Genomic DNA, 72,089 nt, shown 5'->3' with positions numbered 1-72,089 from the left:
GGATATTTTGTCCAAGTGCAATATTGTTTATCATCTAATCTTATCTTATTTTAATCAAAACAAGTATTCAATATGAGCTGTTCTACAGGGAACACAGCATTTCACAAAGAAAAACATACAATAAAGGCATAACAACAAAGAAAAGAAAGAAAAAAGAGAGAAAAAAACAATCTAATGACCAATGACTTCAGCAAAATCTCATCAGGACAAGAACATTGTACTGTAGACCACAAATTTATGTCAACCTTTAAAAGGTAATACCATAGAAGCAAACAGACAGTTTTAAATTGTCAAAGTTTGCAAACATTTTTTCAAAATATTTTGTCAACACCTAAATAGCAATAAGTTTAAAAAATGTTATGAATGTTATTTAAACATTTCAAACCCTTTATATAACCCAACATTTACTCTCTAAATTAGAAAGACTTAAAATTTAAATCTTAGTTGATCGAGACTTGAAAATTTTTAAGTCTTTAAGATTTATTTTACGTAAGGTTTGATTTAAATTTTCTTTGGGATCGGGAAAAAGAAATTCTATTTTTAAATCTTTCGAAAGACTTAAACAGTAAACCAATCACAACGCGATGGTGCGTAACGTGATCAAATCGAAACGCTTTCTTGTACTGCTCAGCCGCCATCTTTCTTTTGCGATTTCGTGTGGTGGCGAGCTTAATGAATGAAGTGATATGGACGAATTTGTTTTGTAGAATGGCATCCCAGATGCTGTAATTGCCAATGTCAGTGACTATAACTTCCATGAGAAAGCTTACATTGTTGTGCATGTGCACGAAGGGCAAATGTGAACATTATCTTCAATCGACGAGGTAGTAGTCTGTGCTTCTGCTGTATAAGCTTACCTATGCATTATACACCTAGGATTCAATTCCTGCATTTGACACATATCACAATTACTAGTATTATGATATTATGTTTGGATGTCATTCAATGTGTTTATTATGGAGCTGCAATAAAAGAAATCAATGTTTGCCTGAATAAATTGCACATTTTGAGTCTGTGTTGTTGTTTTTTCTGCATCCCAACTCCTTTGCAAATTTTAAATCTCAAGAAGATTTATTTATAAGTAAATCTTGAAAAGATTTAAAGGTAAAACTGAAAAGATTTAAATTTCAAGTCTAAGAGATTTATATTTTAAGTCTTTTGTGGTTTTAAAATTTTAAGTCTTAACAAAGACTTAATTTAAATCCCAAAGGGTTTGTCACTAATAACAGTCTCTGTTAGATTTAAAAGTAAGTCTTTTAGATTTTAAAATAAGACTTTGTAATTTAGAGAGTAAATGCTTTCTGGCAACTTTTCAAACCTTGTGCAAATGTTTTTGAAAATGATGTTTGCTGGGATTATCAAAAACAAAAACATTGTTGTGAAAATTTTGTCACCACAAATAAATATGTTTATCCCCGGACACGTGCATGTCAGGAGGCAAAATATCTCATTTCCGGTATTAACCCTGCGCCTCCAACCAGCACTCCATTCCATTTGACGACAAGGTGTTTTGGAGTCAGGACTATGGCCCCTGGTTAAGCTTCAAGCATTCTAGCGTAATTTTTTGTGACAAGTTTTAGCTCTTGGCAGGTATGGTCATGGTGTTAGAGCAGCAAATGTTCACAAATTGACATTTCTTTGAAAAACATACATGATTATCAGATAATAAGATGGAATTAGTGAAGAAAAACCCAAACAAACCAAAAACATTAATTTATTTTTTGCCTGCGGAAATTACCATGGTTACACCACACCTGTGTGCTATAGGCTACAAAACAAAATATTTATTATGTTTGCTTAAAATTGTAAAAGAACATTATTTGCAAGATCCACTTACAAAATTGGGTTTGTCTCATTTGAAACTTTCCTGTAAATTTCAAATGTGACACAATCTGGTCCATGGAGGCCAAAGGAGATATTTTTGAAAATTGAGTTACTATAATTATTATTACTTTATACAAACATTAAGCTGTGAAGTTTTGTGATGTCTATTTTGTGATGTATTTTATTGGTTTTTTACTCTACATTTTTGCCTTTATACCTGAATTTCAAAATTGCCACATTTGGTCTCTCTGTGGACCAGATCATGTCACAAACGTAAAACGAAATAGACACTTTTGTTGTTGTTGACTGGCATGATGACCATCTTCAGAGTAAACAGTAGGTAGTGGAAGGATTTTGCCTGGTTGGTGTATTTTAATACACCAACCAGACAAAAAAGTTTTGAGGAAAAGGTCTTGAAGGAAAATTTAAAAAAAATTTTATCGACTGGTGAACATCTGCACAGTAGTTATTTAGTACAACGGGTGTTCAGTGGGAGGATTATTGGTTGGTTGGCGTAATTTTGTTGCTCAAAGCTGTATAGTTGCAGGCATAGGAAGTTAACAGGACTAATCTGACAGCAGGTTAGGCTTGGAAAATTCACTATAAGGTGAACTTGAATGACTTCTAAATCTATATAAATTGGTGTGTTTTGATTAGATTGCAAACTTCTCTAGGATTTGTTTTACCATAGGGGTCTTGTAGATTTGCAATACATTGAGAGGTAATTTTTCATTTAGTTTTGTAGGTCATTGTCAATATACTCCGCCCTAATTTGTGTGTAACTATACTTGAAGGAAAACCTTGGTTCCCACCTAGCATTGCACCTATGCTATACCACCCATATCAAAAGGCAAAGGGAGCAACACAAAAATCATGTATTTCATTCATTTATTTGTAAGTCAATTGTTTGTTCCTTTTTTCCTTTTCATGTTCATATCATTTCATTCCATTCATCAATCAATCAATTAGTCAATCAATCAATAAATCAATCAATCAATTCATTCAGAATTCAGGATTCATTAATTCATTCTTTTGTTCTAATTTATTCATTCATTTAAAAAAAGTTCTCATTCATTTATTCATTCATTCATTCATTCTCATTCATTCTCATTCATTCTCAATTTCATTCTTTCATTCTCATTCATTCATTCCCATTCTAAAATTCGTTCATTTATTCATTCATTCATTCATTCATTTACATTCATCATTAATTTACAATAATTCATTAATTTTCATTCATCATTGATTTTCATTTATCATTAATTTTCATTCATTCATTTATTTTCATTAATTCATTTATTCTAGACTAGAACTGGGTCCTATATCATTCCAGTTCCTCGCGCCCTCAGAGGGGGAGTGCGTGGCCACGAAGCGCCTTCGAGCGCACTAGTGCGAGAGAGGACTGGTGGATTTTGTAATGTCAGAGAGGCCCTGTCGCGGTCACCTTTCACACTGAACAAGTGCTATTCTAGACAATAGATTATTATATACCGGGAGATATAGCTTTGACAATTGTTAACATATCCGGGCTGCTGTCCATCAAACACATAACATGTCAAAATAATCCAAGTTCACAAAATGTAAGAATTCTGTTTGTGAAATTAACAAGTTAAGTGTTATAAATGTGAAGAAACTAGAAAGGCCATATTATATGGTTGATCAGCTTTGTAAAGATGTTTTTCCCTTGCAAGGAAACTCCATTCTCACGTGAATGAATAATGCATGTAAATAATGTATGCTGAAAAACATGCACAATAGGTTTTAGATTCACTTGGAGTAGAAAATAAATTCTTTGAATACTTTCAAGGTTCTGATTTTAGTAGAAAAATTTGAGTTTGATTTTGAAATTGTTCAACTAAAAGCAGAAATTTTCATTTTATGAGTTTTCATGTTATTAAAAATTAAGCATGCATGGTAAGTGTTGGGCAAAAAGTACTGCGCCAAGAAAGTATCCTTACACTTGGAAAAATAATCACAATTTCAAAACTGAACCATAATTGGGGTAAATTTGTTTTGGTAAAAAGATGCACTATCTAATCCTGCACATTATGACACCACATTGAATCCAAAATGACCTCAAGAAATAAAGTTACAAGCAATTGAATAGACGTCATGAAGGTCCAGTTTTAAAAGTGACAAATTGGCCTATACAAGGCGCAAAAAGATTCCAACAAGTGCAACAAAGAGACTACACAGTTTCTTCAATGATGCCTTATTTAAAGCAGTATTTATTTCAGTTTTACTTCTCTGTACTTTTCAGTAACTTGCATTTTATTTGTCAGCTCTTTTGTTTCAGTTTTCTTTTGTTCCTTTTGTTTTAAATTAAAGGCACACACAAATTAGCCATTTACCACTCCCAAACCAGATGTCTAGTCTGTGGAGTTTTGAATAGACCAGCGTGTCACTTTTAAAACTGGACCTTCGTCTAATCAAATGCTTGTAACTTTGCTTCTTGAAGTCACATTGGATTCAACAGGGTGTCAAAATGTGCCGGATTAGATAGTGCATCTATTAAAAAAAACAAAGTTACCCCAATATAGTTCAGTTTTGAGATTGTGATTGTTTTTCCAAGTGTAAGGATACTTTCTTGGAGCAGTATAATTTGGTTTAAGGTAAAACAATATGTGAAACGATCAAGGGGAATGAGTCGGATGTCGCTATTATTGATTTTGAGATATTGGCAAAGAAAGTGTTGAAATTCTTTTGTTTTATATTGTTTTCAGCAATTGATAAATTGATGTAACTTCGCAAAGAAAAGTTGTATCATTATGGGTTTTTTTGTTTCTGCAAGCTCTAAATGTCCTCTTTAGAAACGTGTGTAAGACCAGGGTCGACATTTGACTCATTCCCCTTGATCATGTCACATATTTCAAATTTTCAACACAAAGACAATAAGCGCTAATTGTTCTGTTTTGCCATAATTGGGTTTGGTTACTAGCCTATTCATTGATTTGCTCCCGACAGGCATTAAACACAAATGACCATACAGGTATGTTCCCCCGGAAAGGCCCCCTTTTTGGATTTCATAGGTCCGAAACCCCCCCATAAATTTGACCAAAATAGAGCTCCGAAAGACCCTGATTTTTATAGAGGGGGCACATGAATTAATTGACCAATTCAGCATCGATTTTGCGACCTCTCCCAGTGATGAAAATCATAATTTTAGAGTGCTTCGTGCGCATTTCAGTACAAAATCAATTTAACACCGATATTTAACTTCATTATAACCGAAATTAATGAGTGATAGGCCCTATTTGTGCAAATTGTTGCGCGCATCAAACGATTGGGGAGTGGCGCCATTTATGTATTGTTAGCCCTAGGCGCCACAACCCCTAGCTACGCCACTGACTTTTGGGCAATATTTATATTGAATTTTAATCTGTTTACAGTTTTGCTGGGATCACTGAATACGCCTTTAATTTGCCCTGGTAATTTGCATGTTAATGATGTTATTGTTTATCCATTTGTTAGGTAATAAGCTGGATGACAGACTCATCAATGAATCCAGAATTAACCACAGTCTAGACATTACCTCAGGATTCAATTATTGTTCATACTGTTTAATAGCTGCTTTGCGTACAAATAGGGTTTATGGTTACAAGCATTAGCGCCAATCCTGCTTGAAATGTGTGTGGGGGTGTGTGTGTGTGGGGGGGGGGGACAATCGGCTTGAATTGTCAAAAAGTGGCTGAAAAGAACTAAAATGGGTAATTTTGCCGAAAGGTAGAGGGACACATCCCCCGCCCATCAGATTAACTACCATAGCAATAGATGAATACAATTTTTGACTATATCGCCCTGCACTACAACGTTCACATGGTACCTATCATTGAACCATACCATGCTGATCACTCGCACCTGTAAGATTAGTATCTTTGAAAAGAGCGGTATTGTATTCAATCTATGATTGCAGACATACACAACCTGCTTGTAGTGCAGGGTGATATAGTCAAAATTGTATTCATCTATAATTGCTATGATGGTAGATAATCGATAATCTGATCTATTATGTCCCTTCTACAGCAAATAGTCCTAAGGTTCGCTAGTGGCGTAACCAGGACTTTTTCAGAGGGAGCAAAGTGGGCAGGGGGGAGGCAAGGCAACTTTCAAGGGGGGAAATTTGATGGGCTAAAATTGGGCTAAAAAGTACAATCTCGTAGGGGGAGACTTCTCACAGGGCAAGAGATGCTACCTTTACCCCCCGGGGGGTCATTGACATACCAAAGTGGTACGCATGCTCGTCCCCAAAAATGTTGAAAAAAGGGTCAATTTTTGGCGTTGTGGCGTTGTTGACGTTAAAAAAAAAGGGTGCTTTTCAGGTAAAGTTTTGACGTTGAGGGTATCTTTTTTCAACTTCAGTGGGTTTGTTTTACAGTTTACGCCATTTAGGGGTTTATTTTAGTTTCTTACGCCGAATTACGTCATATTTTAGGGCTAAGATTTACAGAGCCTTACGCCAGGGGTGAAATTTTTCTACACTGATAATGCCATTTAGGGTCCATTTTTGAGGTGCTGGGACGAGCATGCATACCACTTTGATATGCGAGCGGCCCCCCAGGCTTTACCCCCCTTGGCTATCTGCGGCCCACAGAGGATCGCTAGTCCAAAAAGAAGGTTTGCTAGTCAAAAAAAAGTTTTGCTGAAAAATAAAAAGGGTTTGTTATAGTCTGAAAGAGGTACAAGTGAGTTTTATGCTTTAATATGCATAGTAATGGTTTGGCTCTAAAGTCATTTATTACAGTGGTGTATTAGCTGAGTGGGGGGTAGGGGGGCAATGGGTGATCTACCGGGTAGAAAGGTGGCAGTGAGGGATCTTCCTTGGACTGATTGATTTTAAGCATATTAAAAAAAATTTTTTAATGTTTTGCTGTAAGGCACTTGAAACTTGATTCCGAGTTTAGCGTCCACCGCCCGCGTTATGAATTTTGTGCCGCGTTTGAGATGTAAAATCTGAAAATAATTCATTATTTTGCAAATTACTACTAAACCAGAAAGAAAATTTGTTTTGCAAAATTTTTAAACCCCTTTTTTTGTATTTGAACCCTTCAAAAACTATAGAAAGCCTTGAGAACTATTAGATGAATCCATCTAAATATTTTAGCATAAAAATATACAGGTTTTTGACCCTTGCTCTATCCAATTATTTCAATTATACCTTTGGGATACCAGGGTAGAAGATAAATCAACCTAGCCAAAATGTTTTTACCAGATGGACATTGTTGATGTTGTAAATAATTTAACTATGAAAGACCTAGTTTTGACAAATTGGTGCAAACAATTTATTTCATAATGTTCTGCATGATTGTTATTTTTGTATTAATGAGTCAATCCCCCCCATTTCCCCATATCCTCAAATGTATACGGAGAGGTTAGTACAAATTGGAGTGAAGAAGGCCAGCATGGTAAACTTCAGAATACATTTAGTTTGTTTTAAAACTTGAAAAACAAAAAGCAAGATAATTATACTTTTATAAATGCAAATGTTTATGTGTGTTTGTGACATTATATTGCGACTGGCGATACCCAATTAGAATGAACAAAAGCGCATAAGCATTGGTAAAAGGCCGCTGATAATGACACCTTGAAAATAATGAATAATGAATAATGAAATAGTTGCCTCATTATGAGCTGAAAAAATTGGGACGCTAAACTCAACATCAAGTTTCAATAGCCTAATGCGGTGCCGAAGCAAGGTTGAAAATGTGGCCATCAAAATGTGGGGCCTCAAAAATACAAATATGTGCCAAAATTGGAATAAAGCTATAAAGAAAAACATAACAAATTTCAAAAAGTGGGGTGGCCATGGAGCGCCTCCCCAGCCACCCTGCTTCAAGGCAGCTTTGTGCAGAAGAACAGTTTGCTGTTGTAGGGTCTGTGTTGGGAAGGTCTAGAGTCTAGGATCCACAACATGCTCATCTACCAGGGTTAAGTTCTTTAACCCCAATACATTTGTACATTCATTGAATGACCTTTGAAATTTTGGGTACAAAAACTCATACTCGGCAACTTGAGGTCAAATTTTGCACTATGATTATGTAATTGAGGTTTTTTGGACTATGCCATTGGGATGAGGCTATTGTGGTTCATAGTGGTAGGGTTTATATTGGGAAGGTCTAAAGTCTAGACAGGAGACACAAAATAAGATGCAAACAAAAAAGGCTGGCCAGGCACCCAGGCCAGGCACTGATGACACTGGGTTCTGACATTGCTGTCTGTGAAAGCACAGTGATCAGGCTACATCGTGCTGGGAACTTGTGTCCTCCGTAAATTAAAACCTTGGTGGTTTCTTACCAATGAAAATGAAGAAGATACATTAAAATTTATAGAAAGGAAGTCATATGCATATCCCTATGCTGGAAATGTCAATGGAAATGAGTATTTTAAAGAAAGGCACTCCCGATTCCCAATACTTCCATGCTCTGTGGGCGGGGCATCCAAGTTTCTTTATTTTGTCTTTGTAGAGCTATTAGGTCCAAATACCTGATGTAGTTTCTTCATCCCAAAGATTTTCTTAATCTGTGATCAAAGTATTCTAGCCATACTTTGCTAGCTTTTGCTGTGATGGTTCACATAGACACTTAAATTACTAATAAGCAAAAAAAAATATATACCTGCCATTTTGGGTACATACATGCCCCCCTCATAAACCAAAAAAACCAATTCTTTGCCTCTGTCATACTACCTATGAATCATATTGATGGGTCTACTAGTAATTTTAGCTAAAACATAACCGAATGAGTATAAAGGTTGTAAGTTTTTAGATCAGGCAAATAGGGCCCCGGGATATGGCCTACCCATTTTGTAACAAAACCCAAAAAAAACAAAACAAAAAACCTACACATTTGTGACATGATCAAGGGAATGAGTCACATGTCGGCCCTGGTCAAAAATGAGTTTTACGCATGTTTCTAAAGAGGACATTCAGAGCTTTCAGAAACTGAAAACCCCATGTTGATACGGCTTTTCTTTGTGAAGTTACATCAATTTATCAATCGCTGAAAACAATATAAAACAAAAGAATTTTGACACTTTCTGTGCTAATATCTCAAAATCAATATTAGCGACATCCGATTCATTTCTCTTGATCGTGTCACATTTGCACTTGCAAAAAGATTTACTCAAAGTCAACATTAACCCCCCCCCCAAAAAAAAACCTGTCCCAATACTAGCTTTAATTAATAAAAGAAAATCCACAATTTGTTAATTGCAAATCCTCACCCACCCTCGCCTGGTCATATTCTATATAAAGACAAACATGGTGAAATTGGCATCATACTTTATAAGAAAAAACATAAGAATCCCGGCCGTGGCCTACCCACTTGATATGGCGCTGTAAAGGACTGAAATTGTGAAAAAAAGCCCAGAACAGTTTAAAAACAGTGTTCACATGGTTACACATCATAGGACTTACAAACAAATTTCTTGTACCTGTTTCACATGGTTACCGAAAAACATACAACTTGCAAACAAGTTCCTTCTACCAAATGACATGTTTTTCATTACAGTGACCACGCTGATATCGCAGCGCTAATATATGGACTCCCTACCAGATAAGCGGAAGTATTATTATGTCACCATAGACGTCAATCAATGTCTATCATTAGTGAAATCAAGCGGTGTGCAGCGCTCCTGACCTGGTCTACGTTGACATCATGTTCCGCCTGCCTGCTGAAGTCCAGCTGAGATCGCAGACCAGTGACTGAGCTGAGAAATCTTGTGAAATCCTTGTTAGAAAAATCTTGTTTACAACTGGACGGTATATAAATGATTTGAGCTGGTGAAGTTGGACCAATTGGACAGAAATGTCGTTGTTTACCCCTTTTTATGTATATTTTTTGTCTTGCCTGTATTGTGATACAGAGAGTATATTTGTATTGGTATTCTTGCAACAATGATAGGAGCTTGATCATTGCCAACTAACTATTTTAGCTATTTTATCAACCTGAAGAAATTGTTTCATGCTCGACTACTTCTTTTGGGCAAGGTTGATAAAATTTTGTTTTTTTATTCTTCAGAAATCATAATAAAAAGCCTAATTAGCATGTAACAAAAATTTCTGTTGCATAAATGGATTCATGTTTTATATTCATTAACTTTTTTGGACAAAAACTCATTTAGCTACATTTTGAGACCTTAGGTTTCCCAATCTTTAATAATGTTCTGCGTGCTAGCCATAGGCTTCAACATAAAAAGTTCCAAGTTTTGAGATGTTTTCTCAAAATATCAAGAGTTAATACCGGTATTTCAAGGACCTCTGAACAAATATGCTTGGTTGTGCTCATTTTAATGTATTTTTCCAAATCTGGTCATGAAAAATTTGCCAATTATGAAATTTTTGAATTGAAAAAAAAGAGAAACTTGTCGTCTGCAGCCGACACCGCATGGAGTGAGTTAAGGTTTCCCCAAGTATAGTAAAATCTTTACTCTACTTCAGTACAGTAAAACTTGTTCTTATTTTTCAAAAATTGGGTCAAACACAAACAGATGAGGCCAAGCAAACTTTTTATATCAGGGGCAGATCCAGGAATTTTCAATAGAGGGGGCGCCGAGCCGTCGCTCTGCAAAAATACATAAAGTCAGATGCCGCTCTGCAAAAATTAGAGGGGGCGCACGCCGGGCGTGCCCCCTCTAAATCCGCCCCTGTATATTCTCATTTCAAACATGGACTATGATGTTTCACTTTGGTTTTTCACACAAAATATTGCACATTATGTGCTTTTTGGTTGCATTTTATCCAGGGATGGTGCATCATCCAGAGAAACATTTTCATCCCATGCACATGGTATGGCAGTCACCTAGGGAAAATCACTGGGTAGTAGATTTGATCACTAAGTGCTTATTTTGACAGATTGCAACTCATGGTTGATTGGTAATGACCTTACAAATGTCACACCTGCATTGCACTTGTACCATAGCCTGTAAACAAGAATAGTCTTTTAAAAACCCATGGTGGGATGCTAAAGGTTTCATATGATTTTTATATTAGTTTTTGGTAAGAGTTAGTCCCATGTGCAAATGACTACCCTAACCCTGTAACCCGATTTGGTTTTGAGCCAGTACATTAACATTAAAAGGGGCATTTTGCCATCCACAACCTCACCCCTGCCCCACTTTTCTAAAAAAAGTTGAGATTTTTATACCACTGGAAACCTCTGGCTACATAATGTTTATATACAAAAAAATTCTTGCAGATTAATTCATTTAGCAAAAATATAGTGAAATTTGAATTACGTTCTGCGGTTCTGGTACACCAGAACAAAATTACAACAAAGTGGCCTATGGAATAGTTTAATACACATAATCACATAATCATGCATAACTCAAAAACGCAAAATCAGAATCAGCTGAAATTTTGGGAATAAGCTTTTTTCAATAAAATATCTACTGAAAAATAACATAAAAAGAATTTTTGGTAAGGGCTTTACCAAAAATTGATTGAAATAAAAAGTGTGAGAGTGTGCAATGGAAAAATGTCTTGACCAATTACACATGGAATATATGCCTACACATCATTTTATCTAATGGTCTGAATTGGTGGGAAAACTTGAGAATATCCCCCCTTTGGAATTTTGTTGACCTCGTATGCCCCTTTATTATCAGTCAATCACTGGGAATCTACATGTATAATAATGCATACATTAGGATCCACAATATGTTCATCTATCAGGGCACAGTTCTTTAACGCCAATACACAATGTACATTCATTGAATGACCTTTGAAAATTCGGGTACCAAAACTCATACTCTGCAACTTGAGGTCAAATTTTGCACTACAAGTGTTTAATTGAGGTTATTGAACTATGCCATTGGGATGAGGCCATTGTGGTGCATGTATGTCATGAAGGCTGGTCTGAAGTGTGAAAGTTATTACAGGATGTGTTTGTTTATGGGTGAGTGGAACTGGACAGAGTTGATGAAGTGCCACTCAAACTTAATGGGCACCATTGCTTTCAAAGTTTGTGTAAAATGTGTGACCAAAATTTATTATTAAATTTGGATTGAAAATGTGTAGAAAATATGTTTGCAAAAAATCTTCAGATCTATTTCAAGTTTGTCAGATTTTGGTGAAATTTTAGGGTAATTTTAGCCTCCCGAAAAAAACAAAACAAAAAAAGGTCTGTTCACCCGTAGAACAGGATTTTTTCATTGCCTTAATGTATTTTGTTAAACTATAAAACTGTGCCATGGTATCTATACACCCTTTTCATCTTGGTTTTGACACAGTTTCTGCTGACAACAACTATTTTGGACATTTGTTTTTTGCAAATTTGGCTAAGAAAACAATGAAAAATGATGACATCCCACTGATTAAATATGATGCTCAATGTCCAACAGTAGAGGCGCGTAGTGCCGACTTCGAGGCGCGCAGCGCCGAGGTGTGAAGAGGCGTGTTGCGCCGACATCGAGGGCTGCCCAGTCAAAACTCAGATTGCTTGGTCATGGTATAGTCAGACCTCATAATTACCGGTACTTGTGCTATTGGGCATTGGCAGAGGCTCTAAACTAGAGCTAATGCAACTCATGCTCACATAAACACTCTTTAAATATTTTGATAAGTGGGAAGTGATCCATGCATCATCCATGCTTGTGTGTCGGTTTCTAACCAAATTAACCTCATATTTGGCCGTTTCAGCCTAAAAATTTTTGCTAATTTTTGTGAATTTGTTCCACTTTTACATTAGATTTCTCACACAAGCATTTGTACCATAAACTTATTCTGATGCCAAAAGGTGCTGGATTCACTATACACTTCAAGAAAATTTTACCGACTCCATCCCCCATGTCAAAAAGAAATCTACACCACTGAGTAGGCTCTTCATTGAACTATACAAAAGTAAAAAATAGGAAACTACCTTGAAATATATTGAACTAAATGTTCAATTTCAATGGAGTTTTCTGCAAAATGTAGATTTGCATAATTTTTATGCTTTATACAATCATGTAAAAAACTGAAAATTGAATATACCTGAGTGACTTAAGACTTATTTTGCTTCATCACACCACATACTGTACTGATGAAGTGTAATTTGATATTTATTTTTTTTAGTTAAGAGTCTCATTCATGAAGCAACATAAAAGCTCGGGTGGTAAGTAACTTTGCGTTTGAATACTGTCACTTGCAGCACAGTGATCCCAGCTACATAACAAATTTATATGTAGTAAGAATATTTCTTAAAAAGAAAAGATAGAAAAAACATGTTCGGTAAAATTATAAAAATGGGATTGACGGCACAAAAATAAGAGCACAAGCACGATTCCAACTGAATATTCCAGAACATTATGACCTTTTTCTCTTCTTTAAGAAGACATCACGTCCCACACAGCCTTGGATCCCATATAAGAGGATGTTATGGTTGTCATCAAGGCTTCTCTAACTTCTATTGAATTGAGGACATCATTAACCAGTTAGGAATCTTTTATGCATTATCTTCACTTCATTAGATGAGAAAGCCTGTAAGGCCAGTACTCATAATCACTGCATAGATCAACAGCTTGCCTATGTTATGTTATCTTTTATTAGTGCCATCAATGGAGCAGGATGCTAGCAAGTTAAATATAATGTCCTTTTGTGAAAGAAAATAAATTTCACATCCTGTATTGAAAATTAAAAGAAAAGGTGACCTTCTGGTATAGAGTACTATATGGCTTAGCTAAATGGGTCCTTGGGAGCCCCACCCCCCCCCCAATTGTCCAGTTTGCAGTTGATCAAAGTTCTGTGACTAATCTTTCTGACAGTATTCAAAATTGCACCCAGTGGCATAGCATCATTGAGGCATGGGGGAGGTGCATACCCCCCCCCCCCATCAATTGAGAAAATCCTACAGTAAAATTGCAGAAAAATGGCTTGTGCCCTCCCCTAACCTGTGCTTGATTCATTTTATTTGAAACCAATCCTCTTGCATCCCATGCAGTACCATTTTACACCTCTCCCACTGCAATATACATGTATATTCCTTGCATGTGTTCTTTGTTTACTATATGCTAATGTTACGATTGTTTTGTTTTTGATTTTTGAGTAAATGTTATCCAAACAGTTACATTTCAAACTGTTTCAGCACATCACATCAAAGCTCATTGGGCACCCCATTTCTTTTTAAAGGCATTTTTGTTATTTCATAAATTGGAATTGTCAACTCTTGGACAATGTGTTGAACCACTTTGGTTAACTTTAGTGGATGCTACGTTGTTGGTGGAAAAATAGGGAAAAAAATCTGATTTAAATTGATTTGAATCAAATTAATCTGATTTCGTTATTTTTTGAAAAAAAATCAGCAACCGTGGTGCATAAGTCTCTTATCACGCTTGTTGAACACTTTTAACAGAGCGGTACATTTACTGCATGTGCAAATGCATGAGATTCGATTTGCCAACATTTTATTTCAAGGATTAGATAAATATTTCAAGAAGTTATGAATAGAACTGTCTTTTATTAATCTTTATTCATTTGATCGCCTTCCACCAGCATTGAAACCCTTCATTGCTTTATTTCATTCAAGGATTTCTCTGTTTGATCAAATTGTTTGATCAAATTGATCAAATGTTGCATGAAGTTATAAAACTTAAATAAAGGTTTCTTTAAAACCTTGCTTGGTATTCTTATTGCTTTATAATGTCTGAGCATTGTTGTGATTGTATCCAAGTTCAATTACCTCAAACTTGCAACTCGGCATTAAGTCATAATCTATCATACTTGAACTAGTCTATAAAACTTGGACTAGATCAACACCCACGTGTCACTAACCTATATGTCTTATATTTTGTTGAAGTAAACACTTTTATGTAATAAAGATGCATTCTAGCTATGACCACCGCACAATATGGATTGGCGTATAAACTCTAAGATATAATACTGAAGTTTATAACATGGTGTCTTGAATTGGGATTCAAATAGCTTCAAATGGCTGAAGCACTGCAAGCAACGCAGTTGAGAACCCCGGATGCATTCGATGTGGGAAAACCAGCACTGTGGAAGAAATGGCGACAAGATTTTGATATATATCGAAAGGCTATAGAACTAGAGAAGAAGAGCAAAGTGGTACAAAGCTCTACATTCCTATATGTAATTGGAAGTGAATGCCGTGATATATATCAGACATTCGTGTTTGCAAATGGAGAGGACAAAGAAGACATTGAATTGCTAATCAAAAAGTTCAAGGAACATTTCACACCAAAAGAAAATGTTACAGTTGAACGATACAACTTTCAACGTCGCAACCAAGAAAGTGGTGAAACCGTCGAGCAGTATATCACAGACTTAAGGACTAAAGCCAAAACGTGTGAATTTGGAGATTTACACGACAGTCTAATAAAGGACAAGATAGTGATAGGCATCAGATCAGATAAAGTAAGAGCTAAATTGTTACGAACAAAAGATCTTACTCTGCAAAGCGCAACAGACATTTGCAAAGCGGCGGAGTTGACAGAAAGTCAGCTTGGACAAATAAATGGTGAAAACAAGCATATCAATGACTTGCGACAAGAAAACACCAGAAAGTGTACTCGCTGTGGAACAAGACATAAACCACGGAGTTGTCCCGCCTATGGTCAAAATTGCAGGAAATGCAACAAAAAGAACCACTTCGAAAGACAGTGTACCAGTAGTAGTACCAATGCAGAAAAAGATGCGGACTCAAAACCAAAATGGACAAAAAACGCGTATGGAAAACGCAAACAAAAGAAAAAGCGTTATACTGGCTCACGGAAGGTATATGACGTACAGCTATCCAGTGATGATTTATCCAGTCCGACTGATGATGATGACGAGGAGTTTTTCGTAGATGCTCTGAATTTGATGAAGGAACATCCTGAACCTCGAGTTGATGCAGATGATATTGACTTGTTTGTGGATGCAAATGATTTCTTTCTGGATACAGACGAGACGATCATTGAAGAGCACAATGAATGGTATGTAAAACTACCTTTAACAAACTCACATCAGAAAGCAAATGCGAAGCTCAAAGTAGATACTGGCTCACAATGTAACGTGCTAACGTATGCAGCGTACAAAAAGTTAGGAAAGCCAAAAATGAAAAGATCCAAAAACAAGCTCGTTTCCTATTCTGGTCATAAGATAAAGCCCATAGGCAAGTGTACTTTGTTAACTGAGAGAAAAGGGAAATTTTATGATATACAATTTCAAGTAGTGAACAAAAATGTACCGCTAGTATTAGGGCTACCAGACTGCAAGAAATTAGGGCTTGTAACAATAGTTGATGAAATCAAAGACCAACCAAAGGGACAGCAAAATTCAAAAGATCAAGATCTGTTGAGCAAGTACAAGGATGTTTTTGAGGGAGTAGGATGTTTAGAAGAAGAACAACATATCACTATAAATGAAGATGTATCCCCAGTAATTCATCCTCCCAGAAGAGTACCGGTTGCTCTCAGGCCTTTGGTACGGAAAGAATTAAAACGCATGAAAGACTTAGGCGTAATATCAAAACAAACAGAACCAACAAAGTGGGTTAGTTCAATGGTGACAGTGGCAAAAAAGGGAAAAAATGCGGTAAGAATTTGCATGGACCCGAAGGATTTAAACAAAGCTATAAAAAGACCACATTTCCCCATGAAGACCATTGAAGATATAGTTGACAATTTGACTGAAGCAAAGTATTTTAGTACTTTAGACTGCAATTCAGGATTTTGGCAAATACCCTTGACGAGGAGAGCGAAATTATTAACCTTCAATACCCCAGAGGGTAGGTATCGCTTTAATCGATTACCATTTGGCACATCATGTAGTAGCGAAATGTTCCAATCGATTATGTCGGATATATTTGGGGATCTGGAGGGTGTAGAAATATTGGTAGACGATATTTTGATATGGGCGCCGAACAAGGAAATACATGACAAAAGGCTTAAAAGTGTACTAAAAAGGTGTCAAGAAAAAAACCTAACACTCAAGAAAGAGAAATGCCAAATATTCCAAACCGAAGTCAAATACATGGGTCATATTTTGACAGATGCAGGTTTAAAACCCGATCCTGAAAAAATAGAGGCTATATTGAAGATGAGCAAACCCACAAATATGAAGTCAGTACAAGAATTCTTAGGGTGCGTGAATTACCTAGGAAAATACATAAAGAATCTATCGGATACGACAGCACCTCTACGACAATTAACAGAAAAGAAAGCTGTTTGGAAATGGTCACATGAACATGATGAAAGCTTTGAGAAACTAAAACAGATGATCACTGAAGCCCCAATACTTAAGTACTATGATGCAAAGAAGCCCTTAGTATTAAGTGTGGACAGCTCACTGAAAGGTACAGGTGGTGTATTATTACAACCCGGAGAGTCTAACTCACAAATGTACCCGATCGCATATGCATCAAAGGCTTTCACAGAAACACAGCAAAGATGGGCTCAAATAGAAAAAGAACTTGCTGCAATTGTTTTCGGCTGTGAAAAGTTTCATACCTATATATTTGGTAGAACGGTGCAAGTCCAAACTGATCACAAGCCCCTAGAAACTATATTCAAAAAACCTTTGCACCAAACGCCCATGAGACTGCAAAAAATGTTACTAAAATTGCAAAAGTATGAACTGGAAGTAGGTTACATACAGGGCAGCAAACTTTTTGTAGCAGATTGTTTGAGTAGAAACTATTTGGATACTTCAGAGGATGATTGTGATGCTACGACTATACCAATTAGTATGATATCATGTCTACCTATTTCAGATAGTAGGCTTGAAGAGTTGAAGCAAAAAACAGCAACAGACTCTGAACTAAACAAACTTAAGGAAACCATACAAAACGGTTGGCCCACAAAAAGAGATGATGTACATGTCAGTATTAGACAATATTGGAATTACAGAGATGAACTGACCATAGAAAATGAGTTAATATTTAAGACAAACCAGATTGTTATTCCACAATCAATGAGAAAACTGATGCTGACAAAAATACACCAAAGTCACCAAGGGATTGAGAAATCTAAAAGGTTGGGACGAGATATAATGTTTTGGCCTGGTATGACAGCACAAATCAAAGAGACAATAGAAAAATGCCCAACTTGTGCTGAATACAGTTCAAGAAATCAGAAAGAACCACTAATCAACCACCATATACCCAATAGACCATGGCAAAAAGTTGGTACTGACCTATTTGAACTAGATGGTCAACAGTACTTTCTCATAGTTGATTACTACTCAAATTTCTTTGAGATAAAGCCAATCAGATCTGCCACAAGCAAAACTATAGTCAACTTATGCAAGGAACAATTCGCCCGTTATGGAATTCCGGATGAAGTTATTAGCGACTCAGGACCTTGTTATGTTGGACGCGAATTCAAAGAATTTAGTGACCAATGGGAATTTAAACACGTAAGGGTCTCAGCTCGTTATAGCCAAAGTAACGGTAAAAGCGAAAAAGCAGTACACATTGCAAAGCAATTAATCAAAAAAGCAAAGAAAGACAATAGAGATATACAACTTGTTCTATTAGACTATAGAAACACACCACTAGAAAGCACAGGAAAATCACCCTGTCAAATGCTTTTCAGCAAGAGAACAAAAACTTTACTACCAACCTCAGACCGTTTACTACAACCTGAAGTTAGTCCAGACCTTAGTAAAAAGATAAAACAGAATCAAGCAAAACAAAAACAAACTTATGACAAAGGTGCAAAAGAGTTGCCACCACTTCACAAAGGTCAAAGTATTTGGATAAGAACTGAAAAGAGATGGGAAGCAGGCAAAGTAATAGATATCGGAAATATTCCCAGATCTTACAAAGTAGCTAAAGGAGATGGACAAACGTATATCAGAAACAGGAGAGATTTGAAAGTTAACAGAACTAGCTTTAACCCCTTTGATTATGATGATGAAGACACAACACAAAATGACAATCCACAAGAAACTCATGAAACTGACCAAAACACAGCACAAAGGACAAACGATAATCATGATAATACCAACAGCAGTCATGGTAACCATGGTAATATTAGCAGTACAACTCAGCAATATAAAACCAAATCTGGCAGAGTTGTATCGCCACCAAAATACTATGGGTATAATACAAACTAAAGTTAAACACACATTAGTGTGTGAAGGGTATAGGTAAAAAAACGGAAATGGAAACGACTATGATTATGTTTATGACAATGATTTTTATTTTTAATTTTTATCATTACAATGCTGTAATTGATTTTTAGAATTATGCTTTTAGAATGCAACCTGCATAGTTAGTGCATAATGCGAAATAGCCAGTTTCATAGTTCATAAATATGTGAGTTTATGTTAAATGTGTTTTACTACTATTGAACATGTTGACGCACATTCAGTACATTACAGAGATTTTCAAACTGAATTATATCATTTAAATAATAATGAATGATATCAGAATGCATAATGGATTTAATAAATGATTTCTTTAATGCATGTAGAAATCTACATATGCTTTATGGACAAAATGGACATAACTGGACGCTTTAAGCTAAATGCTATAATTGCTTAATAGACTATTGTACTTCCGCAACGCAAGCCTATCCTGAACATTTATATTTGACTTTGCATGAATATATGCCAACAACTTTAATATTTTAATGACAGTGCACTACGAGTTGTGTTATTTTTAAAGTGACAATCACATTTCGTTTAAAAATCATATTTACTGTTTTTAACATTACACGTCATGATCTCGATATTTCAAAATTTAAATATGAATGCTTATCTCATTAATTATGTTGATATTTTGAAATCCACCAAAATTTATATTATCTTGACATGTCTCTTTCTAAGAAGAAACAAATCATTTTAAGAGAAGGGATGTTGTGATTGTATCCAAGTTCAATTACCTCAAACTTGCAACTCGGCATTAAGTCATAATCTATCATACTTGAACTAGTCTATAAAACTTGGACTAGATCAACACCCACGTGTCACTAACCTATATGTCTTATATTTTGTTGAAGTAAACACTTTTATGTAATAAAGATGCATTCTAGCTATGACCACCGCACAATATGGATTGGCGTATAAACTCTAAGATATAATACTGAAGTTTATAACAAGCATAATTATTCATGGTTTCTTATTCAAGATGACCATGAAAGGTCTTTGTTGCTGAAGACAATGGATATGATGAAGGCAGTGGAGATAAAAGAAGATGTCCCTCAAACCATGCTCAAACAAATGTGTAATAATAATTAACACATCAAACTTGTCAATGTGCCAATGTGAGTGTCAGAGACCAGATCTTGTTTGAGCTCTTTATCATATTTTGATCAAATATTTTGTCAAAAAGTTGCTACAAAGCAAAGTTTCAAGGTTTCAAAAAATCCCTTCAAAACTAAAAAACTAAAAGCAACAAGGCAGGGGGAGTAAATTGTGAGAAACCCATTTAGAATTACACACGAGAAACCATTTGAATGGATGTACATCAGTGATGTAGCCAAGAGTTTTGGGGATGGGGTGGAGGAGGTGAGCAAAGGGTGAAAATTTGACAAAAATTGTAAAAAATTGGCAAAAAGGGTTTACAGCTACAACATTTAGGGCAGTAGTAACATAGGAGATATGAACACATGAAGATGTGTGGTGGGGTGCTGCACTCATCCCCACCTTTGTCTATACCTTCACTGGTGTACAACCCCCAACCTCCCTCCTGGCAAAAGAAGCAGTGGCGGCACCAGGAATTTTTTTCGGGGAGGGGAGGTGGAATCCACAAATTGTGCGACAAATTGCTGCAAAAAGTGGAAATTTACTGAATTTTGGGGGTTTTGCCTCAAAAGTGTAGGGGCAAACTGGGGGGAGGGCAAGAAAATATTTGGGGATTTTGGTGGAAATGCCCTTGCCCCCCCCCCCTTTGTAGTGCCGCCACTGAAAAGAAGTTGTACATCTTGACAGGACAGGTATAACCTGTTAAGTCATAGTGTGTTAACAAAAACAAATTAAATCTCCACTTTCCTTATTTTCCTCGGATCGCTATGTCCTAACAGCGAGTGCATTTGTGCGAGCAGAGGTGTGAAGCGCTGATACCGACTGACCACCACCTCTCTGCTCACCACCTCACAGTAGATTGCTTGTGGATGTGCAGTCTCAGCAGAGGTTCTTTGCTAGAGCTGTAGACCACAATGGCCTCATCCCAATGGCATAGTTCAATAACCTCAATTACATAATCATAGAGCAAAATTTGACATTAAGTTGCAGAGTATGAGTTTTTGTACCCAAATTTCACAAACGAATTGGGGGTTATATACTGCACCAAGAAAGTATCCGTACACTTGGAAAAATAATCACAATTTCAAAACTGAACCATATTGGGGTAAATTTGTTTTTGTAATAGATGACACCACGTTGAATCCAATGTAACCTCAAGAAGTAAAGTCACAAGCAATTGAATAGACGAAGGTCCAGTTTTAAAAGTGACAAATTGGCCTATACATACAAGGCGTAAAAAGATTCCAACAAGCGCAACAAAGAGACTACACAATTTCTTAAATGAAACTTTATTTAAAGCAGTATTTATTTCAGTTTTTACTTCTCTGTACTTTTCATAACTTGCATTTTATTTGTCAGCTCTTTTGTTTCAGTTTTCTTTTATTCCTTTTGTTTTAAATTGAAGGCACACACAAATTAGCCATTTACCACTCTCAAACCAAATGTCTAGTCCGTGGAGTTTTGAATAGGCCAGTGTGTCACTTTTAAAACTGGACCTTCGTCTAATCAAATGCTTGTAACTTTGCTTCTTGAAGTCACATTGGATTCAATAGTTGGCAGAAAATGGGACATGAGAGAGTTTGAAGTTGGGAGGTGTTTCAACTTGCACTCTAATAAATTTATGAAAATGACGACTTTTTCACAAGAGCCAAAAATGTTAAATTTTTCAAAAGAGCCAACATTTGATGGAATCCTTGATAAAATATAAAACAATTGTTTTTCTCTTTCAGCTAAATCCAACTCTAAAACCGGGCCACAATATACCGTTGCTGATGTGACTGGCACCCTCTGATACGAGATGGATTCAGTCCGATTATCTCAAAATGTCCTTCCACTGCAACTCATCAAGAACACAGTATGAAGCCTTGTGAGCCAATACTTCATTGCTCAATCAGTGAGCGGAAACTTTTTATTTTGAATAATAATAGCAAACAAGTTAGAGAGGATATGTGAACAGTAATGGTATAGACAACCTTGTAAGAACAAAGGGGATTAGGAGAAATTACCTGACAAAAGCTTATACAGGTGAGCTGTATTCTATTGAGGCCTTGAGTTGCACTTTATGGTTACCAATGCATTAGGATTATAACAACAACATGAGAAAAAAGTAAGGAAATCGGGTGAAAACAACATAAAACGTGACTAAGGGTGCTGGTGTCTATTGTCAGATGGGGAAACAAATGGAATCTTACCCAAATTGTCACGTTCTGTGTAGTTTCTGAATAATTGTGTGATGGGCCCTGGTGATGGGGAGGAAGGGCTGCACACTCTCCAAACAAAAAATTATAAAACAATTATGTTCTCTGGAATATTGAAGCCTCGATGGTTCTGTAATGAACCAAAAGGTAAATGGTTCTACAAAGGGATAAATAACACTTTTTAAGAACCTAAAGTGTTCTTTCAAGTTTCAGTTTAAAGAAACCTACTTTCTTGAGGTATCCATATGTGACTGAGAGGAAAAAAGGTTCTTTAAAGGCCCATTCAGTGATTTGCTCATCCGAATGATCGTAAAAATCATCAAAATTCAGATTTTGGTACCTTTGTCATTGTCATCAGATGTGCTAACATAGCCTGTTAGTGGTTAACCCGATAGCTGTGTATTGAAGACAAAATAAGGCATTAAGAAGGCATATAGGAAAAACATGCATATAGCTTAACCCTAACCCTACCCGTGGTTTTTGTGCTATCGGAAGGGAAAGAAGGAACGAAAAAGGAGAGAAGATGAAGAAGAAAGTCACTTGGCACCCCCTGGATTCGAGCCTCGGACCCCTCGCATGCCACGCAGAAGATCCCCAGCATGTAGCTACACAGGTGACGTTGGCCCGCCAACAATTCCCTGGGTATATATGACTTCGTCTGATTGCGTCATCAAGTCCCGTGGAATCCGTGCACGCAGAGCGGTTTTAATAGTGAGCTTTAGTGAGTCCTAGTTGGGTTAGGGTTAAATACATGGATCTGTCATTAATTTATATACTGACAGTATATAAGTTAGCTACATGTATTTCAATGGGACTTCAACTTTGTAATGCTGTCCCTTGTTTTTCTGCCCAAACTTTTCATTTCAGAAATACCTTAGAACAAAATTAGATGATCTATGATTTTAACAACTTATCCTTCACTTTTAAGGAATTTATACAAAATTTTAAATTGTTTATACTTTCGGTGGGATCACTGAATGGGACTTTTAAGGCCTTTTTTTCTTTCTTAGAGTGCAGGGTGATACTGAACATGTTCAAAGATGTACAGCCACATCCCTTTTTTAGGCCTTTTAAAATAATTATTCTTGTTATTTTTCAAAAGTTAATAAAATTTCTTTTGCCAAAATTGTTGACAAATTGGAACAATCTTGTCTCCTTATTTTATGTTTTTGTGCTGGTAATGTTATGATAAATATTTGCATCTGACTTACAGGTTTCTCACCAGCCCGGCCCCCAACTCAACACAAAAGTTGCCAACCATGAGAGTTACCAAATATTTCAAAGACCCCTTTGCAATGATTTTTCATCAAAATTACCCCCCTTTTTCATGCAAAATCAAGGACAAAATATAGCCAAAAACAACCCTTTTTTGTGGTTTTCAATTACTAGAATTTCAAACACCCCTTTTCAATGACTAGAATTTCAAACACCCCTTTTCAATGACACTAAATATTGACATAAAATTACCGGATTTTCTCAAGTATCCCTTTTATCAAAATTTTGCAGACAGTGCAAATTAAATACCCCCTATTTTGCTGTTTTCACGGTCAAATTTCGCGGATTGTCCAAATGAAATACCCCCTATTTTGCCAATTTCGCGATCCTTGCTACTGGTAAAAAAATTACCACTTTTCTGTGCTATTTGGTAACTCTCATGGTTGCCAATTTTGGGTTGAGTTGGGGGGCCAGGCTCACCAGGCATGAGTTTCTGGTAAATGTTGCATGGTGCATGATTGATGCTGGACTTGCACCAGAAGTGGCATGAAGCCTTCCATGAAGAAAAGGGGAAAAGGTTTTCAGTCTAATTTAGCCATTTATGACACAATCTGCTCCAGGGGGGAGGGGATGTTTATTTTTTATGTATTTTATTGTTCTTTCACTCCATGATTTTTGCCTTTTATCTGTTTATCTCAATTTCAAATGTGATGTCTCTGGACCCCATGGACCATATTGAATCACATATAAATAGCCCAAATTGGCAGGACAGCAAAATCCTTTTAGAGAGAACAGTCACAGGGTTTCTCACCAAAAGACAGACTCCCATTTTTTGTATGTCAATCTTTCACCAAAAGACCCCTGAAAAATCATCAGTATTATGAGGATAGTGTAGCCTTGCTATTGCATGATATACATAGTCACTCATCGAAGGAGATCTCTTACCCTTCCCAGAATCCTTTCCAACATGATACATCATCTAATTTCATCAAATGACACCGGGAAATGACACTCCTATTACTTTGTATTCCCGTTGTTTTCATGTTGAGAATAGATTGACAAAACATTGGTCGATAGTCAATAATTTAACAATATATTTTAAAATCTGGATGTGCTCTGTTTATTGAGGTACTTGTACTTTTTGTCACTTTTGACCCATAAATCAGTACAGAAAAGTGAACTGAAAGAAATGCATTGTGGGAAGTGTGAGATATCGTCTCTGGTCATTCATCATGTAAAGACCCATTCATGTATCTTGACATCATTCATTATAAATGGCTAACTTGTTGTAAGGTTTGCAGTGACAAATGAGTGACCCTGTCATTCAGTCAATTTCACTGACATGACATGGTGACAAATGACCGTTATTGGTAGGAGGTGATGTGAAGACAGACACTGGCATTTATTAGTTATGCTCCATCACCATCAGAGTTCCATCAGAATAAAGAGTACTAAGATTTTCTCAAGAGGATGCGATCAGTTTTCTCAAAACTGTGATTTTCACATTTATATTGTAATGTACTTAGCTATAAAATATCCTGCAAAGGATAACTTAATTAAGGGTAGACGAGGCATTGTTGGTCGAAGGAGCCAAAAAATTGATTTTCATTATCTAAATCAATATATTATTGAAATATAACACTTCGATGCTTTGCAAAAGTTCATTTTACAAATCATACTTTGAAAACTTGCTTGATTTATTGTTGTTAATGAGTTGTGTACATCTTACAAAATTGTTGTTTCAGCCCTATTTCAGAGATGCCACTTTTCCTGATTTATCAGGAATTCCTGATTTTTGCCATTTTTAGCCAAGAATTCAGGAGTTTTTTTGGCAATGAATGAGTGGCTACGCTTTACAACTTCCTGATTTTTTTCAACAAGCAAGTGGCATCTCTGCTCTTTACAACATAACTCAAGAACCACAGGACCTACAAAAGTATATCTGACATTTGAATAACACACTCGCTATGAATTGATCAATGCAGTTTTTGCCAAAGCTCACTACCACTCGCAAGATGCTGTGAACCACCAAATCGCAACATGTTGAAATTTTTTATAGAAACTTTCTCCGCCAAATTTTGAAAGCAAACAAACTGACTGTAAACTGCATTTTGTATGGTGAGGTGGGTAGATATAAAGTTTCTAGTTTAATCCACAACAGAATGATAAATTTTGGAGTAAACTTGTAACAGGAAACAATCAAAATTCTCTTTCAGGTTATATAGTTTAATAAAGTGTTTGCATGAATCCGATTCAAACTTATTTTCATCCAAATGGATCTGTAAGCTTAGTCAAAGGAATTCTAGATCTTTGTGGTTTTAGTTATATTTGGACTGCACAGAGTCACCATAGCTCAGTGTGGCTTAAACATTCTTTATCTCGTAGAATTAAAGACACTGACTCTCAAAGCTGGTCAGATGAAGTTGATAACAATCGTTTTTGTAGCAATTATAAATGTTTTAAATCAGATCTTTCATTTGAATTTTATTTAAAAGAATTAGATTTTAATTGTAGACTTTTACTTTCTAAACTCAGGTGCTTGGGAATATTAAATTCCCTAATAATATCCATAATTTCAAATCAGTCAACGTTAACAAAAACTGCAAACTTTGTGATGAAGATTTGATTGGAGATGAATATCATTACTTGTTTATATGTAATTTCTTCAATTCTCATAGAACTAAATACTTGCATCCAAACATACTCATTCAATCAAACAACCACAAAATGTTTGACCTATTCAACTCAACTGATGTAATGGTGCTCATAAATCTTTGTAAATTTGTAAAGATTATATCCTCAAAATTTACTTAACCAGTGTGCTTATGTTTTATTTCATCATTCCAATGTTTTAAAGGAGTATTTCGTGATCCTAGCATCCTCTTTTTCTGACATTTTTCAGTACATATACACTAAAAAAGCATATTCCCAAAATTTCAGTTGATTCCGATATTGCGTTTTATGAGTTATGCATGATTATGTGTATTACACTGCTCCATAGACAATGCGTTGTAATTTCGTTCTGGTGCACCAGAACGAAATTCAAATTTCACGATATCTTTGCTAAACGAATTAATCTGCAAGAAATATTTTGTACATAAACATTATGTAGCCAGAGGTTTCCAGTGATATAAAAATTTGAGAAAAGTGGGGGGATGAGGCTGTGGATCACGAAATGCCCTTTTAATTGGTATGTTTACTTCTTCATTGTATAGGGCTATATCATATTCATGTGTTTTTGAAAACTCTTGTACAGTACCATCTTATCTTATTTTGTTATTCTATTATGTTATTACTTTTGCCATCTTTTATTATTCATGTAATCTTGTTTGATCTCTCATACCCGGAAGGGTCGATAGAGAAATAAAAGTCCATCATTGGATGGACGCCTAACTAACTAACAGTCTAAAAATTTTGCAAACCTTAAGTTGCTGTATATTAAGCCATATTGTAACATTTGCTGAGGAGGATCCGGATGTCCTATGATATTTTTCAAAATTCTGTTTTTACACGATTGTAATGTACTTTATTAAACTAACATACCCTACTTTAGGTGCTGTAGTTTTGTCAAAATCCGAGATTTTGAATAAAGCGTTAGTACTGTTGTTTAATTATTATGATGGAAATATTAGTCGAACCCGTACGTGATGTTCACAACAAAGGGATCATGCCGTAGCCCGACTGACGGAGTGACAAGCATTGGCGACATCAGCGCTGGTAGCAAATTCCAATTTTCTTTGCCTTACCTCAGTTGTTCAGGTCAAAATTAAAGGGGACATATCCGGGGGATCACTCGCGATACCAAAGTGGTATGCATGCTCGCCCCAGCACCTCAAAAATGGACCCTAAATGGTGTAATCAGTGTGGAAAAATTTTACCCCTTTTTGGCGTAAGGCACAGGGGGGGCAAGGGGGGCAATTGCCCCCCCTATGATTTTCAAAAAAGAGGTAAAAGGAAGGAGAAAGAGAAGAAGGCGGGGGAGAGAAAATGGAGGGGAGAAAAAGAGAGAAGGAAGAAGAAGAAAAGGAGCCATTCCCCTCCCTGGCCATATAGAAGGAGGAAATTCCCCCTAATTCGGACATCTTGCCCCTTGTGGAATGCTGACCCACGCGGTTTTAAAGTTGTAGGTTTTTATATTTTGGGCCCATTTTCGCAAATCCCCCATAAAAGTCACATGGCCCTCTTGCCTTCTCCCAATTACTTTCGCGCTACACTCGCATGAATGGGCAAATTTTGTCCTTTTCTGACCGAAAAAGCATAAAAAACTGGGTTTTTTCGCTCACTATGCTCATAAAGTGGACCTTTTCGCTTAGTAGTGATCATAGTGCTTTTAGTGATCGACTAACTCCCGCCTATGCTCTTGATTGCGGCTTTCAATTTGAAATATTTCCAACCTCAAGACACCCCCATTTATATCATTTTATCGTGCCAATTTATAAAAAAAACAAAAACGGCATATCATACACAATGCAACTGATTTACCATACACCGCGTTGAGACAAGAGGCGTAGATCTGACCCGGGGTGTGGGTATAAAGCCCCCCAATATTTTGATAGGGTAGATGGTCCATACAATCATTCCCCAATGTTGACACCTGTATGTGGGTTTCTGACCAAAGTAACCTCATATTTGGCCATTTTAGCCTTAAAAAGTGCCAAATTTTTTCGTGCTTCTGGCGACTTTATTTATAATTTCCACCATATTTCACTTCGTGCACATTTGTACCATGAACTTATTTTGCTGCCAAAAGGTGCTGGATTTACTATTGAGTATGTCCATGCCTAAAACCAGCGGGCTCATGAAAGTGAATGAAATCCATAAAAATATGCGGTTGGAAAATAAATAAATAACCCTAAAAAGGGTGAAAATGGTGCATCAAATGGCTTCATTTGTGCTTTCATTTTGAAAATTTTCTAAATTCTGAGGGGGGCACATCCCCCTCAGACATTTCTCGTCGGCATAAGCGCTGACGGGCACCGCTGTCGCGCTGCATAAAAATTTCAAACATTGTTTTGCCCCCCTATCAAAATACCCTGGCGCGCCCCTGCCCCTAAAATATGGCGAATTCGGCATAAGAAACTAAAATGGACCCCTAAATGGCGTAAATTCTTAAACAATCCCACTGAAAATGAAAAAATATACCCTAAACGTCAAAACTTTACCTGAAAAGCACCCTTTTTTCTAAAAACGTCGACGCCGCCACAAGGCCAAAAATCATCCCTTTTTTGACGTTTTTGGGGACGAGCATGCGTACCACTTTGGTATGCGAGTGACCCCCCGGGGGACATATCTGAGAGTAAAAATTAACTTTTTATGGAAAAGAAATATTAATCTATTTTTCATGGATATGTTACAATATGGCTTTAGTGTTAAAATCTGATTTTTGCAAAACTCACTGACAAGTTTGGCAAAAATCCATTTTTCTTGTCTTGACAGGTGTCTAAATACCTAGTTTATATCATAATATCGATCAGATGTAAATCTTGTGATGTTATTATTCTAAATCCTTGTTTAACAAATCCTGGGATCCACTGTGCATGCTTCATGAAATACAGTTATTTTACTATGCACAAATGGAACATAATCTGATAGTGAAACTAATCTTGTTTTATCATTTGTTAATAAGTAAAAGCTCAAATTTGTTTGAAATTTTATCTGCGATTTGAGCAGGGTTTGAGCATAGATTGTAAAAAGACATGAGTAACTTGGATTTGCATGACTTACAACACAGACCCTACCCTAAAAAAAATGCTAGGGTCTGTGCTTACAACAAGTGGTGAAGTGGTAAAGAGGATTTCCATTTGAAATAAATTACTAGAGGGCGCTATTACACACAACTCACCAGTTCTTTCAATAGTCACAAATGCTGTTAAGTATAATCTTAGAGGGCGCTATTGCATGCCAAGGAGTGGATGTTTCTCATGTTCGGTGGGTACTGGTAACCATTTGCAGTCTTTTTTGGATTGAGGGAAATATGTTAAAATCATTATGCTTTTTTATTGAAAGATTTAATTTTATTGCATAAATTTTTGAGCAGTGGTGGCACCAGGAATTTTCTTGCAGGGATGTGGGGGGGGTCAAAGTGAAATTCAGGGGAAGAATCAACAAATTGTCCACAAAATTGGGTTTTTACAGGGAGGCAAGATTTCTGACCGCCACTGAGTGATGTAATAACAATTTTAGTTACATGTGTATGTCGGCAAAATTAACTTATGAACAAACCAACATGTTTTGTATTTAGTGTCGAGGAATTCTGGCAAAAAAGTGAAGAACACATATGAAATTATGATTAAAAAATGGTTTGGACACTCAATTTTGTTAAATTATGCAATGCAGTACACCCTGGCCCCCAACTCAACACAAAAATTGATAACCATTAGAGTTACTAAATAGTGCGGAAAAGGGGTAATTTTTTTGCCAGTAGCGAGGACCGGGAAATTGGAAAAATAGGGGGTATTTAATTTGGACAGTCCGCAAAATTTGACCGTGAAATCAGCAAAATAGGGGGTATTTAATTTGCACTGTCCGCGAAATTTGGATCAAAGGGATACTTGGGAAAATCCGGTAATTTTATGTCAATATTTAGTGTCACTGAAAAGGGGTGTTTGAAATTCTAGTCATTGAAAAGGGGTATTGGAAATTCTAGTCATTGAAAACCACAAAAAAGGGGTTGTTTTTGGCCAAATTTGAAAAATCATTGCAAAGGGGGTCTTTGAAAGATTTGGTAACTCTCATGGTTGCCAACTTTTGTGTTGTGTTGGGGGGGCTGGGAGTACACCATGCATAGGTCATAGGCTAATGAAAGTTAATAAAGTTTCCCATCACACATTTTTTTGTCAAGTGAGGAGGTGACTCTGTCATTATTCATTATTTGACCATATGTGACACGATCAAGGGAAATGAGTCGCATGTCGCTAATATTGATTTTGAGATATTGGCAAAGAAAATGTTAAAATTCTTTTGTTTTATATTGTTTTCAGTGATTGATAAATTGATGTAACTTCGCAAACAAAAGTCGTATCAACATGGGGTTTTCAATTTCTGAAAGCTCTAAACGTCCTCTTTAGAAATGTATGTACAACTCATTTTTGACCAGGGTCGACATGCGACTCATTCCCCTTGATCACGTCACATATGTGACTGTACACGACGAATGAGCCGTAAATTCCTCCCCCGGTCAATTTTGTTTTATTTTGTGTTTAGAAAATATGTGACATACGTGTCATGTCAAAAGGAGACACTTTTGGGCAGGTTATCAATTTTGAGGTTTTTACATATCTTAAATAAAGAGATATTTTGCTTCACAACACCGTTTTCCCCAATGAAATCGGACATTCCTAAGCGAAGATGTTGAGTTCGCAACTTATGGTATTATAAAATTGGAAATTGATATCGCCCTTTAAAAATGTTATTGACAATGTTGAGAGTAGGAATTACCTTGAAAAATGTCTCAAAAAATACAAGATGCCAGTTATATTCCGGTCTGAAACTATCAGACAATATTTTTAACATTAATAACATCACAAATTCAAAATAAAACCCAAATTGTGAAAAAATCACCCCGGCAGATTTTTGGCCATTTCTCTATTTACGATCCTGCCCAAAAGTGTCTCCTTTTGACATGACATGTTACATATACATCATAAGCTTTAAAATGGTATATAAGCGGGGTTATGGTTTGTTGAACTTTGCTCCTTCAACAAAATGGTAGCTTTTTTCTTTTCTACATGTGTCTCTTTTTCCACATTGGTGGCAATAAATATCAAACAGTCATAATTGGCGGTCATTTCAAATCATCCCCAAGTCTATGTACACATAGAGCTGTACATACGGGAACTTGATTGATCTCAGTCAGCTGGCGAGCGATGCAATCTCGCCCGGGTCAAAATTGCTCATGAATATGAAGTAGCCGTCTCGCCGATCGACCAATTAAAGGAGTATTTCATGATCCTAGCATCCTCTTTTTATGACATTTTTCAGTACATATCCACGAAAAAAGCATATTCCCAAAATTTTAGTTTATTCCGATTTTGTGTTTTGCGAGTTATGCATGATTATGTGTATTACACTGCTCCATAGACAATACGTTGTAATTTCGTTCTGGTGCACCAGAACGAAATTCAAACCCTGCGATATCTTTGCTAAACTAATTAATCTGCAAGAAATATTTTGTACATAAACATTATGTAGCCAGAGTATTCCAGTGATATAAAAATCTCAACTTTTTTTGAGAAAAGTGGGGGATGAGGCTGTGGATCACGAAATGCCCTTTTAAAAGCCTTGTTTGAAGTCAAGCTGGATGACGTCGTCAGAAAACCGTTAGCCAATCAAAAAGGACCAGTTCGTTATCATTGGCAGACTGTTTGTGTGGAGGGAGCGGAACCAAACTGGCTGCTTTGGAGACTAATTGATACATGCAGTGAATTGAGATATGGTTTAGTATCTTCTCAATCAGCCAAGTAAGCTCAATCTTAGCAGCCAAGTTAGCTTAATCAAGGCATTTGACTATGGTGTGCGTAGATCAAACTCTGGTGGCGGTTAGTATGCGCTTTATATTGAAAATTGAGTTTATTTGGCTTGACAATGAACTTGCTGCTAATTGTCTTGTTGTACTAGTATGTAACCCATACGAAAATCGGAAGCTGATCCAGGCAGCGAAGGTCATTTGTGGAATATCCAGGGTGCATGCTTCTTAGCTGCATGTCCCTGTGTTGTTTAATAGTTTTTGGGGCCGTAGTGGTCAGTGACAACCTGTGAACAGGCATGAGAATTTTCCTGCCAAATCAGGGTCGATCCTTCATGTAATTATTTTGTGTAAGCTAATCCTAACCCTAACACTAACCCTAATTTCTTGTAGAATTACATGAAGGAGTAACCCAAATCAGGAGTTCCTGCTTTTTTTGTTGCATGTTGTCCAAATTTCCGCATTTTTAGCTTGTTTTGGAAAATATTTGCTACATTTTTCGCTCATTTTCCTGCTTTTTCTGTTTTCTCATGGAAATCAATTCTCATGCCTGTGTAAAGTGTGTTGAGGCTTGTGGGTCAACATCTAGGCATTGTGCCTGTGTGTAACACGCTACAAATCACCGTGCACTTTTTTTCTCTCTCCGTTGCAACATGACAACATAAGAAATGAAGCAAAACTCATTGCATCTAGTCACATGGTTTATTTCTAACCGGTACTTTGACATTAATTTGCATCTCCCATATGGAGGAGTCTGGAGTAAGATAACAATTTACAGTTCCAAATTGGTAAATAAATTACAATAACAGTAAATGTATAATGGGTAATTATATATTTACTGTTATTGTAAATTTATTTTACCCTTTTAGAAATCAGATTTTTTGTGCATTTCATTTATTTGTTTTATACAGTAAAAGCCATCTTAGAAGTGATCTAATAATAATATGATTTTCTTTTTCACCTAAACATGCTTACAGTATTCACTGCCAACGCTAATCTGTAATCAAGGTTGTTTCTTTTAAAAACAATTCTTGTTTTAGGTTCAGTATGTAATTCAGCAAATCGAAAATTGCCGATTCATTCAGACAATATTCCGATTTGCTTAATTGTCATTCAACCCATAACAAGAATTGCTTTTAAAAGAAACAACATTAAGGGCTCGGTCACTCACTCTGATGTACTCTCAGGTCCCACAAAAGTACTCATTATACTGTGCTCAGGTGGGTGACTGAGCCAATGACAAAGTGTTTATAAATATGGTAAGGAATCAAAATATAAAAGTTGTACTTCTTTCATTCCAACATATGTGGCAATAAAAAAAGAATTTCCTCAGCAAAATCCTTCTTGCTTTCTATATTTAGCTGGTTCCATAGTACCGTACTGACGCGAGTATAGTCCCACCCCGTTTTTGGGTGAACATTTGTCAAAATTGGGGGTGGGACTATACTCAATTTCAAAAAAAAAAAAAAAAAAAAAATTTTTAAAGTTTTTTATTTTTTCGGTTTTGAAGTGTCCCTAGACCTAGACCTGAATGCTAGGATCATTCATGGTTGACCTAAAAAAAAAAAAAAAAAAAGATATTTTGTATTTTTAATATGAAAATTGATAATTTGTATTCATGTCATAGTCTATTAATGATTTCAAAATGCATTGAATTTGAATGCATTTTGAAATCATTAATAGATTATGACATGAATAACAAGTATCAATTTTAATATTAATAATAAAAAATATCTTGAATTTTTTTTTTTTTTTTTTTTTTAGGTCAACCATGAATGATCCTAGCATTTAGGTGTAGGTCCTGGGACACTCCAAAGCCGAAAAAATAAATAACTTACAAAAAAAAAAAAAAAAATTTAAATTTCTGAAATTTTTCAAAAATTTGGAGGTGGGACTTTACTCGCGTCAGTACGGTATTTATAATTGAAATCCATCTATGAAAGATGACCCTAATCTCTCACACAGGGAGTGTGAATTTCAAATGGGGATACCTGCAATGGGTGACTCCATTTGAAATCTACACCCTCCATATTGGAGGTCATGTCTTAATGTATGGATTTCAACTGGAATAGCCTAACCCATTACTGTCAGTTTGGTGGTGTCAGCACACAGAAAGTTGGAGCTCACAAACCAACTTTTGAAAAAGTTTTTTTGTGTTCAATTCCAAGCAACATCATCGATTCAAAACCCGATTTACAATTGGTCAAAAATAATCTTTTTAAATGCAACATTTGAGTAACAGCTTTTCTTTGATGTGAGCAAGATCCCCTCCCTGTGAGAGTAAATGCCCTTTAAATGCACCAAATGTGACAATTATATTCTGCAGTTGCACAGAATAATTTACTATTAATAATAATTACAATAGACATTCAAATACTATATACGCTGTTATTTTCATGAGGGTTTCATTTTCGCGAATTTCGTGAATGGACGTGCAGGCGCAAAAATAACAATGCACGAAAACATAGTTTGCACTTATATAAATTTCGCAAAATAAACAACTCATATTTCTAAAAAATCCCAAAATCGTGAAAAATTCTGTACACAAAAATAACAGCATATAAAATAATTACTTTTACAGTGCCAGTGCAAATATAGAAACACCGAGAATTGTGAATTAAAAACACCAGATTATCACCACCAGATAATTACAAAACTTACTGTTCATATAGAAATAAAAAAAAAGAATAGGGATGATCCCCAGAGGCTACTTGTCACTGACAAGGGGGAAATATTGATAAAAGCACCACATACTAGATGACTGATATGAAAATGCAACCCGAAGCAAGTATGGCAAAAGCCATTTCTGTACTAAAACGAGCACTGGCATTATCTTGCTTCCTAAGCAAGTAAATTACCCATTTTCTTGACTCTAAACTCTGCATTATACCAGATTGGGTGTGATTAATATCCTTTTTCTCAAATTTCGGTACCCTTTTCATGTTGAAAATGACCAAAATGAACTCTGCATTTTCTTTATCATAAAAATAATATACCCCTTACAAACCAATTATTAACAGATAATACCAGCATATTTCAATCAATCCAACCATTATCAATGTTCATCAGAGGTTTTTTTTTCTTCACTGGCCTCTTTAATGCACTTCAAAAGATCAATGGTCAAACTCTGCAAGGTTGTGAATTAGATTTCCTAGAAATTTTAATTCATTTCATCCGTCTTCTCAACCCTAATTAAAGTTATACTGTACACGCTTTTAAAAATGTATTTCATTATTTTTATATTTTTCATTATTTCTTCAAAGCTGATTTATTTTTGGCATATATTTTGTAGTGTTCGCGAATGTTCCTTAAATTAGCCAAATTCACCGTGTTTGTAGGAAATCGCAATTTTGTATTTACAAAATTAAAATTTAACATAATTCGAATATTTTGGCTTTAATGTTAACTTGGTTTGAATGTATATCAAAAGACTGGGCATTTTACTATATACAGAAAGGTTAGTGCCACTAAGTGGGCACCAAAAGCATGATTAACTGGAGAATAAATATTGTGTTCGTACTTTTGACAACATGTGCGATAACAGCAAATTTCTTAAAAATTAATTAATTTACATTTTTACTCCATGAAAACTGTACAGTGGGATATTTTCGCTGAGTTAATTTTTCACGATTATAACAATTCTGGACCATTTAGTGGGTGTTTAATTTGTGTTTCCAAATATATTCACAGTACTATGTGTAATAAATATTTTTGCAGGGTTAAAAAATCGTGGCCACCTGTTCGACTACGAAAAGCGCGAAAATTAAAGCTCAGCGAAAATTTCCCTCAATACAGTAGTTCTGCATCTTCACTTGGTTTGATAACCATAACCACTTTTGAACATTCTGGTATACATTATAATTATAATATTACTGATTTATATTACAAATTTGTACAAAGACTTGCTGTATGATCACAGGGAGGATATCTACACTTCCCATAATGCATTTCTTCCTTGTACTGATTTGCCATTTAGTGTAACATTTGGTTGATAGTGACAAGAAATACCTCAATGGCAAGGTCTGTAATGAGCTCGATTAATTCAGATATTTTTTGTTGCTATCGACCCATCAGATATATTGCTGATAACAATCATTAGGCAAACATGATGCATGCTGGGAACGAAAAAGGGCTCAAAAGATATCGAATTCATCACCCGCGACGGCCAATTTGAGCCCTTTTCATTCCCAGCATGCATCACTTTTGCGTATCAATTTGCTATCAGCACTAGATAGCAAATAAGTACTGGGAAGAAATACATTGTGGGAAGGAATGGCAAGATATCTTTTCTGGTATGATCCTATGTGGCAAAAACATTTCATTTTTACTGATTAAAGCTTCACATCTTGAATACCATACTGTACTCATTAACAACTAACAAGAGACCAGTGTTGTGCCCATGACTATGTCTTGGTATTACATAATTACTAAACATGTAGGATTTTCAGAAATAAATGCGATACACATTTTTATGTCACAAGGATTACATTGCAATTGTTGAAAAATAAAATAATGGCACATAAATTGACATTTATACGATTTGATTAGTATGTATATAAATCCAATTTTCACAAATTAAAAAAAAATGGGTGAATTGTTCAATATTCTTGACAACTTCCAATCAAATGACAATGTTAGCTTAACAGTCCAACCTCTTTTATCTGGCCATGATGGGGCCAAGGATTGTCTGAATAAGTGAAAACTCACGATTTTGTGTCATTCTGCATCGAATGTTTGATCAAAATTGGGTGCTGTAGTTTTTAGTCAAACACATACACTATGTTTAACAAAGCATTCCAAAAATCCAAGATTCCTGCATGCATGGATAAGGTATTAAAGCCATATTGTAACATTTCCATAAAAATAGATTAGTATTTCTATTCCATAAAATGTTAGCTTTTACTGTCAAATATGTCCCCTTTCAATTTTGAGCCAAACAACTGAGGAACTGAGGAAAATCCCGCACACCATACATGCCCTTAATCTTTATTCAGTTGAGATTGAATGTCAGGATCTTAAGTGTCTCAAATATTCAACAATTACACCCATAATAAACTCTTTTATATTGTACATGCACAGCAACTTAAGATACAATATGAGCTCAGAAACATATAAATATACAGGAATTGATGTTCATAAAGTTGGACCTACACAAGACTACACAAATTATACATTATTTTTGGCTACCATAGAAGTGGCTATTTATTCTCGCTGCAACACTTTCGAATATTTTCACTTGCTACCAAATAGCATAAAGTGATAGAATTTCCATTTCTTTATCGTAGCATATGTATGTAAATTTTGTCAAGCATCTATATTTTGTTAAGCTTGAAAGTGATAAAATGTCCACTTCTTAATCCTAGCATAATATTTAAATTTCTTCAAGCTTAAAAGTGATAAAATGTCCACTTCTCTAAAGATTTTTTCAAGCATAAAAGTGATAAATTTCCACTTCTAAAGTAGTTTCACAGTAGGCAGAAGACATGTATGTAGCTCATAGCATCGTTGATCTAGTAGTGCATGAGTATATCGTAACTCAACAACTACAATGCCCATTGAAATACAAGTTTTGGTGAACCTAATGAAACAAGGAAAGTGTCACAGAAACTTGTCTTATACTGTATAGTCTCAAGTATTTATATGTGCTTTATTCTGTGAAGCACGATTTCGTTTTATAAGAGATTAGCGGAAAGTGTTTCTAGAAGAAGTTACTTCTGTTGCTAGAGAAGCACATATTATACTTTGTTTCAGCTAGAGTTTGGTAGCGACGTCATTGTTTTTACACGGCTGCAATGCAACCATGATAACAAACTGTCTCTGCGTATATGCTCTGCATGATTGAGTTAGGGATGGCTTCGAAACTTGAGCACCATTTGCCTGCCGGTTCCATCTGGTTGGAGCCAGTTTCTATTGGTTTTTAACAATGGAACACGGTTCAACCGTCGTTGGAGTTTAGAAGCCATCCCTTAACGTGTGTGATTCAATACTGTGATCATCACCACCAATGTCAAGATGAACCCTCTATTAATTGGATTATATTGACTTCTGTATGGAAAGTTAAGCATAACTTAAGAATATCCTCCTCTCCATGCATCTTAGGGTACATGTAGGATTAAGGTTTGGGATAAGCATTTAAGGTGAGGCAACAACAAAACCCCTGTTCTAAGGGCCAAATAAACCCAGATTTTTTATTGGGGGATATTTATTTAGCCGTGTGAAATTTAAAAACAGCAGTGGATTGATTTTGCCCGAAATTGTTTTTTGTAAGGGTCATCTAGCCTCTTCCAGTAACAAAATGAAAAAACATCCTGACCCACCAATCGTACTTGGCAATTCCATACACCTGTAGAACAGGTTTTTTCTTGTAGCCTTAAGAGGAGGAGTGTATTCTATAGTTACTCTTCATTCTCCAATAAAGCCATTCAAATATTGTACACAACACATTAATTTCATAATAAAGTGAGTGTCTGCAGAACAGAGTCTGAGCTAGAAATTGAGGGTTGCCCGTCATTTGAATAAAATTGCCTGTCCTAATTTGACCTTTAAAAACATTTACCAGACATCTATAGCCCATTGGGGGTTCATGGCCTTGTTCTACAAATTGGGTCTACTAAAAAGATCAATTAGCTTCTCAAAACATACAATTTATAATATAGCATCTGTCAAAGGCATTAATTTTGCCTGTCCCAGGAGCAAACTGGCCGTCTAAAATGACGGCCAGACGGGTGGCTAGCTAAGACCCTGCTGCAGAAGAATTTACAGTCATTGTCAAGAGCTTTGCATTGCAGAAGGTAAAGGCTGGAGATATTGAAGCATCCTCAAGTCTTGGAAATGTGAGTTGTAATTACAGTGTGTAATCTGAAAATAAAAAGAGAAAATACTTTGAGTGTCCAACAATCCTGATTTTCCTGGGGTCAATTGTAGGTAAGATAAAAAATACATGACCTTTATCTCCCACACAGTGGGTGTAGATTTCGAATGGCGTCGCCCAATCCGGTAACCCCATTTGAAAAAATTTATACTGATTGTGTCTGAGATGAAGGATGTGTCTTCCAAAGGGATGTATGGATTTCAACTAGAACTGCCCATTGTCACTGGAAATATTCATTATCATCTTAAACATTTGATTTGTACCCATCCAAAACTAAGAAAACCTGTGCATTTAAACTTTTCTTGATACACAAACACAAAAGAGTTTTTCAGCTTTCGATGACCCAGTATTCGCCAATTACATGGTTCCGCCATGATGCAGATTTCACACCACCAAATAGTATATATGGTTGTGCGCCCTTGAATTTCACTTCTCAGAAAAACCCATTGATTCTGAATTTAAGCATTAAAATGAGCAGAAATTTGCATAATTTTAGCCAAATTTGGATTGGTCATGATTAGTAATATTAATTCCTGCAAGTGTACCACAGATGGGAGAGATTGAATAACTTTTAATGATTTTAAGCAGCCTTTTCTTTACAGAAACACCGGCATGGTTTTGCCTGAAAAATAGGAAATTCCCAGACATCGTAGACTTTGAGGGCCAGTCGTAAAAAATAATGACGGTCAACCTATATTTTTTCCCAGCCAGAGGGATCAGGCAAGGGCTGATTTCAACCATCATAGCTGTCGCTTAAAACTGAGTCGCTCCTGTGAAGAAAAAATGATGTTTTCTTAAGGCAAATTTAGCACATATCTCTATGGGACTCTGATTTGGTGGTGTGAGATCTGAATGGAGCTGTGTGTGTGAGTCTCAACTTTTGATTGAGCAAGTTAGCCCTGTGCCTAATTCGTGTTTGGATTCACCGAAGAAGTGCATTGACTGAATTTATGTAATTAAAGGCTAAAATTGAAGAGAACTGCAACATTTGCTACTAATATATACCAGTGCTAAGGTGAGTTTATGACCCGAAATGTGTGTTTGAGTGAAAGATTGCATTTCGTAGAGTGACTTAGGCCCATGCAATGTAATCATAATATTTTGTAAGCTTACATCATCAATGGCATGCAATGACTCAGTGCCAGATAGAGAACTCATGAAATAGGCGCCTGGATCAGGTAAGCTTACGGGTTGTGTGTTGGTGGGGGGGGGTAGGTAGGCTAAGCTTATGATTCCACTACTGGTAACCCAGGTAATGTTTACAATCATGATGCTATGCAATGACTCAATGCCAGATGTAGAAGACATCAGTATATGGTGGCACGTGGGCTAGGGCACTGGTTGGAGCTCATAAAATGTGTCCATGGATCAGGTAAGCTTATGGGGGGGGGGTAGACTTAAGATTTCACTAATAGGCCATATAATTCAACACTTATAATTCAGACATTGTGGTCATGTTCTTCTTTGTTTTTGTGTGTCTGCCTGGTTACTTGTCCCTCTTGACTGTAAATTGCTGAAAGCCTAAGTCTTGGTGAATTTTTAACATGGTAATCACAATGCTATCTTCAGTAGATAGCAGATGTCACAGACACAATGATTCTGCTTGAAAATTTTTTTTTACCAGCTTCTTGCTCAAATTATGCTAAAAATAAGTTAATTAGATTAAAATAGTCTAAAATTAAGGATAATCAGAAACATGTTGCATCATGCAAGGAGAGCCTTGAACTGACATGACATGAAAGGAAGAATTACACAATGTTATATGACTGGTTCAATTCCCATTCATGCATGCTGCCAGATCAAGGCTCTCATTGCAATGGCGGAACCATGCAATGGGTGAATACCATATTGATCACAGATGCTTTCCCGGGGGGCACTTGTATTTCAAGGTGGACACCATGCTCGTGTAAAAAAACAAGTAAGAAGGGTTGTTTTTCAGCATTGGGCAAGTACCTGTTTAGGGTGTAAAAAACGCCAAAAATCAGGAAAAAGGGTATACTTTTCCAAGCACAATACTTGCTATAGGGTACCAAAGTTTAATGGCAACATAAAAAAGGGTGAAATAGGCTATGTTTGGCTTCTATCAGTACAAATCGTAGGGTAAAACATTAAGAAACATCAAACTACTTATATTAAACACGAACCTGAACATGAATTTTTACTTTCTTAGTGTTAAAAAAATGACAAAATACTTGTTTAGGGTATGTTTTGCAAGCGCTGAGTAATACTCGTTTAGGGTGCGTTTTGAGAGTCCATACATGAGCATGGTGTCCATCACGTAATGTAAGTCCCCCCGGATGCTTTTCAAGCTCATGGCATCTTGTACAGCACTTGATAGCCTCAATAAGTCATATTACATTGTGATTTTTATACTGCCACTAGTGCTTATATAGCCCACGTAATGCCTTGTGTGATTTATATGTTCCGACTGCCATATGCATCTTCAAATACTGCTTTTGGGCATTACAAGGCTTTTTAATAATTGCTGATTTTACCAAAATTTGGAATTCTTTTAATTTTTTTAGGGATTTTTATCGTATGGGTTTTGCATTTTTTAAATAGCTTATCCAAAAGTACCCATCCATAAGGTGGGTTGAGGATTTTTCCACCCGTCTACTTTTGATATTGCCCGTCAAAAAGCCGGGTGGACGGGTCTCTGGCTAACACCTTGATACAAACGTCCACTCACCTTGTTACTGTTGTAGGATTTACATGTATGACGTAGTCTCTGTGTTACATATGATACCATACAATACGAGATGGGGACATACCCCTTGCTATTTGGTTCTTGATCTTTGCATACATGTAGATTCCTCTAGCAAATATCAGAACCCCTGCAATGGAAAAACAAGTGAATAGATTCATATATTTGATGTGTGGCTCACTGTATCCAGAAATACCCTCTATGTACCCTACTAAGAAGGCCCCCATCCACATGTTTTCACTCTCAGCCCTCTTCCCAGATTGCACTTTTTGTCTTTTGTCAGACATCAAGCATCTATGGCACCACCGATATGATGCAAATAGTCAATGCAACAGTATCTGATCAAATGAGACCAAAGCTGGAAATTGTGAGAATTCAGTTATTACCATTCCTAACTCAGTACCTCAGCTTACTGATGTTGAAGTCCCTTGCATACTTCCAAAGTTATTTTAATAACTTCTTTATGTCCATCTTCATATATACTTCATTGTGTTTTGCTCCTTATTTTTGCCTATATCCCAATTTCATTATTGCTGTCTTTGGTCTGATTGGATCAGATTGTGCAATAATATGATTATATACCTCATTATATTCCTTTAATCTGATTGGTTAAAAGTGCGGTCATTGAATTAGCTATGCCCTCAAAATGAACTATGACTGCTTTATTCGGGACATGGTTAAAATTATAGGCCAGCGGTGATCTCAAAACCATGGCCGAGGGTCATATAATTTTAACTATGTCCCTCATAGCAGTCAATATTTGTATATTATGTATCTAATAAGTAGCCCTCTTTCAAATATGTGTATCTTGGTTGTCTGTTGGGAAGTCAACTTGAAACTCATTCCCACAATACTATATGCATATTGCCATAACAAAGGAGATGGATTTACTTCTGATCTGTACCTTCTGTTATGCATATATGCCTAATTAGCTTGTGTTCCGGTCTGCGATTTAATTAGTTCCACTGTTATATATCTCAATTACTGTAACACTGATTTGAAAATTCACACACTCTGCTTTTGCAACTCTTTTTACATACTACATGTATTGACATGTTAGGGCATGGGTCTGACAGTGAAACGTGGATAATTAGCCAAATTTGCACGCCAATGCTGTACAGAAGTTGCCGCGAATCACAAAATTTGACACACGTATGGGGGCCGCCATGGGGTGCTAACAGTGTGTCCGCATCGCATAAAGTACACATTCACGGTGTCAATGACCGTGAGCTTGACAACGACTTCTGTATAGACTGATTCCAAGTCGTACATAGCAGGACTTGTTATGATTGTAATTTAGAGCTGTTCTGTTTTATGGATGGACCTTGGTCAGTTTTATGTATTTAATAAAGTTAAGTTCATTGATTGTACATGCTATAAAGCGGGCTAAAAACATGACAAGTTCACAAATAAAGTACCTTTTCAACATTTGAAAAAATACGCATATAGCAGGCTTGGAACAGTCTGCAGTGGATCATGGAAATAGTACTACTATTTCCATGAGTGGATACAGCAAATGGCAATTTTAGTGCTTAAAGCGTGAGCATCATGTGTGATGCACACATTATATCATGGCAGCGTTCCAGGCGTATGCGATGGCAGGGTAATGGCAGCTTCCACAGTTTTATTACTTTTATATAGAGTGACACTTCCCAATCTTTTGTATTCCCTGGTTAGGGTTTACTAGAGCCTGGTGGTCAAAAACCAACATGTCAATGAGAACTACCTTCAAATCAGGACGTTAAGAGCTCAAAAACTTACGAACCCGGTAAATAATGCCTTACGTTATTTTTAGAAGCATTCAACAGGAGATATCAAGGACTCAGTGCAACAAAGGCTCGGCTCCATTAGCTCCATTAGCTCACCTGGATAGTGATGTGTATCCATGCATATGAATAACATCACCCAAGGGAGTCAGGGTTGATGATTTTAATCTGACTTTTTAATATTTTTTTAATTCCACGATCTGCTATACCCCATGAAAAATTCAAAAGAGACCAGTGGAATGCTGGACATATATATGCGCAATCCTATCAGGTATTTACAAAAATTCAAAACATGTTTTTACATGTGAAAATTTAAAAAAAAACAATTTGGTAAAAATCATGGGAAAACCCTGTTGAAGATGAATTTATAGCAATAGATAAAATGTAATCATAGAGGTATCGTAATTGTATCCAAAAGTTGTAAAAGCATTAGAAATGAAGCAAAACAGTCAATTTAAGAAAAAAATTGTCAAAATGAAAAAGTTGATTTAAATCAATGATTTAAAAAAAAAATCAATGATTTAAATCGTGTGGTTTAAATCAAACAACCCTTTGTTGCACTGAGTCCTTGATATATAGTACAGCAACTTACCACACAGAAGTAATGCTATCATGAGACAGGTAGCACTTCTCATATATTCGTCACAACAATCTGTGTACTGAAAATACCAATATTGAGAACATGTTATAACGAATACAACATTGAACAGGGGAAAGGGGGCACATTTGATGTACCATGTGTTCCAACAATTTTGTCCAGGATTGAAGTTTGTTGCATAAATTTGATATCATTAAAAAGTTTACATGTGGGCCTATCTTCCTCTAAATTTGATGACATCATATGGAAACGGAAAGCTTGGCTGGCCAAGGTAGATCCCTATGTGCACCCGTGGGGTCTGTGGTTCAAAACCATATCCAAGAAAAAATGTTTTCTCTTCTTCCTTCCTTCCTCCTCACCAAAAAAAAATGGTTCAGTTAGGGTTAACACAATACTTAAACACACATTTGATTTGTTAATCGCCTTACTACATATACATGTAGATGTCTCAAAGTACTGGTACTTGAATATCAAAGAATCAGATAACTTCCTCCAGGAGTGCTGTCATCATGAATATCCAAACAGCACCAGGATGGATTGGGACAGCAAGAGGTTAAAATCCTACTCTTTTTGAAACTGACTGCAATATACCTGTACATGTACAGGTATGGCTCTCATGTACAAGTATGGCTCTCTGTACATGGAACAGGCAGCTTAACATCCCCACCAAAGGACAGAATACTATCATGGTTCATATACTTACCATGGCAATAAATGTCCATTTAATCATAGATGCTCCCATGCCTGATATGGCCCCATATCTACCAGCTATGCTGAAGCACAGGCAATATGCAAACAAGAAGCCTATCCAATTGAATAGGAATCCCACTGTGAACAAAAATAGGGAAAAAAATGAGAGCAGTTGTCCAAAACCATCACAGGCAAACAAATTTTGGGCCACTGCAAAAGATTGGAGCAGCTAAGGACTCATATCTAAAGGCTCTATAAATGATCTCAGCTAAAGTATTATATAATTCAACTTTGTAGGGTTGGCTTTAAGGTGAAATAAGTCACTAGGTTTTTTTTTTCATATGAAAAAATTGGCAACACGGAAGGATAATTGATAATTAGGTCCATTCAATTGCATGTAGCTGCAAGTGGCCATACAGACCAACACTGCAAACATTGAACATTGACATGAAAACCTGTGCAATTGGCTATTTTTCGCACAATTCCCCATGAAATTGATTATTTTTTCCACACATATCGATGGACCCTGAATTTATAACTACAGTCAGAAATTCAACTGAATAAATATACACAATGTGCCATTCTAAGCAAGTGCATAATCCCACACATCTGCTGCATCTCATAACCTTGTAGACTAGAAAAAAAGCATAATAATTAGCCCCAATTCTTTAAATAAATTTGATTCGATTTAAATTAGACAATATAACTGTGTCCTATCTGTTCGGAGGTCTTTGCCTGAAATCAGAGGCGATTGTTATGGGCCAAGATAATTTGCTCCCAAGGAAAAAATAACACCCTGGCCCAACACAAACGTCTACGATTTCACGCGATGACCGTAAAAACGGACAGAGCAAAGTTATTATTGTCATTCATTACCACCGTTTTCAGGTTTGCTTCATAAAAATAACAACTTTTTTTGTTGAAAACGTATCTTCAGTTCACTATAATAGTATACATGTCGCACAAGTACGCAAGCTTCTCGTGGTGAATTCTACATGCTTGCGTTTTAAAAAACGATACTCAAATGTAGCTTATGCGTGAGATTGGAACAATTATGCACTTTGCAATTGTGAGACTTTGCAGTCAATTGTGAGATATTAACGACCTGCATTTGCGTCCAAATTATTATTACAAATAATAAGATATGATGGGATAATATGCATCCTGTATGTTCATGAGGTTATAAATTAAGAATGAGCAACTTACATGAGAAAGCTATGATGAATATAAGATCATTGCCTAATGCTGTTCCATTGTCTTCCTGAAGGTCAGATTCCTGTTATAAAATCAATGAGACACATAATTAAGCATGCCATATAATTAGTACTGATTAGGTATGCACAATTTGTTCACAGTTTTGCGATGAGTTCCAGTGACTAGCACATCACAGCATTTCTGGTATTTAGAAAGAGCTGGAAGAGTAGTTTTCTGTATAAATTTCTTGTTTGGTATGCAGCATTTTGTCTGGCAAAAAACGACAGCAAAGTTCTACTTCACAGATATCATGTACTTATTATAAAAACAGGGGAGTTGTTTTGTGCATCAGCGGAAATCTAGGAAATAACGCTGACGAAACTTCGGCCAGGCACAAGTGACCTGGTGAAGGGGGTCGTCGTTGATAGCTGGTCGGGGTATTTTTACATGACAGGCAAGTGTAGCCGACAATCGGGCATTACCCTGATCGGTACAGACTGTAATGAGGTCTTTTAATCACGGATCATCTGACTGCCCCGCCATTACCAGATGAACCACAGGCAATGCGGAGATTTTTTTGTCAAAGACCTTAACCAGTGTGCCATGCTGCTTTGCTTTGCACATTTTCAATATTAATGCCAAAATGAACTGCTCAATTTCTATGATATAAATACCCTGAGTGCCAGTTATTCATACCCTTTGAAATACCCCCAAATGATTAATAAACTCCATTTTATTAATTTTCAGGAGCAAATCAAAGGCAATGAGCACAATCCTGGTTTCCCAATACTGTATTTTTAAAATCTAACAAAATGAAACCCTTTTGTAGATAAGTGCTTGTCAGCTGTAGAACTAGCCCCGTTCCACAAACTGTGATGCCTCTCGTATAGCGAGCGAAGCGAGCACCAAGCGTAGCGAGGGGTGGAATATCTTGGATCATCATCATAGGTATAAGAGCCTGTGCTAGTCAGCTGTACAATACCGGCAAGGGCTTAGGCAGCCAGCCGTGTAGGGAGTGTTTTACACACCCAAATTTGTAAATATATACACACCCAGTTTTTGTCCACATGGCCTATACTTTGTACACAAATCTTAAATTTACACACCCAGTTTTTTTAATTTACACACCCAAACCTTCAAATCCTGCCCAAGACCCTGAATACCAGTACATGTATATCCCAACCCTACTCTTTTCCGAGTACATGTACACTTGAAACTTACCGAGAGTAAGCCTGCTTGGACAAGTTTCTGTTCCAGAGATCGTTGTGCTTGTGACTGTCTATAGCTCTCCTCGTCATCCTTCAGTAAGGGTCTGTCATCAGCTACGTAGGGCGGTGGAGGCTCATCTGGTATCTCAATGGTCTGTGCTTCTGTTTAGGAACAAACAAACATCACTTGTAAAAATTTAAACAAGTCATAATCTCGATCAATTTACAATGTACATGACTTTTCTTTACTTTTCTATATACATGTACAATGTAGAATCTGATGAGCAAGATGTAATTTAATCATTTTCACCTGTACATTTATGGGCTTCTGTACTTTATACTTTACTAAGCAATATGGACTTGTGGAGGCACAATAAGAGCCAGAGTCAAGCCTACCTTTATTATGAGCAGGACTGTTTGGTGATGTGTCTGCTGGGGAGGGTGGAGGTACAATAAGAGCCAGAGTCAAGCCTACCTTTATTATGAGCAGGACTGTTTGGTGATGTGTCTGCTGGGGAGGGTGGAGGCACAATAAGAGCCAGAGTCAAGCCTACCTTTATTATGAGCAGGACTGTTTGGTGATGTGTCTGCTGGGGAGGGTGGAGGCACAATAAGAGCCAGAGTCAAGCCTACCTTTATTATGAGCAGGACTGTTTGGAGATGTGTCTGCTGGGGAGGGTGGAGGCACAATAAGAGCCAGTGTCAAGCCTACCTTTATTATGAGCAGGACTGTTTGGTGATGTGTCTGCTGGGGAGGGTGGAGGCACAATAAGAGCCAGAGTCAAGCCTACCTTTATTATGAGCAGGACTGTTTGGAGATGTGTCTGCTGGGGAGGGTGGAGGCACAATAAGAGCCAGTGTCAAGCCTACCTTTATTATGAGCAGGACTGTTTGGTGATGTGTCTGCTGGGGATGGTGCAGGTACAATAAGAGCCAGTGTCAAGCCTACCTTTATTATGAGCAGGACTGTTTGGTGATGTGTCTGCTGGGGAGGGTGGAGGTAGAATAAGAGCCAGAGTCAAGCCTACCTTTATTATGAGCAGGACTGTTTGGTGATGTGTCTGCTGGGGAGGGTGGAGGCACAATAAGAGCCAGTGTCAAGCCTACCTTTATTATGAGCAGGACTGTTTGGTGATGTGTCTGCTGGGGAGGGTGGAGGCACAATAAGAGCCAGTGTCAAGCCTACCTTTATTATGAGCAGGACTGTTTGGTGATGTGTCTGCTGGGGATGGTGCAGGTACAATAAGAGCCAGAGTCAAGCCTACCTTTATTATGAGCAGGACTGTTTGGTGATGTGTCTGCTGGGGAGGGTGGAGGCACAATAAGAGCCAGTGTCAAGCCTACCTTTATTATGAGCAGGACTGTTTGGTGATGTGTCTGCTGGGGAGGGTGGAGGCACAATAAGAGCCAGTGTCAAGCGTTGAGGTTGCTGTTGCTGATCACATTCCTGCTGTTGCTGATCCGTTGCCTGATGGCTTACTCCACACTGAGCATCGTCTCTACAAACCTATATCAATTAATATATACCGATAGTAAATTTCATAAAAAAGAATGATCATAATCAAGTAATCTGAGTAAGACCCAACACTTGTGCTGTGCACCAATTTTTCAATTGGACTATTCAAAATGTGACATGTACACCAATTACAGTCCCAAAAATGGAATACTTTTTAGTTGGCCTCAATTCCAAAACATTTAGTGATAGTTAAAAATGGTTAAAATGCGATCCCCAACCCTTTGGTTACCAATATTGATTACCTCAAGTGGCCTACTGCAATGACCAGATATGACCTAGTGTGATTTCCATGTTAGTTTGCAAATAGAATTCAATGTCATGTCATGTTGTCATGTTATTAAGGACAACTAAAAACTGATATGAGGTAAGTTTTATCTGTTTGGAATCTATATTGACTATTCTGAGGGAATTATTTACTGCAATGTACACAAACCAACTAAGGGGGCTGTCATTTTCTTCGTAAGGGGGGTCATGAATATACTGGGGGGTCATAGAATTTTGAGACCAAAAATAGGGGGGTTATAATTTTGTAACAACCACAATTTAAACCTTTTACACAAAATGTGCACACAATCTTTAGTTATCCAATGCAAGATTTTTGCACGCTCCGTGCGCCTTCTACCCCTTCTTTGCGCTTACGGTAAAAAACTTTTAACACGTTTCGCGCACTCCGCTCTAAAATTTTGCGCCTTACTTCCAGCGGGAGGGGGCGGGATCATAAAATTTTTGACCCGTGATAGGGGGTCGTAAAAATATTGAGCCCGCGATAGGGGGGGGATCATAAAAAAATTGACTCCGGTCACCGACATATTCATGACCCCCCCCTGCCGAAGAAAATGACATCCCCCTAATGGCTCATATGGACATGGTGTACTGTAGGAACCCATGGATTTAATTAATGTAATATCAGTGATATGAGGTAACCAGGAGCTGCCATTTTCACATGTTTCTAGTCGGGATTTTACGTTGTCAATATTACTTTCGCATGGACGGACATTTTTTTGCGGGCTTGCTAGGATTCTAGCGAGTAGATTTCTTGCAATATTTGGCTTATTTACCATCCAATTTATATCCTTCAATGTACCTGTATATCGTTTGCATATCAAGCGCAGTCAAAAAAAGTTTTTTGATGTTTCTGATCATCACGATGAAACATTTTTAGGCTAATGGAACTCGTTTGTTTCCTATTGACCGCCCGCATCACCTTTTCAATTTGACTAAAACTTTCATTATTTTTTATAAAAAAGTCAATTATCTGAAAATTGAGATGGAATTAATCAAAATTGAAACTCTCAAAATGTCTGACATCCCCTGCTGATCATAATCAGCCGTTTTTCTTAGTTGTAGGGGTAGAGCATGTGGTAAATAATGGAAATTTACGGATTACCTCATCATGTTTCTAGTGATTACAAAAATTGCAAATTTCTTTTCATTTTAATAAAAAAATCCAAATCTTTTCTCAATCTGTTGCAAAATGTCTGTAATGATGATCTAAGCATTAATACCTGTTTTGAAATGGCCTTTCATCAACAATATATACTTTGGTACTGGTGGGGCACCTAAATTTGAAGAAAGCTGTTCATAAAATCATTGTCGATTTTGTTGACATAATGGATAATGAAATAGTGACCTCGTCCTTTTTTTCAAACATCCAATCGGAAACTAATCATAATCGCAAAACGTTAAGTGTGTAAATCCCATTGACACACAAAATGGCATACATATGTAAGCCAGTCTCAGTGTACAAACGGCGTACACGAGACTGGCAAGCTAGTCTACATACATGTTTCCAGATACAAATTTGGAAATTATCGGGAAACTACTGGACTCACTACACTTGGTTTCAGAGAAGAACAATTGGCAGTCCCTTGCTCAGCCTCAGATTGCCGCGAGCGCCGTTATTTAATAGTGTTATTGTAAATGAGCGACGTACGCGGAGCTTTGTGTTTACTTCAAGGGCACCGATCTATATCTGTGCCAACCAATGATATGATGCACAATAGGCCAATCAGATTTTTTAAGCTGTTGCTACTATTTAGGTATGCTAGGTGAATTCAAATTTGCCATCAAATTGCATCGTTTTATATATCAAATTAAAGCCCTTGAGTAAACTAAGCCAAAACTGAAAACCTTTTTTCATAGCACTTTCCGTAGCAAAGTTACATCTTGTCAAAGATTGACTTTCATCAAAAAGATTCAGCTAGCAAAATTCCCCAAAACGGCATTTCGGGGTGTTTCTAGATCTTAGTCTCATGGCGATGGCAGCTTTTTTTAATGGAACTGCTATTAAAATCCCTCTAACATTCCGTGTGCGATTGTAGTTTCACCATAAAAAATCATATATTTGGGTCAAGTGAAGTATAGAAAACATATTTATGTAGGTTTCCTTCACCCACCTATTCTCGAAAAAAATTCAAATTTCTATGTAAATATGCATTGTGTTGGGGCCCGGTCTCGGCGAATTCGCTGACTAGTAAATGTGTTAACTAAGGTTTGCCTAGGTTACCTATACTATTGTCAGATAATTGATTCAGCCAATCAGAACCCCCTTCCGTGTAAGTACGCTCTGCACGCTCTCAAAATGTAAACATGTGCCGTTCTTCTCTGACAAAAACTTTTAACTCATTGCTCAACAGAAGAAAATACAATATAATTTACTTATCATGCACATAGAGTACTGACGGAGTGCTGTGCTGTGGAACTCAATCTTCAAGCAACGGTAAATGCCACATTTGATGACTATCATTTGAAGGCATATCATAGATGATAGACAATTTAATATTCAGACAATGAATTGGATGATCGATTGCATGATTGATTTTAAAATGATTTGATAATGAAAATGAAATTATTGAAAAAGTTTAAGCTTACCTCCTCGTATTTTGGTGGCTCTTCCATAACTCACTCACCAGCCACTACGGTAGAAACCTAGACACACAATTCTAGGTCTCACAAACTTGGAAAATGAGTTGAATTATCCTCTTAATATGGCAAAATCATGGACTTTGTTTTCACGTCGGACACTAAATTTCCAGTTTTTGTTGTCGTCAGTCCAAAAACACTTCCGGTTGTTGTCATCCGGGCATTCTGCAATCTCATTCCAAAATGTAATCGTGTGCGGCGTTCATACACAAAATTTTGATGTAAATTACGACGATGACTTTGGGTATGATATAATCTCCCGCGGTTCCGTCCAAAGTTTACAGGTCAAAGTTCTACCAGCTGATTTGAGATTGTGATCAGTCAAGTTCAAGGTAAACACGTAAATCAGGTAAATATCATGTTTATGTTGTCATAAGCTTAACATTTGATTGTTGTGTATGTAGTCAGCGTTTCAGAAGAACAAGAAAAGACTCTAAAACTATTTCACTATGTTTTAAACTAATTTTGAAAAACATGAAAAGCTTGCAAAATTAAAAACAGTACTAAAAAACGGGTTTTAAGTTAAAGGCTTAATGTACGATTTCCTTCAAATTTTAAATTTGTCATTATATACTCAAAATGCTGAAATAATACTAGTAATAATTATCGGGAATGGTTTCTGTTAATTTAGAGCTGAAATAACGAGGTAAAGTGAAAGAAACACTGCTTGTTATTTTGGCCGTTTAACACGCAGTTCTAACTATGCTATGGGAGCAGTGCCGTACTATTACGCTGACTTTCGTATTCGGCGAGGAGGACGATTTCGACCTCCTGGTTTGTTTACAAACAGAGAGGTAGACAAAAAACGTTCCGCTTGTCCAAACACTCAGGTATCAGAAGGATGGTCCACAATAGCGTGATTCACGTAACCTGAATAGGGATTAAAAAGCTGTCACGTAGAACCATGTGCTTCTATTGTCCAATTTGCCATCAAGATTTCATATGAAAACAGTTCAGACCCAGTACACGATCATGTCAGAAATTAATATTTTGTTCTGGGTCTGATTATTCGGACTACTATGGGAGGACATGATAAAGTCATAATTCTAAATTATGACTTTATGTCGAACTTTGCTCTGTTTACCTGCAAACACAAGAAATTTGGCTGAATCCATTTAGGTGCAAGTTGTGACATGTGTAAACATTACAAATATGCCAAAAAATCAGGTTTGAAAAAAATTAACCAAATTCATATTATACATGTAGGTATCCTAGGTGAATTCAAATTTGCCATCAAATTGCATCGTTTTATATATCAAATTAAAGCCCTTGAGTAAACTAAGCCAAAACTGAAAACCTTTTTTTCATAGCACTTTCCGTAGCAAAGTTAAACCTTGTCAAAGATTGACTTTCATCAAAAAGATTCAGCTAGCAAAATTCCCCAAAACGGCATTTCGGGGTGTTTCTAGATCTTAGTCTCATGGCGATGGCAGCTTTTTTTAATGGAACTGCTATCAAAATCCTCTAAAATTCCATGTGCGACTTGATTATCACCATAAAAATCATATATTTGGGTCAAGTGAAGTATAGAAAACATATTTATGTAGGTTTCCTTCACCCACCTGAAAGAAGGCATACATGAGCTTAGTCAGAACATTGCTTCTAGAGGTGACTCATCAGTTGATAAAGATTGGTGCGACCTGCGTGATGGAATTTTCCTTTGTATGGACCAATATATCCCCTCAAAATACTCGTCCAAAAGGTCAACGACTCCTTGGATAACACCTAAAATCAAGCGTCAACTGAGAAGGAAGCAAAGGGCATATAACCATGCCAGATCTACAGGAAGGGAGGACGACTGGGAAAAGTTCCGTACTATTAGGAAAGAAACTCAGAGAGACTCCAAAAACTCCTACTGGAAGTGGGTTCGTTCCACTTGTGTTGAATCTCCGAAACAATTTTGGGGATTTGTCAAGAAGTTGAGGAAGGACAACACAGGAATCTCAGCCCTCAAAAAGCAGGGCCAGCTAGTGTCAGATGACACTGGGAAAGCGGAGATACTCAACGACCAATTTGAGTCCGTCTTCACTGCCGAGAAACCATTGGACAACGCAACTAGTAGTGGTAATAAAGCCTACCCACCGATGCCTGAAATACATGTTTCCCAAGATGGGGTAACTAAGCTCCTGAAAGAACTACAGGAAAACAAGGCTCCCGGTCCTGATGGGTTGCCATCCAGGATTTTGAAACTCTGTGCTGAAGAACTATCACCAGCTCTTACAAATATATTCAATAAAAGTTTGCATACCGGAGAATTACCAAAAGACTGGCTAACAGCCAATGTCTCACCAATTTTCAAAAAAGGAGACAGGACACTTGCTGCCAACTATAGACCTGTCTCCTTAACACCAATTTGTTGCAAATTGTTTGAGCATATTTTACACAGCAACATAATGCGCCATTTGGACAAACATAAGATCTTAACCAACAAACAACATGGATTTCGATCTAAACACTCGTGTGAATCCCAATTGATTCTCACAATTCATGATTTGGCTAAATCCCTGGACTGTCGAACGCCTTCGGATATGATCATCATGGATTTCTCGAAGGCGTTCGACACGGTCCCACACACAAGACTTCTCCATAAGATTCAGACTTATGGTGTAACAGGTAACACACACAAGTGGATCACAAATTTTCTCACCAAACGTACTCAGAGAGTTGTTGTCAACGGAGATCATTCAAAGTGGGTTCATGTAAAATCTGGTGTCCCACAGGGTACCGTACTGGGCCCTCTGTTGTTTTTGCTCTACCTGAATGATCTCCCTGACAACATCTCATCTGAAGTCAGGCTATTCGCCGACGATTGTGTGGTTTATCGTCAAATTAAAAACAACAATGACATTAAACACCTGCAGTCTGACCTAGACACACTCTTGTCATGGCAAAATACATGGCAAATGCAATTTAATCCGGACAAGTGTTTCGTTCTCAAAATATCACATGCAAGAAACAAAACCACTCATCAATACAAACTAGGCCAATCTACTCTTAAAGAACTAAAATCCCATTCTTACTTAGGCGTTCATATCTCTAATGATCTGAAATGGGGTGAACACATTAACTCAGCTGTCTCGAAGGCCAATAGAGTATTAGGTGTGGTACGCAGGAACTTTCATTCCTGCCCCACTGACTTGAAAGCCACAGCGTATAAGTCGTTGGTAAGACCACACTTAGAGTACACTGGAACAGTTTGGGACCCATATACTGCTGACCTAAGTACCAAGCTGGAAGCCGTTCAAAGACGTGCGGCGAGATTTGTGTGTAGAGACTATTCACCCCACAGCAGCGTTACAAAGATGCTAAACCAACTGCAATGGGACAGCCTCCAACTTCGCAGGAAAGCCTCCAGACTGACGATGATGAACAAGATTGTTAATGATCAGGTGGCCATACCGGCGTCGACATTCTTACAGCCAGCCCAGCGCCCAACCCGTCTGCAGAATACAAAAGCCTTTAATAGACCATTTGCCAAAAAGGACTGCTTCAATCAGTCCTTTTTCCACGCACTCATTGCTGAATGGAACTATATTCCTGAACACATAATCAACATAGCAAGCCCAGACACATTCAAGACTCAAGTTACAGCATATCTCAGAGAGACCTCAGCAAAAAAGAACTAGCAAACCCTCGTGCGCACCCACTACCCTCTGCGGGTGACCTCATCAGAGGAGTTGCAGAGTATTCTCTCAAAGTCAAAGCCACCTATTCTCGAAAAAAATTCAAATTTCTATGTAAATATGCATTGTGTTGGGGCCCCGGTCTCGGCGAATTCGCTGACTAGTAAATGTGTTAACTAAGGTTTGCCTAGGACACCTAATACATGTATAAGATCGTACATTTAATATGACTTTAAGCTTACTTTCCTGCTTTCATGTCATACCCGGCATACATACTAATCTGATCGAATGTGTGTCATTGGCCCTCACTGTAGGAACCCATGGATTCGATTCATGTACTAATCTGAGTCTGAGAAGAAGGTATTTTCGTTTAAGATTGAGTCACATCATCATCTAGTCCGAATAATCAGACCCAGAACAAAATATTAATTTCTGACATGATCGTGTACTGGGTCTGAACTGTTTCCATATGAAATCTTGATGGCAAATTGGACAATAGAAGCACATGGTTCTACGTGACAGCTTTTTAATCCCTATTCAGGTTACGTGAATCACGCTATTGTGGACCATCCTACTAGAGTGGATACTAGAGTGTTTGGACAAGCGGAACGGTTTTTTGTCTACCTCTCTGTTTGAAAACAAACCAGGCTCGCCGAATACGAAAGTCAGCGTAATAGTACGGCACTGGTCATCATCATCACATCGTCACCTCATTTGCGGATCAAGCTGGGTAACCTCTAGTTCTTTTTACCTGATATAAATCAGGAAGAGCAGTTGGACACTAGCACTACTGAAGGAATTTACAGAATTCATACTATGGTCTGCTTGGAATCCGTCTGCTTGCTACACAAATCGAATCTGTGCCGAGAAGTCTAGCCACAAATTTGCCCACCGGTACCTTTACAATTTGAGAATAGAGTTCATTGCAATCGAAAGTGCTCAATGGAAGTTCGGAAGTAAACACAGCCGATCATGATGGTGATCGTTTTTACCAGCCCTGCTACACTGTACTTTTGTAAGCATCAAAATTCAGTGCAAGTCAAGTACACTGATTTGACCATTTGCTTAAGCTGCAAGGGAAACACAGTTTTTAAACTATTTCATACAAAATAATATTCCCCATTTTTATTGCAAAAATATTTGTACAAAATTTGTTAAGGGGGTACTACACCCCTGGCCAATTTTGTGCCTATTTTATACATATCTTACTTGTCACCAATGTGCTATAATTTTTGAGAAAAATGCAAAAATAGGCACAAAACTGGGCAAGGGTGTAGTACCCCCTTAAGCCTTTTGTGGGAGAAGTGTGTGATTTGCAAGAAGTTTTAATTTAAATTGATGAGAATATTACATTATGTATGTGTATGTGTACATGCGGGATCCATATCAAAAGAATTGTTGGCTGCTCTTTTTAAATAAATACCAGACTCATCTGAAGTGGAGGTCACTTTGAATGATTCCCAAGTCACATGGGTTAGGAATTTTCTCTTGGTATTCCTAAACCATGTCACCTGGGATGATTTGAAGTGACCTCCACTTGAGATGAGTCTGGTATTTATTCCTAGAACTATTACGTAATGAGATATGTAGCAGCCAACAAGTGCATCCTTTTGATATGGATTGTACACATACATTTGTACAATATAAATAAGAATGCAAGTTCAAAAATTTTAAGTGTCATCAACTTATTTATTTATTTACAGTTTGGGGTAAAAACAAGGGGGTAACTGCATTCCAAATGTGAATTCAAAATCATTAAAAGCTTTGAAACTATATAGCTATATTTTTTATCAAAATATTTTGAATGTTTATCTTTTCTTGCAGAGAGAAACATAGCCAATTACACAGACTAGACAAAATGATCTGTTTAACAACATCAGTGGGCACTCGTCATGTGGGGAGCCGAATGAAGTGTTTAACAGCAGCATGGACTAAAAAAAATCAACCATTACTGTGTCGTAGTACTAGTAGTACTAATCACTGCAACTTAAAACATAGTGAAAGACTATGTCACATATCATTAATTGGTGAACTCAGGAATTGTCTATGTCCACCAAATAATAATAACAGTACTACCTTTATTAGATCATATTCTACCTCTACTCAACAACCTACATATAGTAGCAAGTGCCTTTTGGGAGAGAGAGACCGCTTTAATGCAGTGATGGTTGATTTAACCCATGAAGGCAATCAACAATTTATTGCAGATAATGGATATTTTGGTAACATACTAGCAGGTAAGCAGCATATACAATTTGCCTCCTTTTAAAGAGATATTCACTTTTTAGGCTAAGTAAAATAAAAAACATGTATATCGTCCCCACCCTCACCGATTTTTGGAGATTGTCAAATATTTTTGTTATTTTTCCTATTTGCTTCCTTACTTTGTTTCTAAAATTGTTGTGATGAAAAGACATGTTTATAAGTTCTTGGTTATCATTTATAAACACATTTACAAACACTTTCTTCAAGCTAGGGGTAGGGCTTTGGTGAAATAACAAAAATATTAGGGGGCCTCCTTGATTTTATGATGTGTTGACAAACACTTTGCAATTGCAATTTTACACAGAAATGAATGGCCAAAAAACAAAACATAATAACAAATAATAAGGACCGCCCTGATTTTTTAAAAAGTCCGGACGATATATGTGTTATATTTTTTACTTGGCCTAATGAACAAACAAAGACCCAAAAGGTGCCATTGTGAGGAGATTTTGAACAAAACTAAAACCAGGACTATAAAAGCAACCATTTATATGATTGATATGCATGTAGGTAACGAAAGGTTCAATGTATGCTCAATATGTTCTCTGATGATGCTTTTATTGTTCCAGCAATTATGATCACATCATGATCAGCAGAGATTAATTGGATGTAGGATGCAATTGGGATTCAAAAATCACCACAAGTTCCAAGAAGTGAAAGTTTAAAAGTATGAGTTTTAAAATATTGGACTCGACTATACAAATGTACATCTCATCCAATATTTTAAAACTCATAGCTCGACCTGTATTCCTAAACCAAGTGACTTGGGGATGATTTGAAGTGACCTCCACTTGAGATTAGCCTGGTATTTATTCCTAGCTATTTTAATGTAAAAAGAGACACATGTAGCAGCCGACAAGTATATCCTTTTGATATGGATGTACACATTTGAATGCTGAACTGTTCATTGGGCTATTCCATTTAAAATACAAACTACCCCTGTGAAAGATTTTGAAAATAATCTTCCACAGGGGAGTATGAATTTCAAATGGAATTAACACATTAGCAGTTCCATTTGAAACTTATTCTCCAGGACGATTCAGGTTGAATCTTTCTCAGAGGGTGTGTAAAATTCAAATGGAGCTGCCTTAATGTGCTCATTCCATAATTGCAATTCATACTCCCCCTGTGGAAGATATTTCCAAAATATTCCACAGGGGTAGTGTGGATTTTAAATGGAATAGCCCATTGCTTTTGTCAATTGTGTTCCTCAATCCAGATTCTACCTCAAAATGGCAGAAAGATGGTACAATAGCCATTTGGATACGGGTTCCTATAGCTCACAGTAGATTGATACCAGTAGCAGCAAGCCATGGATTCAGCTTGCATCATACAGAAGGAAATCATATATATTTATCAAGATGGTTACTGGACTGTCCTAGTAGACTACCTGCATATGCTAATCACCAGATTGGAGTGTCAGGTAAGCGATGGATCCATTTTTATGAAGGGGTTAGGGATGGGTGATTTTAGGGGAACACAATTTCCTTTTTTTTTGTATAGGGAAAAATTTGCTCAAGAAGTCTAGCCAAGAATTTGCTCACCGATAGCTTCACATTCTAGCCTAGAGACCAATGCATTCAAAATCTAGTCGGATTCACTGAAGCATGACACCGTGTAAAGCAATGGAAGTTGAAAAGTAAACACAGCCGATCACGACAGGCGATCGCATCAAAAATGTTGCTAAAATTACACTTCAGCAAAATTTTAGACTGTCCAAAATAGCCAAATCTTGCTCAAAAGATACAGTTGACTCATCAAAATAACTTTTCATCCAAATTTCAACATTAACAGAATAAATAACCTCCGGTGCAAAAAACTACACCGCTGTCAGACCAAAAAACCATAGCAAAGCACTCTAGCATCGAATGCGTAACTATCGTGTGCAAATTCGAAGCTAGAGTTCTCGAGTAAGGAAAAATGGAAGCAAAATTTTAAATGTGAGGATAAAAAGGGAACACAACAATTTGAGGGAATGAGAGAAAAGAAATGTGAATTGAACTTCCTCATCTCCCATCGCACAAGCAAGTTATTGACTCAATTCTATACTAATTCTACTTTATTTTAGGCAAACCAAGGATAAAGGCATATTGTGGTCATTGAGCCAGTGAGTGTATTTACAAGAGGTTACAGAAAACATAAAGATTGTACGTTAACACATCAATTCATCTATCTCGGCAATCTGTATTTTGAGGCACTAAAAGCGTCATCTTGTGAAAATTTGGTTAATGGATGGTGTATAGAGAGAATTCAGATTTACCCTCTATTTTAATCTGCTTTAATATATTGTTATTATTTTTTGGTTTTTTCCCATAGGATTTGTCCTGAATGAAGAGAAGGAGGAAGTTTTAATGATTCAAGACAAACATAGGGTAGGTTCATTACTTGGTAACTTGTGTCACATAAATGATTAGTCTACCAAAGAGCTGCATTTATACCTTTGACGTCTTGAGATCTTTCTTGATGATTGGTGACTCGCTGCTAATAGAAAATTACACATGAATAAAGGAGAAGAACCCATCAAAGACGAATCTTGGAACTGAGAAAGCATCCTTTCAATTTCTAAGAAGTTCAAGTTGCCCAAGTGACACATGATGATGCTTTGAGGCCCATTAACAGGGATGGATAACAGCTGAGAGAGGGACTGCAGGGAGTGGATCCTTGGGCCTGGGCCTTACAGTTATCCAACTAAATGTTTGGACCAATTTGGTGTAAAAACACTTTTCTGTTTGACCAATGTCAATGATGTAATTTATATCATAATTTGTGTAAAATCTGAATTTTTATGTACCCCAAGTGTCTTGACCATCGCATCTCTTATACCCCCACCCAGGTGTGTTAGTGACAATACTGGACACATATTTGCTTATTACAACCATAATGGGGCACATAATACTAAACCCTGTCCATATTAACCCTAACTGGTTTGCAGGTTGCGGACCTTTATGATTGCAAAAAGAAAGACTCAGTACACCGGTCGATCTTACCGTTTCCGATGTTGATTAAGATACTTCTTGCATCGATCCCGAGATGCGGAAAAAACCAATAGTCATTTTGTCCCACATAAATGAATAAATAACAAAACCCCCGATCCCCGGTGGACTCACCCAAAAGGTGACGTCACACCATATGATAAATCCCTTATCCTCCTTGGTCTCCGACTGACACAGACGTGCCTATCGATTGTTCATAGCACTGTGTATCAATTTCTCGACCAAAGGCGAGATATACGGTTGTAGTTTCACACCTTAGGTAAAACCAAACCGGTATTGTTCGGCTGAGGATAGTTTTGACGGCATTTTCTGGCGAAAAAGTGACAAAAAACGATCCAAATCTTAGCTACATATCGTGCCTCCGTTTGTATACGGGACACACGAGCAATTCAAAATGGCCGCTCGTTGACGCCATTCATTTTGTTTCCCACGTAAAACAACCATTGCAGCCTGTAAGTTACAATAGATGTTTGTACATACACATTGTATTTCATGTACGGTAGGTTATTGTTGCTATGTTAGGGTGATTACTCTATCGTTATGTCTTCATTACCGCCCAATAAAGACGAGTTAATCAGATATTCATACGGTGGGGATTGGTAGGGACCCGTCTGACATTTTAGTAATAAAGTTAGCCAGTCCTTACTTTACCACTAACGTTAGCGACCAGCCTCCGTGCTCAGGATTGCTTACTGGGCTTGAGTCGCGTGTTGGGGGGTAGTGTGCCCCCCTTTTCTCCTCGCTTCGCCTCGGCCCTGTCGGGCTTGCCCTTCCCTGGTGACGGAGCGGGACCCACACCGCTCTGTTTCACCCACAGGAGTGCTCACGATCTTCTAGATGTCTTTCTTTTGCTTAGGACTCTCCGAGTTCCAGCTTGACGATTGGGATAGGCTCCGTCCATCGCCATAAGGCGAAGAAGAAATCTACCAAGGGCACTGGTAAGGTCGATACGGTGGATTCTGCTGTGACAGCCCCTATGGGGCATGGCAGGTCTGCTTAAGGGGGCTCCGGTCCCCGGACAAGCAGGCGGTTCCTTCGGGACTGCTAAGAAGCGTCCAAAGGCTCAGCAGCCAGCGAAAGCACTGACTATACGTCGGAGCAAAGTAGCAGGCAGCAGAGCGGTAACCACCAGCGAAAACCCTAGCGGGTTTTGCAGCAGGAGGATACCAGTCGATACGGTAGATTCTGCTGTGACAGCCCCTATGGGTCATGGCAGGTCTGCTTAAGGGGCTCCGGTCCCCGGACAAGCAGGCGGTTCCTTCGGGACTGCTAAGAAGGCGTCAAAGGCTCAGCAGCCAGCGTAAAGCACTGACTATACGTCGGAGCAAAGTAGCAGGCAGCAGAGCGGTAACCACCAGCGAAAACCCTAGCGGGTTTTGTAGCAGGAGGATACCAGTCCTCTAGCGAAAATCCTCACGGGTTTTTAGCAGGAGGACACCCGTCTGTTGCAGGCATATCTACAGGCTCAAACAGCCACAGTAGTAGCCAGCGACGGGCAGCATGCAAGGGTACGCCGGGCTTGCCTGGGTTGAACCTTAGCATGCATGGGTTCAGCAGAGACGATACCGCTGCTAACGCTGTGGGTGTAGTCTTAGCAGAACCAACTGGGGTTGTCACACGGCAGCGTTCCATGGCGGGACCGCCGAGTGATACCCTGGGCCCTAGAATAGCTGCTGGCTGTCCACAGGGACTGGCTGGCGATTATTCAGGGGTTGGGCTCGCAGTCTCTCACGGGACAGCGACCCAGGTGCATTCGGTGGCAGCTACAAAGACGAGCTCCGGCTTGACTTCAGTGGTAGCCGCTATGCACCCGCCCATAGCTGCCGTGAGTGGTCCGCCACACACAGCGACCTTGGGCGAAGCTCTAGAGGGTACAGTAAGTAGCTTGAACAGCCTAGCTGATCAACAACCCACTTATGTCCTCGAGAGCCAGCGGAGCGTGGGTGATCCATTACCGTCAATGGGTCAATTACCCTCTCTTGATCGATCACTGTCAAATCAACAGGGCATAGCTCCATTGATTGACGCTGCCTATTCAGGTGGCGAGGTGATTGATCGGGGTATGCACGCTCAGCTACCCGTGGTACTAGGCAAGCTCCCTCTAGCCAAGGGACAGCCGGTATAGCGGGTACCCATACACACGGCTTGATCCCTTGCGGGGAACGCAGTGAGGCATGGGTACAGTGGTACACAGCCGGAGCCCTCACGGGCACCTACGCTGGAACCACGCATACAGCGGTACACAACCGGAACCCTCACGGGTACCCATGCTAGTACAGCGCCGGTACCACGCCAGCACACAGCTTGATCCCCAAACAGGGAACGCAGTGTGGCGAGGGTACAGCGGTCCACAGTTGGGAACCCTCACGGGTACCCACGCTGATACCGCACCGTACCGCAGCACCCACCTTAGTGGGGGGCGGTGCTGGTACTGCAGTACCATGGGGTTACCCTGGTGGCGGATCCTTTCAGGGTCAGCTGCCGGCTGGGTATGCCCCGTGGTACCCGCCGCAGGGTGTTTCTTCCACGGCCCAGCACCGTGGCAAGTGTCGTCGCCAGCGATGGCCACGCAGTACCAACATCAGCTGTTGACCAGGCCAGCCGGCATGGGGCTAACCCAGATCTTGATCAGGGTAGGCCCGTGCTGCTAGCGCTTAGGACGACGGCTGCGAGAGCATGCGGACCCAGTGGTGCCATGGCGGATACCTCAGGGTCTTGCGGAGTACTCCCTCTTCTGCTGGCAGGTAGTCGGCGAGCCACACAGTGGTTATGCCTTCTTACCCGCTTTCAGATGCCCGTCCTCAGTTACCGTCTTCATCGGAGCATGATACGGATACTGTGGGCGAGGGAAAGGAGTCGGAAGCTGAGTCCGTAGTGACATCACTACAATCTCCTTCCCCGCTGCCCCGCGAGGGGAGCAACAGCACTGATCTTCCTCCGGACACCCCCTAAGGGGGAGTCCATGGAGGAGGACCAGTGGATCCTTTCAGTAGGATGCTCAGCTGCTGCTTCCTCACAGGGGACGCCTGCACTCTCATTCCCGGCAAACCTCACGGGTAGATATCGAGGGCTGTCGAGCTCAGTAGAGCTATGACGCCGCGTGCTTGCACGCGTCCTCTGCGTGTAACGCGGGAGGACCACGGGACCTACCTGAGGGGATCCGAGAGGGACCCAGATGTCGTCAAGCGTATCACGCTCAGACAACATCTGAGCTCTTCCGCGAGGTGAGCCTATTAGCGGTGCTAACAGCTAGCCTCAACGAGAGCTCCATGGGCCTAGCCCATAGGGTGTCCACTCAGCGCTGGGAGGGGCCTGCCACTCCAATCGCTCAACGCGATGGAAAGGCAGGGTCCTTTTCTCTTTGGATGCTTCTGCGCCACGGTGGAGGACCGTGCAAAGAAGCTACCAACGGGAGCACTCTGAAGAGGTCGGAAACTGCCCTTACCATGGGTAGGAGCTCCGACTTCAGCAGGCCGTGCACCACCAACAGTACCCGAGCCCACTACCTCTGCAGCACCCATTTCTGGGAGGCGCAAGGGTAGCACAGGAACAGCTGGCAAGCCCCGAAGAAGAGCAAGCGCTCTTCCAAGGGAAGCTAGGCAGAGCATTCCTGGGGGCTCAGCGGTTTTTCCACAGGGGATCTCCCAGTGGATCGACCGCTATGGCTTTCACCCAGAGGTGGGAAACCATCTCTTTGAGCGCCTGGGTATGGTCAGTGGTGAGTGGGGGTTACAGACTGGCAACCCAGTCTCCCACATTCTGCCTGCACATTTCAGAGGTCCACAGTAGTGCCGCCAGACGGCCCCAGCGTCGGGCACTACTGACAGGGATCACACAGCTTCTCACGAAGCGGGCGATTGTCCCGGTCTACCCCCCGTTCTACGGGTGATCTTGGAGCCATTGGCTCCAAGGAAGACCGGCGACGGGAGCCCCATCCGGAACCGCAGGCTGTTGAACACGTTCTTCAGGCCCAAGAGGTTCAGAATGGGGACTCTCGCCGGTGCTAGCCTGCCCCATCAGGGGCATGGGAACAGCATCGCTAGATCTCTCGGACGCCTATCTGCATATGCCAATCGCCTCTCAAGATCAGAGGCATCTGCGCTTCTAGGTACAGGATCAAAATTACCAGTTTTGATACCGCCATCCGCCTGTCCATCTCTCCCAGGGTGTTTAACACTCTTGGTCAGAGCGGTGGCAGCGCACCTGAAGCACAGGGGTGTCAACATCAGTTGCTACCTGGACGTTTGGCTCATATCACGGACGCACTCCACTGAAGACTACGGGTCTCATGGGGTTGATAGTCCGTAGGGTGCGGGACCCTGGATTTTTGATCAGCTCAAAAAGTCCAGCGTGGTCCGACGCAGACACCACTATTTGTAGGGGCCCAGATCACCCTCACGGAGGGGTTCGGCGGTGCTCTCACCCGAGCGGGTGATTTAACATGGTGCGGTGTGCCTGACTCTTGGCGAGTCTCGGCAAAACCCGCTGTGGCATGGATGAAGGTGGTAGGCCTAATGGCCAGTATGGTAGACCTCGACTGTACTGCCGTTTCTACGTTAGGCTTACCCAACTACACCTTCTAGCCTGCTTGCAGGCCCAGTCGTCACCAATATCCTCGCGGTTCCGTTGTCGGAGATCGCGCGAGAGGAACTCTGGTGGTGGACCCATCAGCCCAATTTGACCCAGGGTGTCAGGTTTCCTGCACCCCGGTATGTCACGTAGTGACGCACCATAGCGCCAAAACGGGGCTGGGGGTCCACATCCACGGAGACTCCGCCTCGGGCCTATGGGGCCATAGAGACAGGGTTTCACATCAACCTCCCTCGCTCACGAGGAGGTGATCGTGGAATCACATACCGTTGTCCTGACGGATAACAGAACCGTGGTAGCCTACCCCAACAGACAAGGGGACTCCGGGCCACCACGATTGAGCCTGCATGCACGACACCTGATAGGGTGGTGCAAGTTCAGGCAGATTACGATGAGAGCGATACACATCGCTGGCGTCACCAGCATCCTCGCGCACAATCTGTCACGAGGAAGGGTGTCGGGACCAGCAGAATGGTCCCTTGTTCGCAGAGGTCGCTCAGACGATCTTCAAGGGGATGTACCACCCTCGAAAGATCTGTTCGCATCTCATCGCAATCATCCACTGCCGGTGTACTGCTCAAGGGTCGCGGCCCCCCAAGCATTCACCGTGGACGCTCTGTCCATAGACTGGGGAGGGATGACAGCTTATGCAGTCCCTCCGATCTCACTACTCATGAGGGTGGTGGCCAAGATCGGGTGGGAAGACTGCATTGTCATTCTGCTAGCGGCAAGGCCGCTGGCACCCCCCGAGGTACCAGATCTACTCCGGATGCCCGGAGCGGAGGTACCCAGTCTATCACTAGAGCACCTGCAGTTAGCTGCATGGCCCTTACCAGGGAACACGCAGCGGAGGGATACTTTTCATCAGAAGCTGTTTTTCTCATCGCCGGGGCTAGACGGAAGTCTACCCTCCGTACGTATAGCCAGAGTCTGGCTCCATACTACGCTTGGTGCAATGAGACAAATAGCTCTCCGCTAGAGCCTCTGTGCTGCTAGTTCCGGAGTTTCTGACAGAAAAGTTCCAAGCAAGACTTCAGCGGGCCACTGGGGCCAGCTATAAGTCAGCTGTCCTCTCCATTCACCGAGGTTTCGAGACGGTCGACTATCATAGCCGATGGTTACCTTATTAGTCTACGCCTCGACGGTATGTTCAACGAGTGTCTACTAAAAAGGAAAGTGATCCTCCTAAGGGATCCCAACACAGTCTTAGATTACTTTAAGGGTCACCCTTTTGACCTTCCGTCAAAAGCGACGCTTAAATACGTAACTCTCAAGATGGCTTTCCGGTTTGGCGTTGGCTTCGGACGGCGGTGCTGAGTTGCACACGGTCTCGAGGTTAGCTTCCGTGTTCACAAACACTGGAGCGACACTGTTTCGGGCGCTCTGTTCTCATGACTACTTAACGGGCGCGGTGCATACCGACATTCGCCCCTCTCCAATCCCCAGGGTTGGGCAAGGTTCGCTGAAGCCAAAGATAGGCTGGGGTGTCCGATAAGGCGCTGCAGCACTATTTCTTCGAACACAAGCCTTGCGAGGGACTCACGACCGCATTCATCACCCTTACAGAGTTTTCGGTCCAGCCGCTGTCGCAATGGCTGGTCCAGGTGTTGGTGGGGTCCGGGGATCGCGGAGGTTTCAAGGCGTCCCACGACCCACTCGACACGAGCTATCTCATCATCTTGGGTATACCGCTCGGTTGTCCCTTGAGGAGATCTAGCAGGCGGTGTCCCGAAGCCACCTTCGCCCTTCTCTACGATACTTCCGTTTACGTTAGTAATCAGAGACGGGCGGAGGTTTACCGACATTGTTCGGGCGATCATAATACGGTGGTGTACGGGTACCAGGTTTTCAGACTATACAGAATACTCAGCATGGTAAGAACCAGTGTCGCTATTCTTAACCACCAAACTTATTAAGTAAGGAGGTTTATGTCTGTGATCGCGTGGTCTTTTTGTTTCCGACCGCTGGGGGGAAAATATTTTCTGACCTCGGAAAACCATCGTTACCGCTCCCGATCCCTGATCAGATGCTGACCAATCTTGTACCTCCATCCGTCGGTTACTTGCTAGATCGATCTTTCAGATGTTGATGCAAGAAGTATCTTAATCAACATCGGAACGGTAAGATCGACCGTGTACTGAGTCTAGTCCCAAACAGAAATGTTTGGTAGACTCATAACCGGTGCGATCTTACCTTTCCGATGTTGATTATCCCGACCCCGCCACCCCTACAAGTTTGGTCCTAGTAGGGGATCCCAAGTCGGATAAGGGACGATCATATGGTGTGTACTAAAGCACTTCATTTGGAACAAAACAATGGGGATCAACATGGCAAACAAATCATTAGTCTTGTTCCTAGTTTGTAAAACAGAAAAGCTCTGTGGAGCCAGAAAAAGTAGTTGAACACAAATGCAGTTTCTTTATATAATTATTTGGTATGCCTTCAATAATGATTGATAAATGTTGATTTGTGCATTTCATTTATCCTAACTGTCAGATTGTGAGATGGAAGTTTCCAGGTGGTTTGTCTAATTTTGGTGAAGATATTCCTGATACTGTTGTAAGAGAGGTGTGGGAAGAGACTGGTATCAAGACAGGTGAGTGAGCTGGATATTCAGGGTGTCCCTCTCCAACACCCCCCTCCCCATTTTCAGATTAGCTCACTTTGCAATAAGCACTTCTTATGGCCTATTTATGATGGTGATATTCAACTTTCATACAGTGGCGCACCACGGCGGGAGGGCATGGGGAAAATGCCTCCCAATCAGATCTCTTGCTCCCCCAGTAAAACTAACTTTTTGAAATTTGTTGATTTTGCCCCCCCCCCCCCTGAAATTCACTTTGCCCCCCCCTCCAAAAAAAAAATTCCTGGTGCCGCCACTACTTTCATAATTGGTAGCAAGTGTGTGGCACCAGTTTTTTAGAAAATGTTGTGCAGAACTGTTTTGGAATGAATACATGTATACTCTGATCAGCTCGTAATAGGCGGGACTCATAACATTGTGGATTGATACAGAATGGCGTACACTACGTGAACTGCGCTTATGCGTTTTGCGTGAATGACGATGCTTTTGTGAATTTACACGTGTGCGTAAGTTGGAACTTCATTGACTCGCGCAGTAACAAAAAAACGAAATAATTCCCGCCTATTAAGGGGGTACTACACCCCTGGCCAATTTTGTGCCTATTTTTTGCATTTTTCTCAAAAATTATAGCGTATTGGTGACAACTAAGATATGTATATTATAGGGGCAAGGACTACAACTACTGCACTGAAAATTCAGCAACTCAAGGCAAGTAGTTATTGATTTATTGATCAAATAATGGTTTTCCCTCATTTTTGACTGTAACTCCACAGCTGTTGTCTGTGCTGAAATAAAATTTCCAGTGCAGTAGTTGTAGTCCTTGCCCCTATATTATACATATCTTACTTGTCACCAATGCGCTATATTTTTTGAGAAAAATGCAAAAATAGGCACAAAATTGGGCAGGGGTGTAGTACCCCCTTAAGAGCTTATCATAGTATAGGTTGAATGAATTGACTGAATCAAATGGGGAATCTTGATTCTTGAGGAACTCAGGGGAGCTGGGGTTAATAACATGATAAGGATAATTCAACCAAGGAGGATGTGAGGACTAAGCTTTGTACACCTGCCACAAGTCTGTATGATTCCGGTGACAGGATGGGTGTGTGTTACTATATACATCTCTATGGTTTATACCATGTATTTCAAACTTGAAAAGTAGTGAATTGGCGTCTTTACGGCCATAAATATCCTAAAACAAGTAACATGTGCATTTTTTCAAAGTAAGTTGTAAATGAGGCTTTTGGGGATAGTACTAGTGGAAATTAAGAACTGTGAACTTGCCATAGATGTGTCAAGTGGCATGCTTCTGTTTTGTCTGTTTAAACAGTGGCTCCATCCGAGACACTTGGGTCCTGATGGGACCAGACTCGAGCAAAATGTAAGAAAACTTTTATATTATTTTATTTTACATTTCTGAATCTCATTCACAGATTTTCAATCTGTACTTTGTTTCCGTCAACAACACAACATGCCGTGGGCATTTGGCATCTCTGACATCTACGTAGTCTGCCGATTACGACCTCTGAACTTTGACCTCAACATATGCAAGGATGAGTTGGTGGATGCCAAGTGGACAAAAGTGAATGAGTTACTGAAGGATCCCAACCACACTCACCTAACAGTACGGGTGGCAAGGCTTATTCAACATGGACTCAAATATGGGTTTGATAGTGTGGATATTTCCATGGAGGAATTGCCTTCAGTTTATAAGAATACAACATATAAACTCTTCCATAAACCACTACCTCCATCTTTATGATGTTAAATTAATGGTAGAGTAACTTTTTAATACCAAAAATGCGCAAACGATGGGGTTGTGTGTGGCAGTAAATGGAAAATTTAGTGGAAAAGAAAACATGTGTGAAATCATGGAAGGTTCAGTACAATACAGTGAACTGCTGAATCAAAAATCAGAAAAAAAAATCAGATTTTTGTTTTTTTCAACATATATAAACTCTTCCATAAACTACTACCTCCATGTTTATGATGCTAAAATTAAAATAATGATAGCGTGAAATCATGGAAGGCGCAGATACAAATAAGATTCAGTACACTAAATCAGAAAATCATCAAAAATCAGATTTTTGCAATTTTGTAAAGAGATTGGATAAGGTATATTGCTGAGAGCAATCGATAGGCAAAAGTGATGCATGCTGGGAAGGAAAAGGGCTCAAATTTGCGATCTCGGGTAACGAATTCTATAGGTTTTTGAGCCCTTTTCATTCCCAGCATGCAGCTCATGTTTGCCCATCGATCTCGATCAGCAATATACCTTGTGTATTAACATACCTGGCAAATGATAATATACCAAACACTGCATTCATAGGACAAAAGTTCAAATTTTGGTCAATGTTTGAGCAGTTTTTCCATACAGTCTACATGCAATTGACACTTGTCTTCCATTTTGCCATTTTTCATATGAAAATAAATACCAAATGGTAATTTTATTGACTTATCATTCACTTTTGAGCCAATCCTACAAAAGTATTTTTAAATAGTTTTGCTGTTGATGTGCCTGTTAACAAGATGATTAAACCAAGATCCATTTAAAATTTAGGGGTGGGGGGTGTGGGGGTTGGTGGGGAAGATACCAAATCTCCCTGTAATGTAGGAGGCTCCCTGAAAATGAATTAATTATATCACATTTAGACAGCTAAATTTTGCTATCTTCCTCATTATTAAGAACATTTTTGTTACCAATAAGTTGCACACATTTTTGAAAATCTCCCTGATTGCTGTAGGAAATCTGTGTGTGATTCCAGGATGTAAATGTTAGCATATCAAAACAATGTAATCAGTTTCACCTTTGTCTAGAGGCAATGTTCAGCTATATAGCTATCATAAAACCACAAGGGTTAAACTGTGAATTGATAATGATAACATCCCCGTAGAGTACAAAACACCAACAGGACACAGACATCATCAACTGCACTTACATTCACAAATGTACCAACATCATCGATACCTAACACAATCTGGGTCGGAGTTACCTTTTTGAAGGGCCCTAGGTCAGGCTAAAATGCAGGGCCCCTGGCTATCTGGATCCATGTGTTACACCCCCACCTCACCCCTGGAACCCATTTCTCATTCCAAAACAATACTTTGCTAAATGTTTCCAATTTCCTTGTTCTTCATCTTTTTTGTTTATAATTTTAATTATCTATAATTTAATTTTTATTCTCTCAAACTTAGACAGGTGGTGAGCGCCACAAATTCTCTAAATTCAGTACATTTTCGTTGTCAACCGTGTAATTGAATGGGATTATTTTAAAATTTTAAAATGCTTAAAATATCACAAACAATTAGGCCTATGTTTAAAATAAATAATATTTATACAAGCTTAAACCGTTGGGGTTCGATAATGAACCCAAAAAACTAATCGAGTGCATGGAAAATGCCATACGGCTGAACAGTTGTGCCTGCTCGCTCCGACCATCATGCCACTCGCCGCCTGAACTTGGGGGTCCCCTCATGTATGTGGATGGCTGGTTAGTCACACGCTAATGTTGATAATAATGGCTATTATTAAGCTCTTGCAATAATATAATAAAGAATATATTTATTTGTAATATTACTATGCAAATTAACTTGATAATAAATTTGTTTTTTCAAATAATTATATGTGTGTTAACGAGTTATGATTTCATCAATGTAATCTGTAGAACATTTTACTTGTGTTCATCTTGATGTGGGTGCTTGGGAAAGCTTTTATGCCCCCCACCACAGGTTTATTTACAGATTTATAAATGCAAAATCAGCCTATTTATGGCATGTGCCTCAACCATACACACACACACCCCTGTCTGTGTTTGCCTCCAAACGTGGACATTGTGTTTTGCTATCTAACCGAGGACGTGTGTATGATGTTTTCATCGCCTAACCGTGGACTAAAATGGCGGATTTTTTTTGTGTATAATACTGAAACGGAATTTTAGCCATCATCCTGCGGACGGTAGTTTTTACACGTGTGGTCCTCGGTTTCAGGCAAATAGCGTGTTAAAGCATCTAGCATGCATTTGAGGTCTTTTGCAGCAGTTTGAGACCGAGGACAGTCCTCGGTTGGAAGTAGGTCCACAGTTTAGGGTGAAAAATCTTGTGTGTGTCCTCGTTTGTCGGCAAACACGTACGCACCCACCCCCTCTCCCCATCCCCTCACACACGCATACAGGTAAGCGGCTGCACAATAATTATGATGATCCACTGAAGGAGTGCAAAATGAGGGGGGGTACTTTTTGGCTAGCCAAAATGGGCGGGGCAAGCACATTTTGGTATTAAATTCAAAGCCCAGAGTTGAAGCTACCCCTGGCATACAACTGGATAATCTAGCATCGTTCTTCCAATTTAAAAAATAGATTAAAACATAAAATCATTAGTTGAAAGACTATTACAAGTTTATTTTCTTCTGGTTTTTACTACAAAACAGTTTTTTTTTTTGAAAATTAAAAACAATTGTAAATTAGTATATCAACACCTGTAATCTGCTACCAATTACTTACCCCATACAAAAATTATGAAATCAGTACTTAAAGCCTTAATGTACAGTATTTTAAATGAGTTTGGTCGATATTGTTTAAACCTGATTTTTTTGGCATATTTGTAATGTTTATACACTTGTCCCAACTTAAATCTAATTGGATTTGCCCAAATTCAATTGTGTTTTTAGGGTAACAGAGCAAATTTGAATAATTATGACTTTAAATC

General features: G+C 38.7%; 2 protein-coding genes across 2 annotated transcripts; one reads left to right on the top strand and one right to left on the bottom strand.

Annotated features, from left to right (window-relative positions):
• Positions 1-34,207: 34,207 nt before the first annotated feature.
• LOC140161058 (NEDD4 family-interacting protein 2-like) lies at positions 34,208-51,495 on the bottom strand. Its single transcript, XM_072184445.1, has 8 exons — positions 51,280-51,495; positions 48,237-48,399; positions 46,906-47,054; positions 45,697-45,766; positions 44,504-44,628; positions 43,795-43,861; positions 41,422-41,566; positions 34,208-38,719 (listed from the first exon to the last, which is right to left on the bottom strand). The coding sequence occupies exons 1-7, from the start codon at positions 51,304-51,306 to the stop codon at positions 41,466-41,468; spliced, it is 702 nt and encodes a 233-aa protein (XP_072040546.1). The 5' UTR covers positions 51,307-51,495; the 3' UTR covers positions 34,208-38,719; positions 41,422-41,465.
• Positions 51,496-51,577: 82 nt separating this feature from the next.
• On the top strand, positions 51,578-70,962 carry LOC140161057 (nucleoside diphosphate-linked moiety X motif 6-like). Its single transcript, XM_072184443.1, has 6 exons — positions 51,578-51,662; positions 56,778-57,190; positions 58,438-58,641; positions 59,535-59,590; positions 67,298-67,397; positions 68,819-70,962. The coding sequence occupies exons 2-6, from the start codon at positions 56,812-56,814 to the stop codon at positions 69,145-69,147; spliced, it is 1,068 nt and encodes a 355-aa protein (XP_072040544.1). The 5' UTR covers positions 51,578-51,662; positions 56,778-56,811; the 3' UTR covers positions 69,148-70,962.
• Positions 70,963-72,089: the final 1,127 nt, after the last annotated feature.

This window comes from Amphiura filiformis, chromosome 9, assembly GCF_039555335.1.
Source record: "Amphiura filiformis chromosome 9, Afil_fr2py, whole genome shotgun sequence".
NCBI lineage: Eukaryota > Metazoa > Echinodermata > Ophiuroidea > Amphilepidida > Amphiuridae > Amphiura > Amphiura filiformis.
Note: the sequence above shows the minus strand (reverse complement) of the source record. Positions and strands in the feature narration are given on the sequence as shown.

Coding starts and splice junctions, on each gene's coding strand:
- LOC140161058 (XM_072184445.1), bottom strand. CDS start 51,306: ATGGAAGAGCCACCAAAATACGAGGAG. Junction 47,055..48,236: donor CAGTCCTGCTCATAATAAAG/GTAGGCTTGACA, acceptor GTTCCTAAACAG/AAGCACAGACCATTGAGATA. Junction 43,862..44,503: donor AATGGACATTTATTGCCATG/GTAAGTATATGA, acceptor TGGTATTTTCAG/TACACAGATTGTTGTGACGA.
- LOC140161057 (XM_072184443.1), top strand. CDS start 56,812: ATGATCTGTTTAACAACATCAGTGGGCACTCGTCATGTGGGGAGCCGA. Junction 58,642..59,534: donor TCACCAGATTGGAGTGTCAG/GTAAGCGATGGA, acceptor TTTTTCCCATAG/GATTTGTCCTGAATGAAGAG. Junction 67,398..68,818: donor AGAGACTGGTATCAAGACAG/GTGAGTGAGCTG, acceptor TCTCATTCACAG/ATTTTCAATCTGTACTTTGT.